We start from the raw sequence: 72089 nt of genomic DNA, 5'->3' as shown, positions 1-72089 counted from the left end.
AGACATGCGCTGCAATCAAACAAGCCAAGCGTTTGAAGCCTCTTTGGTATGGAGGACGATGGCTGAAATACAAATATGGGGAGGCCTGGCAGATTGATTATATCACGCTGCCACAAACCCGTCAAGGCAAGCGCTATGTGCTCACAATGGTGGAAGCAACCACCGGATGGCTGGAAACATACCCTGTGCCCCATGCCACTGCCCGGAACACTATCCTGGGCCTTGAAAAGCAAGTCCTGTGGCGACATGGTACCCCAGAGAGAATTGAGTCGGACAACGGGACTCATTTCCGAAACAGCCTCATAGACACCTGGGCCAAAGAGCATGGTATCGAGTGGGTGTATCACATCCCCTATCACGCACCAGCCTCTGGGAAGATAGAACGATACAATGGACTGTTAAAAACTACACTGAGAGCAATGGGTGGTGGGACTTTAAAACATCGGGATGCACATTTAGCAAAGGCTACCTGGCTAGTTAACACCAGGGGATCTACCAATCGGGCTGGCCCTGCCCAATCAAAACTTCCACGTACTGTAGAAGGGGATAAAGTCCCCGTAGTGCACATGAAGAATATGCTAGGGAAGACAGTCTGGGTTAGTCCTGCCTCAGGCAAAGGCAAACCCATCCGTGGGATTGCTTTTGCCCAAGGACCTGGGTGCACTTGGTGGGTGATGCGGAAGGATGGGGAAGTCCGATGTGTACCTCATGGAGATCTGATTTTGGGCGAGAATAGCCAATGAATCAGATTGTGTGCTGTTAATTGCTAAGTAACCCTGTCACTGTATGTCCTCATTGCTATAATTGCTATCAGTTGTACTACAAGTAAGGCACAGGGATGATGGGATAAGAACTGATCTCAGCAGCCGGCGCCCAGCAGTTTCCTCAAGATCTACATCTTCAGCCTACAGACTGCGTGCATGAGCCACACCAGGTGCACCAGTCACAAGCTCCGAAAAATACAGCATGCAACAGACCAGCACCACCCAGCATCTCACCTGCCCTGAGAGACTGTTCTAACAGATGGAGCCCAAAGCCGTGGATTAAAAGAACTCAACGGACACTTTGGAGGGATGACCCATAAACTAAGGGTATTATATGTGTGTGTATATATATATATAACAGGGGAAAGTGGTGGCAATTCATTGGAACCTGCTGGGCATGGCATAGATGGTATGGAATAAGGGGTGGATAATGTCCTGGTTCCGGTGGGGATAGGGTTAACTTTTCCTGGTATTCCATGCCATGTGAGCCACGCCCACCCTGAGCTGCCGGGGGAGGGGGCAGGAAGTTGCTGCTTAAAAGCGGGCTGGGGCGTCCCGGGTCCAGCCGGCGAGCGGCGAGCGGCGGGGGAGCGGCGGTTCCGTAATCGCGTTTGTATATTCCCCTATCCGTGTTGTTGTTGTTGTTGTTGTTGTTGTTGTTGTTGTTGTTGTTGTTGTTGTTTGCCTGTTCCCTTTGCTGTTCTATTAAACTGCCTTTGTCTCAACCCAAGAGTCTTGCCTTTTCTTATGATTCTTCCTGTGTTTGGAAGGCACGAGCGAGCGGCACGTGGTTCTTTGTTGCCGTCTGAGGCTAAACCACGACACACTTTCAACTTCATGATGGTGAGAATAAATGCGTTAAAACTCGGGAGCTACTAAGTTACTATCGCACTGAGAGTTATTTAGTTGTGTTTCTGTGATGGATGGATGAAGTTAAGCATATGTTTTAATTCTTTCCTTGACCGTAGACAGTGCTATTGGAAACTCTCCTCATAACTGATCTGTCAGCAGACGATCTGTTTCCCAGATTGTAATGTTCTATAATTTTGTTAGTGGGAAGATGCATATGAAGCAGCTTTTGCTTCATTTCCTTTTGAAGACATCATACTGATGGATGGTTTAATTCAAAAGCCAGTTTGTTCTTAAGGAAGAACTCCATATTCAGACTCCAAATCCTGTCACTTATGCCTGTTTAATATCTCCTAAATATGTCTTTGTTTTTCCCTCTACGTCTATTGCTAGAAATAAAACTAGCTTGGTCATCGCTTCCATTGATTACTATTCTGCCTCCCTTGTTGGTCTTTCAGTTCTTTCCCTCATACTACAAAAGCAATCATTCATCTTCCCCTGTGCTCAGACTTAACTCTGCATAACACCACATCTATTCTGTGTATAGTTTCATTTGAAATGTTGCTTTCAGTGGAAAATGTGTTTTTCATTGACAGACCTTTCTATAGGAATAAAATATTTCATTTAAATATTATTTTTATTGAAAAAACATTTTGCCCTCTGTTTTGCTCACAAAATTAATAAATAAGGCGGGGAGGAGAGGAGATACATCTTGGCTAAGCAACCCTCTCCAAAGTGTTTAGTAGCTAAATACCTAAGAAAGTTAAGCTTTGTAGCTTTGGGCTTTTCAACAACCAATTCATACAAATTTCTTGGCCCAGGTGGCCAAGAAAGCAAATGCCATCCTGGCTTGTATTAGAAATAGTGTGACCAGCAGAAGTAGGGAGGTGATTGTCCCCCTGTACTCAGCACTGATGAGGCCACACCTTGAGTATTGTGTCCAGTTCTGGGCACCTCAATACAAGAGAGATATCGAGGTGCTGGAGCGAGTGCAGAGGAGGGCAACGAAGCTGGTGAAGGGCCTGGAGAATAAATCTTATGAGGAGCGATTGAAGGAGCTGGGACTGTTTAGTTTGAGGAAGAGGAGGCTGAGGGGAGACCTCATCACTCTCTACAACTACTTGAAAGGCCATTGTAGAGAGGTTGGTGCTGGTCTCTTCTCGCAGGTAATTAGCGATAGAACAAGAGGGAATGGGTTCAAGCTGCAGCAGGATAGGTTTAGGCTGGACATTAGGAAAAAAATTCTTCACAGAAAGAGTGGTCAGACACTGGAATAGGCTGCCCAGGGAGGTGGTGGAGTCACCATCCCTGAATGTGTTTAAGACTCGTTTAGATGTGGTGTTAAGGGATATGGTGTAAGGGAGAACTTTGTAGAGTGGAGTTGATGGTTGGACTCGATGATCCCAAGGGTCTTTTACAACCTAAATGATTCTATGATTCTATGATTCTAAAAATGTCAGCAAAACCGAAACATTATTCATGCTTTTTTTTGGCACATTTTTTGACACATTTATGGTACAATTAATGATCAAGACTTTTCAGAACAAAGTACATGGGGGAGATTTTGGTTTTATCACCTTCAATCTTGGTCAAGTTATTTGTTTGAGCAGTAACATTGCTGGAAAGTATGGAGGAAAACAACCTCCGCAGACTGATTGTTGAGAACTGGGATTTACTGTTGCTGAGGATAGGGGAATGTATTTCATATGAATTAGAATTGTTTTGTAGTGTTTGGGTGGTTTTTTTCCTTGTAAATTTTATCTGTGGATTTCTCGGTTCCCTCAAAAGCTTGATTGAGATGGGGTATCATGGCAGAGAGAATTTCAGGAACCAGATGAAGTTCTCTGGAAAAGGAGGTAGGATTTGCTCTTAGACATCACTCTTAGACATCACATTTGCTCTGGCATCACTGAGAGTTCAACTTGCTCACTTTCAGCACTAAATGATGTACAGGTAAGATGGGAAAGTCATTAGCCCATTAACTACAGAATTGGGAAAGCAAGGTTATGATCACTTCCAGCATGTTTTGCAAGTCTTTAGTCCAGCTAGCAGGCTGTGGACTCTAAGACAGTCATGACACAATCTCAGTAATTTTATTCCAGACCCTAAGGGTCTACTTTAAGTTTTCTTGGGTTCCATGCAGAAAGTAATATGCTGTTTGTGACTAACTGAATTACACATGGTATTTCTTCATATGCAGTGAAGTGGTTGGCTTTCTGGGCTGCGAGCACACATTGCTGGCTCATGTTGAGCTTCTCATCCACCAGCACCCCCAAGTCCTTCTCCTCAGGGCTGCTCTCAATCCCTTCATGCCCCAGCCTGTATTTGTGCTTGGGGTTGCCCCAACCCACATGCGTGCAAGACCTTGCACTTGGCCTTGGTGAACTTCATGAGATTTGCACAGGCCCATGTGCGAAAGCAACGGAAGATCAGCAGAAGGATTGTAAATACGCTCAAGTGACTCGCACCTGGGGTACTGGAAAACACATATATCACACTAATTGTTATTCAGGTTGTTCCTGCGTCCTGCCTGCATCGGCTCACACATTTGGCGTAGTTGGCAGCTCCAGGAACAACCATGCCATGGCTGAGGAAAAAACAGTGGGTTGGGGGGGGAAACTGAGATGCCTTTCTATATTTTGGGATGGCCCAGTACTGAATACTGGACTCCCGTTGCTGCTTTTCTGGATCAATTGACTCTGCCGCAGGCATGGCCTGTATTAGATGACGGAGCAGTGATTACCCCCCAGGCAATTGAAATGGCTATGCGTCAGTCGCAGTGGAAAATGGCATTGTGTTCTTCGTGTGAATTAGCAGGGAAATTAGGATGGCTGTTAGCTACTGGACTTAGAGCTCTTAATCGTGAAGTTGTTGCATTACGTAGTAAAGTGAGAGAATTGGAAAAGGAATACAGGAGTTTACAGGATGCAAAGGTGATCGCGCAAGAAGTAATTATTGTTCAAGCAGAGCGGTGCCATGAGCTGCAAGATAATGTAGACCAGTTGGTAGCGTGTATTGTTAATAAGCAAAGGGAGAAATGTGGGAAAAGTAAGCTTTCAATTTCCCAAGTTCGTGCTCTCACCACAAAATGGTCATGGGATCCCGAGGAATGGGATGAAAATATTTGCAGTGAATCCTTGGACTCTGAGACTGAGTTTGAATTTGATGCGGACTTAAAAAGCAGTGAGGTGGTGGAAGCATGACCCCTCATTCAAATGAGGGGGGAGCAGGAATGAGCAGACAGGGGAGTGCAGATCACGCATACTGACACTCCAAAAGAGTTAAGGGAATTTTTAGAGATTTATTAGCAAAAGAGTGGGGAAGGTATACTGGCATGGATTCTGCCAGATTGGGATAGTGGAGCTGCATCTATCCATTTATCAGAGAGTGAAAAAGATTTATTAAGCCCTATCCCCATTCGTGATCAGATATGAGGATATGCTCAGCTGCAAAATGTCAGAGGTCCTGATGGGCAAGACATTATTGCACCTGTGTTGTATCAGTGGTTGTGTGCAGCAGTTTTAACAGCATATACAGAACTTGTTGAATTAGTGTCGTCCCTCGGAAACTGGTGTGCAACCAAGAAAGGTATTAATATGATGCAGCAGATGGGGATGGCTCATGTGTTGGTTATAGGATGCAATCCGGACACTGTAGCAATGACGAGAAGTATCAAAATGCAGTTTTTGAGAGGAGTGCCTGCCTCACTAAATCCTTTGATTATACCAGCAGTGACAAACGCTATGGGTACTGTAGGTGCCCTAGGAAATACCTTGAGGGAAACTGAGGCTGTGATTTTGGGACCATCTGTGTGGGTGGTCAATAAAGGAAAGCCGGCAAAACAGAAAGGAGTTACAGCATGGGTGACAAGGAAACAAAAGCGGAATGATTTTGTACAAGCTGTTATCCCACAATCAGAAAGAGATGGGATCACAACATCAGAAATGTTTCCCCGGTGGCAAAGGTTAGCATTTATGCAAAAAAGCCGACCACCCCCAGCCCCATCACCAACTCCATGCCCCCCCTCTGCCCTGCCTGACACCTCAATGCAAGATGTGACCTGGGAACAAAAGCAATATACTTTACAGGTATTGCCTCAGGGATACAAACACAGTCCCTCCATTTGCCACCTAATGATAGCAGCTGATTTAGCAGTATGGTCGGGTACCATTACTGTTTACTATTATATTGATGATCTATTGATTGTGGCAGAGTCACAACAAGAAAGTGAAGCAGCTGCCAAATTGCTGAAAGCGCATTTGCAGGACTGAGGCCGGGAAATTAGTCCAAAGAAAATACAGGGCCCTAGTACTACTGTACAATTTTGAGGAATAGTTTGGTATGGACAGATTGGAGAAATATCAAATCAGGTACAGCAAACAGTACAGCAATCTCTTTTACCAATCACAGTAAAACAGTTACAGATCTTTTTGGGACTTTTAGAGTATTGGAGAACTTTTATCCCACATTTAGTGATATTAATGTGCCTTCTGCAGAAATTAACTAGGAAGAAAGTTGTCTGGCAGGGGACCAAGCAGCAACAAGAAGCCTTTGAGGACTGCAAAAATGTTTTGATTGAGCATGCACAATTATACACTCCTAAGCAAGGATATCCTTTTGAATTAGAAGTAACAATTCCAGATGATACAGTCTCGGGATTGTGGCAGATGACTGGGATGAAAAATCAGAAAGAACCTGTAGAATTTTGGTCCAAGGCATGACAAGGTTCCCCTATACATCATAATCCAACTTCTCCTCTCACTTTACATCCTTTGTTAATATCAGATTCTCGAGTTCTTGTATTTCAGGTGTCCTCGACAAGTACCTGTGCCTTATCTAGAGGAGATAGCATTGGAACGGTGTTATTGGTATCGCGAGCCCAGTATCAAATTGAAGTCCAAGCCGAAAAAGCACAAGCCACAGCTCCCCAATCTGTGTGGGCAGTTACCCTGCATCAGGTCATCAAACCTGGGGTAATATTGGCTGAAGGAGCTGGAGCAACAGAGTATGTATTACTGGAAAGTGATGACACTCCTGTATTCCTCCCCTATCACAGGTTGGCTCACCGTGCTTTATAGCTTGGTACTAAAAGTACACACCCTGGATATATCTCTGCAAAAGCAACACGTAAATACTTGGATTTGTTTAGCATCTACTGTAACTAGCTCATTTGCCTTTTATATATTAAGGGAAGGTCAACAGCTGCAGATATTTAGATAACTTGTTTTCAGTGGTGCATCAACCCCAGCAGCTGTATTACAGAATGATACTATGCTAAGTGATTTTTGATATCAATGTCTTTCATTGCTATCTTTTCTGAGTAGGTAACGGCTGTATGCCAATGAATACTACAATATCAACTGAAGGTGGACTATTTCCCCCCTGACAGCAGAAATGCCGCTTCGACTGTGAAGGCATGTGTTGCCTCAACATAACTGATGAAACAGCCAGCATGGAGCACAACATTCAGCATTCTCTGGGACTTAACACACCAAATGAACCAAACTACTGGTAGTGCCTGCCTGTCTGAGTGGTTTAATCCCCTGGCAAGAGGAATGGGACACCTGATTCAAAGCAGTATTGTAGACATATATTTGGTTTTCTTTTTTTTTTTCCCCTTTTTCCATATATAGGTTTATTGCATCCCTTTGTAAATTACTCTGTGTTATACCCCACGAGACTAAATGAACCCCAGCAGAAGCGGTCTCTTGAGCGAGGGGGTGGAATGTGGGAAAGCAACGGGAAGATCGGCAGAAGGATTGTAAATACGCTCAAGTGACTCGCACCTGGGGTAATGGAAAACACATATATCACACTAATTCTTATTCAGTCTTGGGTGCTTACTTAGATAACAGTAAGTCTGTGATGGACTCAGGGACACCTTATCTAGCCCCTTGAGAATCCTGGCCTGTTGTGGAAGAAGATCAAAGCACAGTGGGAAAACTATGCCTGTTTGAACCCTTTAAATACCAGAGAGAACAGGGATTCTGCACGCGTTCTTCCTAACAAGGATTCTCTCGCTGCCAAGGACTCTTGCTAACAAGAACTCTCTCTCACTCCACAGTGCCCACATCCCCTGCTTGCGTGCCTCTGCCCAGGTGATGCTTCAGAGGTTCCTGGTCTGTGAGGTATCGAGATTAAATTTGTTCTTTGCTTTCCATCCGTGGTGTGTGGTTGTTCCTGTGTCCTGCCTGCATCAGCTCACGCAGCCCACCTCTCAACAAGGCCAAGTGCAAGGTCCTGCACTTGGGTCGGGACAATCTTCATTATCAGTACAGGCTGGGGGATGATGTGATAGAGAGAAAACCTGAGGAAAAGGACTTGCAGGTACTGGTGGATGAAAAGCTGGACATGAGCCAACAATGTGTGCTTGCAGCCCAGAAGGCCAACTGCATCCCGAGCTGCATCAAAAGAAGGGTGGCCAGCAGATCCAGAGAGGTGATTCTCCCCCTCTACTCCACTCTCGTGAGACCCCACCTGGAGTACTGTGTCCAGCTTTGGAACCCTCAGCACAAGAAGAACATGGACCTGTTGTAACGCATCCAGAGGAGGGCCACAAAGATGATCAGAGGGCTGGAGCACCTATGCTACGAGGACAGGCTGAGAGAGTTGGGGCTATTCAGCCTGGAGAAAAGGTGGCTCTGGGGAGACCTTATAGCAGCCTTCCAGTACCTGAAGGGGGCCTATAGGAAAGCTGAGGAGGGGCTGTTTACAAGGGCATGTAGCAATAGGACGAGGGGCAATGGTTTTAAACTAGAGCAGGGTAGGTTTAGATGAGACATTAGGAAGAAGTTCTTTACAATGAGGGTGGTGAGACACTGGAACAGGTTGCCCAGAGAGGTGGTGGAGGCCCCATCCCTGGAGACATTCAAGGCCAGGCTTGATGAAGCTCTGAGCAATCTGATCTAGTTAAAGATGTCCCTGCTTAGTGCAGGGGGGTTGTACTAGATGACCTTTAAAGGTCCCTTCCAACCCAACACATTCTATGATTCTCAAGCCTGTCTGCCCTGGTTTGGGGTGAAGCAGAGCCAACTTTCTGCTCAGTGAGAGAGGCTCTTGCTCTTACTTGTTGCTGTGGCAACCAGGGTCAGATGACTTGGTTGTTTACCCTGTGAAGGGGTTGCACCTGTGAAGAGGCATGGACAGGTCAGGTGACCCAAACTGACCAATAGGGTATTCCATCCCATCTGCCATGCTCAGTATAAAAGCTGAGGGATGAGAGTTGATCTCTTCTTCAGTAGCTTGGCTTCTTCAATGGCTCTTCTTTTTTCAATGACTGATGTCTGAGGAGGACCCTGTCAGTTCATCTACCTTTGGTCCCCATCAGTGTGTTCCAGAATCCAGTTCCCATTTGTCACTGAGTCCAGTCTGGAGCTTTCCCAATGCCTGCCAGTGACATCTCCCTGGGAGCTTGATATGGTTTTGTGTATACTGTATCTATTTCATTATTTCCTTTTCATTTTATTATTAATATTTCATTTAATTAGTTTAGTTTTTTCTAAATTCATAACTCTCTTTATCTCTCTTCTTCCTCTCCTTATAGTGAGAGGTGGGGGAGAGCATCTGTTGTCTTGTCATCGGCCAACCCGACCTAAACCACGACACTGTCCAAGTCCCTCTGGATGGCATCCCTTCCCTCCAGAATATCAACCGCACCAACTCAGCTTGGTGTCATTGGCAAACTTGCTGAGGGTACACTCGATCGCACTGTCCATGTCACCAACAAAGATCTTAAATCCTTTCCACTATTCAAAAAATAAGACAGAAAAAGAGACTCTAAAGAACATGTACTGCAGCCTTCCTCACTAAACTGTGAGTTCAGGATGTTCTTGTCTCTCTTGTTTCTTGTTCTTCGTGCTGCACGTAGTTAGCACTTTGTTCAACGTGAGACTTGTAAGCTATATCCCAACTCCTTTCCCTGTATACTCTTCCACTCTTTTTCTACTTGACTTGCTGTTACTGCTTCACTTTTTAATGGAGAATATTGGTACTCTTACAGGCACTTGTTGAACAATGCAAGTAATGGTGCACATCTTCATTCCTGCAGAACGATAAGGCCTGTTTTTTGGAAGGAGCATGGTCTTGACTATAGCAACTCAAGAGTAAGCAATTTGACCTGAGCCTGGCTACAAAACACGAGAACCAATTTTGAAGATATCCCTGCTCATGGCAGGAGGGTTGGACTAGATGACCTTTACAGGTCCCTTCCAACCCAAACCATTCTATGATTCTGTGATTCTATGAATAAAGCAGCAAGTATCATCCTTCAGAGGTATTCTGCATTGTCAGTGAGCACATACATGCAAAGAAAGTGTGATATGTTGGTGAAGGGCTAAATAAAACCATTTTACACCAAAGATAACATCTAAGATCTGATCCTCTTTGCTTTCTTAGGTAAGCACAGGAAGATGCATTTGAAAGTTTGAAAGTGCTAACTACGTGCAGCACGAAGAACAAGAAACAGAGCTATGTAGCTTTGCCATGAAAAATGGAAAAACAATGAGGCATGTGCAATGGGCATTTCCTAGTTTGAGCTGTAACATAACAGGTAGGACATGGAATCAACTAAGAGGAAAAATTTCCAAACATCCAAATATTACCTAAAGAAATGTGGAGGTGTCTAATGTGGGAGATTTTAAGCTAGTCAGATTCATAGACTGTATTTATTTTGTGAAATGACGTGAGAGATTGGATGTTTGGTTTTATTTCACATTTTTCTCTCTTACACAGCTTCCATCTCTCAGTTATATAAAGAGAGAAGCAGTTTTCTCCTATGTGACTGCTCTGCTGACTCCTCTCAGTTACCCCAAACAGTTACACATTGAGTGTGGCTCTCCTGCCATTCACTTGTTTGTGAACTTGGTGACTTCATCTTGGATAGATGCAGGTGCAATGCTCTGTCCGAAGCATTACTTATTGGGGCACCCTTTCTGTTGCCATGGGACATGAAGTACCTGCCTTCTCAGCTGGATCCACAGATTCAGCCCCACACCCTAACAGTAAATTTTCACTCTACAGAAACCTAAATGGTTCCTAGTAACATATACGGGGAAGAACTGGTGCTGCTTACTCTATTCCCACCTGTACATTTGCACACATATCCTTACTGCCTTGCCCTCCAAATAAATGCAAGGTTTCTGTGACATGTCAAGGCTGACCAGCAGAGTGCAGCAACTATTTGAGAAGAAGCACTTGCATATTACTCCTTCTACCCCTTGCCTGAACAAAGAGGAAGCCCTTGGAGGTAGATTTCAAGCTCATATACACACATATGCCAGTTACCAGGACTAGAAATTCCTTAGTGAAGCACTTCCAAAATGCTGCAATAGCAAAGAAACACTCTTCATACCTAATTGTGTGTTAAGCAGCCTAAAACAGAAAAAAGCTGATCAGCTGATTATGCAGAACCTTAAAAAACAATGATTGCACTTTTTTATATACAAATAACAATGAAAAGGGCTAAGTATCCTACTGTGTAGCTCTGTGTCATGGTTTTGGCCAAATTGGCCAATGGCCGACGACAGATGCTCTCCCCCACCTCTTGCTCCAAGGAGAGGAGCAGGAGAGATAAAGAGATTTACGAGTTTAGAAGGAACTAAACTACTTGAATGGAATATTAATAATAAAATAAAAAGGAAATAATGAAATAGATACAGTATATACAAAACCGTATCAAGCTCCCAGGATGACGTCACCAGCAGGCACTGGGGAAGTCCCAGACTGGACTCAGCAACAGATGGGAACTGGATTCTGGATCTGGAGTCAGGAACCCACGGATCGGGATCAAAGGCAGATGAACAGACAGGGTCCTCCTTGGATGTCGGCCATTGAAGAAAAAGGGTTGACCCTTTGATCCCTCAGCTTTTATACTGAGCATGGGGCAGATGGGATGGAATACCCCACGTTGGTCAGTTTTGGGTCACCTGTCCCATCCGCTCCTCCCTGCGGGTGGGACCCCTCTACACTTTTCCCTTTCCGACCCTCCAATGGGGCAAATAACAAAATTAGCTGACCTTGGTTGTTATAGCAATAAGTATAAGCAAGAGCCTCTCTGTGTACCATTCCTTGGCATTAACTGTAAACATTGGTCTTATCACTCTGAGAATGAACAGTTTTCTGCACAATATGCTGTTAATTTCAGAGAGTTAGGAGAGTCCTAGCTAAGAAGTAAAATTACTGAACAGAAAGTTGGTTCTGTTCTATCTCAAACCAGGACACTCGGCATTTTTCATCCATTTGTTTATGATGATGATGATGGTAAGTAACTTTTTACAGTTCCAACATGTAGAGACTCCTACAAGATCAAGGAGGCTCTGCTGCTGGGCTGATGGCACAGGATAGCTCTTGGGTTATGGCTGTTGCATTCCAAGTGAGTTGGACACACCAAGGGTAGAAGGAAAGAAGCATGTTAAAAGCATAAGGGATACCAAGTCATTGATTCCAGCCAATGCATGGTAAACAGCAAGGATAAAGTAACTTAAAATTAAGTAGGATACTGACTCCTTTTTATCTGCCTGAAAATGACTCTGTAAATAATTCATGCAAGCTCACAAAGGCTATATGAAGACTGATAGCGGGTCCCATATTTTTCCTTCCTCACAACAAAAGACAATTCTCCCACCTTTTAAGAAGTCATCTTGTGCAGTTTTTAAGGTGAAGCACAAAGTTAAGCTATGTCAAGGTGGCTGGTTTGAAGGGTGATTCAGATGAATGCACTCAATATGATTTCCCAGATCAGTTGCATGTACTGGGAGAAAAATGGGATTCACTCAGCCCAGTTCCACAGACTTACCTAGAGCATCCTCCAAACTGGAGAGGACATACAGTACTGTAGGCAGCCCATAAAATTAAAAGTACCATCTTCCCTCATATTTGTTTAACAATTGAGCTTGATGCATGTTTAACAACCATAAGGACTATAGATGAGCTTTTCAGTGTATTATGACAAAGCTGAAGCCATTTAGCAATTCCCAGTGCATCTTATAAATCAGTTTGTGTGGGGCTCTTGTGGCGGTGTGCTCTCCCCTTTCACCCCCCCCGGCTCCTGCTCAAGCCATGGCCATCAGCGGGAGTTGTTATGAGTTGCACTTGAACTGTGGGAGATGGCTGGCAACATAACCAAAACACTGTTTGGAGTGGGGACCTAGGTATCTTGTTCCCATGAGAATATGACCATAGGTCAATTATCTTACTCCATAAATAGTGGACAGCCCAAGAGCCCTTTGAGCTCTCCTGCACGGCAGCAGGCTGCACGACAGGATCTCCCCTTGAGTGGGGACGCTCGCTTAAGGTTCTACTCCTCGAGGTTGAGAGATTCCTTGCCGCAACGGATTCTCGGTAAGTGACTGAGAGCATGCTAAACTTTGAAATCTTAGCTGAGTGATATAAGGATTGATTGCACATATATAATCCTTTAGACATAAACCGTTGACCAAGTCTGGGACTAGGATTGGATCCAGCCGCACCTAGACTCCTCTCTGAGAAGGAGTTTAGAAAGCAAGGGGGTCCTTTCTGAACCTCGTGACTCAATGGGAGGGTCTCCCTGAGAGCTTGTCTGACCGTAGTCTCTATGCAGTAAATAATCAAGTGTACCCTGGCATCGAATCTCGTAAAACACTGTCGCATTCACTACTAACTTTGTTAAATCACTGTTTTATGTTAATAAACATTTCACTACTCTCTTACAAGTGAAGTTATTCACTCTGCCCGTGACAGCTCTGGATGAAAGGGTGGAGAATATTTAGAGTTTCCAGCTTTTAAAATGCAGCCTTTGAAATATGAAAGAAAAACAACTGTTTGGTATAAAAGATCTAGTACACATTGTGGTACCCAAGATTTATCTTCTCAGATGTGAGTACTTATTATGGACAAAGTTAATGGGTAGAGAAAGAAGCTCTCAGATCATAAAGCAGCATGTGTGAGAAGAAGAGTTCAAGTCTCTAGACTCTTTATCCAGTCCTTCTCATTAAACTAGATTGTTTCCATTTACTTAATGGTTTAAGTATCAGTTTATCAACTAAATTTGTAGATTAATTTGTCAGAGCCCTTCTGGAGATGTTGATGTTCCAAATCCAAATACTTGGACTGAGGCTTATTCTTGTCTTCCCTATCTAACAGCAGCCTTGTAATTTTTCTTCTTTCTTCTACTGTGAGAAAGCAAGAAGATCGGTGAGGAGGATTGTAAATACGCTCAAGTGACTCGCACCTGGGGTGCTGGGAAACACATATATCACACCAATTGATTCGCCGAGGAGACCAGCTCCAGTGCAGGTAAGGCCTCACTGGGGAAGGGGATCGCGGCGGATAAGGCCGGCAAAAGGGCTCTTTTGAGGGCTTTCGTAGCCGGGAAAAGCGGCTAGCTCGTGCCGGAACCGGCAGCTCGGGGGTGGGCTGCTGACGCGGCAGGGGCGGAGACAACGTCACACGCGGCAGTTCTAAACGGGCGGTCCCGGAGCCAGCGCGCAGGTAGTCGGTGGGCGTCACCCAGGGTCTCACTGCGGCACCACAGCGGGAGCGAGCGAACAGGGCGCAGCATTTCGCACGGTAGGTCACTGAAAGCCTTGCGTCTAAGCTGAGCACAGGCTGGGCAAGCGCAAGCAGAGGAACATCGGCGTGCAGGAAGCTGACAGCAGAGATTCATCACCTCCCGGCACAAGAGAAGAACACGGCCGCAAAACGGTCAAAAGCCGCTGCAAGAAAGAATGTGGGAACTCAGACTGAGCCCCCGTGCAAGCATGTGGCTGTGCAGGTCTTGGGCTGCAGTGAGTGCCTGAGCCTGGCACTGCTCTCTCAGGGAGCCGGAGACACTGCCTGTATACGGTGTGATCAAGTAAATGATTTGCTCAGGCAGGTGGTTGAACTGAGGGAAGAGGTAGAAAGGTTAAGAAGTATTAGAGACTGTGAAAATGTAATAGATAGATGGATGATCCCCTTCCCTCCTGTCACCAGGCAGAAGGAGAGGACTTAAGGGATAAGGGGGAGTGGAGTCAGATCCCTCCTCAGAGAGGCAAGTGCAACCCCTCACGGCCCCCCTCACCACCCCAAGTGCCCTTGCATGATAGGTATGGGGCTTTGGAAATCGAGGACCAGGCGATTGAGGATGGAGAGGATGATCCATCCAGTGAGTTGCCCAGTGCTAGTCACTCACCCCCATGCCTCAGGACTTCCTCAACCAAGAAAGAAAGGTGATTGTAGTAGGTGACTCCCTTCTGAGGGGAACAGAGGGCCCTATTTGTAGACCAGACCCATCCCACAGGGAAGTCAGCTGCCTCCCTGGGGCCAGAATTAAGGACATATGGAGAAAACTCCCTTCCCTGGTTCAGACATCAGATTACTACCCACTACTGATATTTCAGGTAGGTGGTGATGAGGTAGGTACCAGAAGTCTGAGGGCAATGAAGAATGACTTTAGGGCCCTGGGGCGGCTGGTTAAGGGATTGGGAGCACAAATAGTGTTCTCCTCTATCCCACCAGTTGCAGGGGTTGATGAGGTGATAAATAGGAGGAGCCAGCAAATTAACTCCTGGCTCTGAGACTAGTGCATCCCGCAGGACTTTGGCTTTTTTGATCATGGGCTGATCTACAGGAAACCAGGCATGCTGGCAACAGGTGGGGGAAGCCTAACCCGAAGGGGAAGAAAGAGACTGGGACAAGAATTAGCAGGGCTCATTCATAGGGCTTTAAACTAGGTTTGAAGGGGGATGGGGATGAAACCAGGACTACAAAAGTGGTGCCTGGGAGCAGCATACCAGTGCTTCTGGGTACAAGTGTTAGCAAGGTCTTGCAATCTGTCTCAGTGATGGTGGGGGATGGTGATTTGTGTGGTAGCAAAGACATGAGGGGTAGTGATAATTTGGGAACTACAGAAGTGTCCGAGCATGATCAGGTGCGAATTAGGTCTTGTCCCCCCAAGGAAGTAGCAGGACAGTTAGCCCAGCTGAAGTGCATCTACACTAATGCACGCAGCATGGGCAACAAACAGGAGGAGCTGGAGGCCATTGTTCAGCAAGGAAACTATGATATAGGTGCCATCACAGAAACGTGGTGGGAAGACACGCACAAGTGGAGTGCGGTAATCGATGGCTACCAACTTTTCAGAAGGGATAGGCAAGGAAGGAGAGGTGGCGGGGTGGCCCTCTATGTTAGGGAGAGTTTTGAATGTCTGGAACTTAACAGTGTGAATGACAGTGTTGAGTGTGTATGGATAAGAATTAAGGGGAAGGCCAACAAGGCAGACATCGTGATGGGAGTTTGTTATAGACCCCCCAACCAGGATGCAGAATCTGATGAAGTATTCTATAAGCAGCTGGCAGAGGTCTCACAATCATTTGCCCTTGTTCTTGTGGGGGATTTCAACTTCCCAGATGTCTGCTGGAAATATAACACAGCAGAGAGGGAACAGTCCCAGAGGTTCCTGGAGTGTGTGGAAGACAACTTCCTAACGCAGCTGGTGAAGGAACCAACTAGGGGAAGTGCCCTACTGGACCTACTGTTTGTTAACAGAGAAGGTCTTGTGGGGGATGTAAAGGTTGGAGGTCGTCTTGGGCACAGTGACCATGAAATGGTAGAATTTTCAATTCTTGGAGAGGCAAGGCAGGGAGCCAGCAGAACTGCCACCTCGGATTTCCGAAGGGCAGACTTTAGCCTGTTTAGGAGCATGGTTGAGAGTGTCCCTTGGGAGGCAGTGTTGAAGAGCAAAGGTGCCCAGGAAGGCTGGTCATACTTCAAGCAGGTGCACGGGAGAAGGCCATCCCCGTGTCCCGAAAAACGAGCCGACGGGGAAGTAGACCAGCCTGGCTAAATAGAGAGCTTTGGCTGGACCTCAGGAAAAAAAGGAAAGCTTACATTCTCTGGAAAAGGGGGTTGGCAACTTATGAGGATTATCAAGATATAACGAAGCTGTGTAGGGGGAAGATTAGAAGGGCCAAAGCTCAATCAGAACTCAGCTTGGCCACTGCAGTTAAAGACAATAAGAAGAGATTCTTTCAGTATATCAATAGAAAAAGGAAGACTAGGGAAAATGTAGGTCCACTGATGAATGAGACGGGTGCCCTAGTGGTGGAAGACACAGAGAAGGCAGAGCTACTGAATGCCTTCTTTTCTTCGGTCTTCACTGCCAAAGCTGCCTCTCACGAATCCCATACCCTGGAGGCAAGGTCTGGAGAGAGGAAGATTTTCCTTCAGTTGAGGAGGACCGGGTCAGAGACCACTTGGCCAATCTGGACATTCACAAGTCCATGGGCCCTGATGGGATGCACCCGCGAGTGCTGAGAGAGCTGGCAGATGTTATTGCTAGACCACTCTCCATCGTCTTTGAAAGGTCATGGGGAACAGGAGAGGTGCCTGAGGACTGGAGGAAGGCTGACATCACTCCAATCTTCAAAAAAGGCAAGGAGGAGGACCCAGGGAACTACAGGCCGGTTAGCCTCACCTCTGTCCCTGGGAAGGTAATGGAGCGACTCATTCTGGATGTCATCTCCAAACATGTTGAGGAACAGGAAGTCATTGGAAGTGGTCAACATGGATTTACCAAGGGTAAATCATGCTTGACCAATCTGATAGCTTTCTATGATGTTATAACGGGTTGGCTGGATGAGGGGAGAGCCGTAGATGTCATCTACCTTGACTTTAGCAAGGCTTTTGACACTGTCTCCCATAACATCCTCATTAGGAAGCTGAGGAAGCATGGGCTAGATGAGGTGACGGTGAGGTGGATTGAGAGCTGGCTGAGTGACAGAACCCAGAGGGTTGTGATCAGCGGCATAGAGTCTAGTTGGAGGCCTGTAACCAGTGGTGTCCCTCAGGGCTCAATACTCGGTCCAATTTTGTTCCGTATATTCATTAATGACCTGGATGATGGGACAGAGTGTATCCTCAGCAAGTTTGCTGATGATACCAAATTGGGAGGGGTGGCTGACACTCCAGAGGGCCGTGCTGCCATCCAGCGTGACCTGGACAGGCTGGAGAGCTGGGCAGAGAAGAACCTAATGAGGTTCAACAAAAGCAAGTGCAAGGTCCTGCACCTGGGGAGGAAGAATGCTAAGCACCAGTATAGGTTAGGGGTGGACCTGCTGGGAAGTAGTTCTGAGGAGAAGGACCTGGGGGTCCTGGTAGACAGTAAATTATCCATGAGTCAGCAATGTGCCCTTGTTCCCAAAAAGGCCAATGGCATCCTGGGCTGCATAGGGAAGAGTGTGGCCAGTAGGTCGAAGGAGGTCATTTTCCCCCTCTACTCTGCACTGGTGAGGCCACAACTGGAATACTGTGTCCAGCTCTGGGCTCCCCAGTTCAAGAGGGACAGGGAACTACTGGAGCGGGTCCAGCATAGGGCAACTAAGATGACTGAGGGACTGGAGCATCTCCCTTATGAGGAAAGGCTGAGAGAGCTGGGACTCTTTAGCCTGGAGAAGAGAAGGCTGAGGGGAGACCTTATTATGGCATACAAGTATCTAAAGGGTGGGTTTAAGGAGGATGGGGCCAGATTCTTTTCATTGGTTCCCAGTGACAGGACGAGGGGCAATGGGCACAAGTTAGAACATAGGAAGTTCCATTCAAATACACGGAAAAACTTCTTTACGGTGAGGGTGACAGAGCACTGGAACAGGCCGCCCAGGGAGGTTGTGGAGTCCCCTTCTCTGGAGACTTTCAAGACCTGCCTGGATGCAGTCCCGCGTAGTGTGCTCTAGGCAATCCTGCTTTAGCAGGGGAGTTGGACTAGATGATCTCTAGAGGTCCCTTCCAACTCTGAAGTTTCTGTGATTCTGTGATTGTTGTTCAGTCTTGGATGCTTGCAAGAAAAACACTTGCAGTTAGATAACAGTAAGTCTGTGATGGACTCAGGGACACCTTATCTAGCCCCTTGAGAATCCTGGCCTGTTGTGGAAGAAGATCAAAGCACAGTGGGAAAACTATGCCTGTTTGAACCCTTTAAATACCAGAGAGAACAGGGATTCCGCACGCGCTCTTCCTAACAAGGACTCACTTGCTGCCAAGGACTCTTGCTAACAAGAACTCTCTCTCGTGCCGTGGTGCCCGCGGTCCCTGCTTGCGTGCTTCTGCCCAGGTGTTGCTTCGGAGATTCCCCGGTCTGTGAGGTATCGAGATTAAATTTGTTCTTTGCCTTTCATCTGTGGTGGGTGGTTGTTCCTGTGTCCTGCCTGCATCAGCTCACACACCCTAGTTCTGCATGGGGCCAGCTTGTGCCCACCATGCTAATTAACTTGCACTCTGAGCACCATGGCTATCTGGTCTTGAAACAACCTTGGAAGCAGTATGCTTTCATGTAGTTCTGTGCCAGAGTCAAAGCTCTGCTGGACCCAGCTGGCTGTCACCGTTTCTGTCAGACTCGAGCTGGCTGTGAGAGTGGGATTCATCTTACTTAACATTAACTTAACTCTGCATTAGACATCTGCATCTCGATTAGTCATCCTTGTCTCCCTTTATAGTCAATGGAAAGAAACAAGCATGATTCACCCCATTCTAAAACAGACATCTCAAATGTGCATGAATCATACCTCTACAGTGTCTGTTTTGCTCAGGCAGTGAGAGGAAATGACGGAAACACAGGACTGGCTTCAGGAAAGAGATTAGAGCTTGAAAGTTACAGAGTGGCAGCACCTTATGGGAAGGGTCCATGTGGGACAAAGGGCTAAACAGAGACAAAAAACATATAAACTATGTATTTATAGTCATATGGCAACTGATTTGGAAACCCAGGACCTAGAGAATTATCTCCCAGTCAGGAATAAAGATGGAAACTTTGGTCTTGATTTCAACACTAATGGTAAAATCACTGTGTTTAATCAGTAAATTGTATGCATTTGCCTCCTCCCGAGGCAGGTCACTAAGTGTGTTGCATCTCTCCAGTATCACAACATTAACTGAGATAAATGAGATGCAGAGAACTTTGTAGGCTTTAGTGATCAACCTTAGCCCCATTTCTTGTTCATTTTTTTTCTTTTCTTTCTGGTGATTTATCGAAAACAGTAAAGCCTAGCGGTAGCAGTTACCTATGGCTCCTATGACCTAGGCAAGTTACTTCATCTCTCTGTTCACTGATTTTACAGTCTCAAAAACTGAGATAACTCTCCTTTTTGCACCACAAATTTCCCATTAAAACAACGTTTAGAAGAGAAAGGTATTGTAGAATATTATACTGCAGCTGAACTTTCCCCCCAAATAGTGACAAAGTGCAGCTTTGTCCCATCCAAATGAGAAAACTTATGCAATTAAATTTGGATGTTCACAAGCTTCATGTTTTTGGGCAGCATTTGCTTCTGAACTATGTGGCATCCACAAGAAGCTCAGGGAGTCCTGCGGTCTAAAATAACGAAAATCAATGTGTAATGAAAAAGCATCTAAATGTGGCTTTCTTCTAAAGCTTGAAACATGAGCAGTTAGTCAGGGATACACAATGTGGTGCCCTCATTTTCTCAAACTGTGGCTCTTTAAAGCTTGCATCCCCTGCCTTTGCTGTTGACATTCAAATTGACTTTTTGCATTTCATAATGGTAGTTCCTGTCTTGCTTTCCACTTTATCTGCCAAACCCACTGCTGGGTCTTTCTCAGACGCACAAGAGTTAGGAATAAAGCTGACTGAAAATGGATCACTTATTTCAGTCATTTTGCTAAAGTATATGCCAGCACCAGCAAAACGAGACAGGAAATTATTAAAATTGGACTGCTGTCATCAATTACTTTCTCATCAATTGCTCAGTCTTCTGACAAGCCCCAGTTCTTCTTACCTTTCAGCCATTAAAATAGTAGTAATAATAATAATGATGCTGTGGTACACTCAGAGACAAACAAGGCAACCCCCCAGCCCTTTAGACAGGAAAGTACCATGTTATTGTCAATGAAGGCTATCGTCTCCATGTAACCTACAGAAATGTCCCCAACACACCGCTCCCAAGCTACAGCATTGCCAGCGGCTCTTGTCTGCATGCTCTCCAGTGTCCTTGTTTCTGCAGGATTGGCATGATTTATCTCAGGATCTGTTCTCTAAATTCACTCCTGTCTGTCAGAGAAAGAATCAGACACTGAACAAGAACTTACTTGAGATGGAAGTGATGGGGAGGAAAGGCTGCACTCTCACTCCCCAAACACCAATCCCAAAGAAGCGGATTACTACTTTGCAGCTTGTAGCAAATTTTGTTGCTCTGAAGAAACACCCGCTGGTATTCTAGTTCTTGGCTCTGTGCATCTACCAATCTGCCCTATGGCATGAGTTCTTTGGGCATGAAACATTCCCCCTTGTGTAGCTGGAAAATGTCTAGCCTGCATGGCTCTACAACAAATGTTAAGTAGGTAGATTTGGGAGCAGAAACCACACATATTCTATTTTTGCAGATGAATTGGGTCAAATTGACCTGTCAACACCACCAGCCTGTATCCAAATAATCCCATTGACCTCAGCAGAGTGTAACTAAGAGGAGAATTCTCCCTCAGCGCATATCCCCTATGGCTGTACCACACTACATAATTATTGCTGTTTGTTATTTCTATTGCAGTAGAACCCACAGGATCAAATAAGGATCAGGATGCCCACTGTGCTAGGTGCAATGCAAGCATATAAGCAGTCACGTTGCCTGCACTAAAGAGCTTACAGCCATGTCTCTTAGGAGAACATGTCTTCGTCTAATAGACTTCTCTATTAAGAACTGTTAATTACTTAATTCAGCCTATTTTTTTCTCTGCTTAGTTTCTTCTGTTTCTCCTGCCTAGCCCCTTCTAGACCATCCTTAATAATTTTCCTTCCTTCACAGTATCAACAGCTTTCCACACTGTGCAAGCAATTATTATTCCCCTTTTTGCTTCTTCATTGTCTCATCAAACACTTCTCCCCCAGTCACTTTCTGTTTTTTCAATCAATTTTTTTTGAAAACAATTTATCTTCATTCTTTTCATAGTAACAACATCTTTGGATCTTTATCATTCCAGTTTAGCTGAGTGACACTACAGTTGTGCCTCCTCCCTGGGCCATGATGTCACATTTTCTTACAGGACTCCCCAAAAGCACATGCACACTCTCTGTTGCTCCCTTTGCCTCTCTCTTACTGCCAGAGAAATGGCTCATTGTCATCCCACAGGTTTCCTTCACTGTTATTGCAACCTAAATATCACGTCTTCCATTTACTGAATGCTTGTTTCAGATTACCTCTTTGCACACCTCTCTCCAGAGGCATTAGATGATGGTTTTTTTCCAATGTTCCAGACTGAATCGCATTTCACTGTTTCCTGCTCATATTTCTAAAGTCTCTAGGTCCCTTTGTATAACTTCTCCATCTCTGCTGTAATATTGTCGTGGTTTAGCCTCAGACGGCAACAAAGAACCACGTGCCGCTCGCTCGGGCCTTCCTAATACAGGAAGAATCGTAAAAAAAGGCAAGACTCTTGGGTTGAGACAAAGGCAGTTTAACAGAACAGCAAAGGGAACAGGCAAACAACAACAACAACACGGATAGGGGAATATACAAACGCGATTACGGAACCGCCGCTCCCCCGCCACTCGCCGCTCGCCGACCAGACCCGGGCCGCCCCAGCCCGCTTTTAAGCAGCAACTTCCTGCCCCCTCCCCCGGCAGCTCAGGGTGGGCGTGGCTCACATGGCATGGAATACCAGGAAAAGTTAACCCTATCCCCACCGGAACCAGGACATTATCCACCCCTTATTCCATACCATCTATGCCACGCCCAGCAGGTTCCGATGAATTGCCACCACTTTCCCCTGTTTTATATATATATACACACACATATAATGCCCTTAGTTTATGGGTCATCCCTCCAAAGTGTCCGTTGAGTTCTTTTAATCCACGGCTTTGGGCTCCATCTGTTAGAACAGTCTCTCAGGGCAGGTGAGATGCTGGGTGGTGCTGGTCTGTTGTATGCTGTATTTTTTTGGAGCTTGTGACTGGTGCACCTGGTGTGGCTCATGCACGCAGTCCGTGGGCTGAAGATGTAGATCTTGAGGAAACTCCTGGGCGCCGGCTGCTGAGATCAGTTCTTATCCCATCATCCCTGTGCCTTACTTGTAGTACAACTGATAGCAATTATAGCAATGAGGACATACAGTGACAGTGTTACTTAGCAATTAACAGCACACAATCTGATTCATTGGCTATTCTCGCCCAAAATCAGATCTCCATGAGGTACACATCGGACTTCCCCATCCTTCCGCATCACCCACCAAGTGCACCCAGGTCCTTGGGCAAAAGCAATCCCACGGATGGGTTTGCCTTTGCCTGAGGCAGGACTAACCCAGACTGTCTTCCCTAGCATATTCTTCATGTGCACTACGGGGACTTTATCCCCTTCTACAGTACATGGAAGTTTTGATTGGGCAGGGCCAGCCCGATTGTTAGATCCCCTGGTGTTAACTAGCCAGGTAGCTTTTGCTAAATGCGTATCCCAGTGTTTGAAAGTCCCACCACCCATTGCTCTCAGTGTAGTTTTTAACAGTCCATTGTATCGTTCTATCTTCCCAGAGGCTGGTGCGTGATAGGGGATGTGATACACCCACTCGATACCATGCTCTTTGGCCCAGGTGTCTATGAGGCTGTTTCGGAAATGAGTCCCATTGTCCGACTCAATTCTCTCTGGGGTACCATGTCGCCACAGGACTTGCTTTTCAAGGCCCAGGATAGTGTTCCGGGCAGTGGCATGGGGCACAGGGTATGCTTCCAGCCATCCAGTGGTTGCTTCCACCATTGTGAGCACAGGGCGCTTGCCTTGACGGGTTTGTGGCAGTGTGATATAATCAATCTGCCAGGCCTCCCCATATTTGTATTTCAGCCATCGCCCTCCATACCAAAGAGGCTGCAAATGCTTGGCTTGTTTGATCGCAGCGCATGTCTCACATTCATGGATGACCTGTGCAATAGTGTCCATGGTCAAGTCCACCCCTCGGTCACGAGCCCATCTATATGTCGCATCTCTCCCTTGATGGCCTGAGGAGTCATGGGCCCACCGAGCTATGAATAGTTCACCCTTATGTTGCCAGTCCAGATCCACCTGAGCCACTTCAATCCTAGCGGCCCGATCCACCTGCTGGTTGTTCTGATGTTCCTCCGTGGCCCGATTCTTCGGTACGTGGGCATCTACATGGCGTACTTTCACAACCAGATTCTCTATCCGGGCAGCAATATCTTGCCATAGGTCAGCAGCCCAGATGGGTTTGCCTCTGCGCTGCCAGTTGCCCTGCTTCCACTGCTGTAACCACCCCCACAGAGCATTTGCCACCCTCCATGAGTCAGTGTAGAGATAAAGTACTGGCCATTTTTCTCGCTCAGCAATGTCCAAAGCCAGCTGAATAGCCTTCACCTCTGCAAACTGGCTCGATTCACCCTGTCCCTCACTGGCTTCTGCAACTTGTCGTGTAGGACTCCACACAGCAGCCTTCCACTTTCGATGCTTTCCCACAATACGGCAGGACCCATCAGTGAACAAGGCATATTTCTTCTCATTTTCTGGCAGTTTATTATATGGTGGGGCCTCTTCTGCACGCGTCACCTCCTCCTCTGGTGACATTCCGAAATCCTTGCCTTCTGGCCAGTCCATGATCACTTCCAGAATTCCTGGGCGACTGGGGTTTCCCATTCGAGTTCGCTGCGTGATCAGTGCAATCCACTTACTCCATGTAGCATCGGTTGCATGATGTGTGGTGGGGACCCTTTCTTTGAACATCCAACCCAGCACCGGCAGTCGAGGTGCTAAGAGGAGCTGTGCTTCTGTACCAACTACTTCCGAAGCAGCTCGAACCCCTTCATATGCTGCCAATATCTCTTTTTCTGTTGGAGTGTAGCGGGCTTCGGATCCTCTGTATCCACGACTCCAAAACCCTAGGGGTCGACCTCGAGTCTCCCCTGGTGCTTTCTGCCAGAGGCTCCAGGTAGGGCCGTTCTCCCCGGCTGCGGTGTAGAGCACATTTTTAACATCTTGTCCTGCCCGGACTGGCCCCAGGGCCACTGCATGGACTATTTCCTGTTTGATTTGTTCAAAAGCTTGTCGTTGCTCAGGACCCCATTTAAAATCATTCTTCTTCCGGGTTACTTGATACAGAGGGCTTACAATTTGACTGTAATCTGGGATATGCATTCTCCAAAAACCCACAATGCCTAAGAAAGCCTGTGTTTCCTTTTTACTAGTTGGTGGAGACATAGCTGCTATTTTGTTGATCACATCCATTGGAATCTGACGGCGTCCATCTTGCCATTTTATTCCTAAAAACTGGATCTCCTGCACAGGTCCCATGACCTTACTTCGCTTTATAGCAAAACCAGCGTTCAGAAGGATTTGGACTATTTTACTCCCTTTCTCAAAAACTTCTTCTGCTGTGTTTCCCCATATAATGATGTCATCAATGTATTGCAGATGTTCTGGAGCTTCACCCTGTTCCAGTGCAGTCTGGATCAGTCCATGGCAAATGGTGGGGCTGTGTTTCCACCCCTGGGGCAGTCGATTCCAGGTGTATTGGACGCCCCTCCAAGTGAAAGCAAACTGTGGCCTGCACTCTGCTGCCAAAGGGATTGAGAAGAATGCATTCGCTATATCAATCGTGGCATACCACTTGGCTGCCTTGGACTCCAGTTCGTACTGGAGTTCTAGCATGTCCGGCACAGCATCACTCAGCGGTGGCGTGACTTCATTCAGACCACGATAGTCTACAGTTAGCCTCCACTCTCCATTAGATTTTCGCACCGGCCATATGGGACTGTTAAAGGGTGAGCGAGTCTTGCTGATCACTCCTTGAACCTCTAGTTGACGAATCAGCTCATGGATGGGAATCAGAGAGTCTCGGTTAGTGCGATACTGCCGCCGATGCACCGTTGTGGTAGCAATCGGCACCTGTTGTTCTTTGACCCTCAACAACCCCACAACAGAAGAATCCTCCGAGAGACCAGGCAAGGCAGACAACTGTTTAACTTCCTCTGTCTCCAAAGCAGCTATGCCAAAGGCCCAGCGGTACCCTTTTGGGTCCTTAAAATACCCTCTCCTGAGGTAATCTATACCAAGGATGCATGGAGCCTCTGGGCCAGTCACAATGGGATGCTTTTGCCACTCATTCCCAGTTAGGCTCACTTCCGCCTCCAGTACAGTCAACTCTTGGGATCCCCCTGTCACCCCAGAAATACAAATGGGTTCTGCCCCTCTATAGCTTGATGGTATTAAAGTACACTGCGCGCCCGTGTCCACTAGAGCCTTATACTCCTGTGGGTCTGATGTGCCAGGCCATCGAATCCACACCGTCCAATAAACCCGGTTGTCCCTTTCCTCCACCTGGCCGGAGGCAGGGCCCCCCTAATACTGGTCATAGTATCCATTACTCACTTCTTGCATAAATGACTTGGAAGTTCCTTCAAGAGGATCAGAAGCAAGATCAGGCCTTCTGCTTTGTCTGGGGAACGGCCCACTGGAAACTGGGGCGGCACTTTTCCTGGAGGGATCCCCTTTTGTGGTTGTCCTTCCTTGCAACTCCTGTACCCGTGTCCGCAGGATCCAAGTAGGTTGTCCATCCCACTTCCTCATGTCCTCTCCGTGGTCCCGCAGGTAGAACCACAGGGTGCCTCGTGGTGTGTACCCTCTGTACTCTCTCTCTTGAGTGGGGAAATGCCTGCTTCTAATAGCTGAGATGCTGGCCCGTGCAGGTGGGGAGTAGGACATATTCTCTTCAAGTTGCTGGACCTTCCGCGACAGTTTCTCCACAGCTGAGACAAGGGGGGAAGAGAGACTTTCTTCATATCGCCGTAGCCGGCCAGCTACCTCATCCACCGTTGGTCCCTCTTCACCTTTCCATTCCATTACTGCCAGGGAGTTGGCATATGACGCCCTCACGCCTAACAGGAGTCGTTTCCAGAGGCTGAGGGCTTGGGTCTTTTTCCCGATCGCCTTGTCAATGCCGCCTTCCCTAGACAGGGATCCCAGCTGCCTGGCTTCCCTACCCTCTAATTCCAGGCTACTGGACCCATTATCCCAGCACCGGAGCAGCCAGGTGACAATGTGCTCGCCTGAAAGTCGGCTAAAATCTTTTCGCATATCCCGCAACTCACTCAAGGATAGGGATCGAGTAATTATCTCTGGTTCTGCCTCTTCCTCCTGCTCTCGTGATGCCCCTGGTTCATCATCATCTCTTACTAAGCGAACTGATTTCTTTGTGTACTTCTTCTTCTGTATGGGGGCAACTGATACTGGCATGGGTTGGTTCCCTGGTTCAGTGGCAGTGGCTACCACGGGGGTTGCAGTAGCCGCAGTGGCTACCACGGGGGTTGCAGTAGCCGCAGTGTCCGTCGCAAGGATTGCAGCAGCCGCAGGGGCCGCCGCAGCCGCAGGGGCCGCCGCAGGGGCCGCCGCAGGGGCTGCAGGTCTGGTTTCCATCTCTTCCCCTTGAGGGTGCTGCATAATTCTGAGCAGTGCCTGGTAGATACTGGCCAGGGCCCAGCACAGCGCGGTGAGTTGTGCCTCTCTAGAATAACCACAGCATTTTCCCTTCAAATATTCTACCACTTTATCAGGGTCCTGTAATTGTTCAGGGGTGAAGTCCCAGACCATTGGAGGTGAGTAGTTCTCTAGGTACCTGCCCATGCTCTCCCACATGCCATGCCACCCCTGACTATCCAGCCTCAGGGCAGATCTCCGGGTGGTAGTCTTAAATAGTCGCTTAACCCTAAACAAGACCTGGAACGTATTCAGGAGACATAGCACTAGGAACACGCTAGTTTGAGTATCCCAAGGATATTCAAAATTCTCAAAAGCTGTCATACCTGACCCGAAGGAGAAAAGGGAGGCAAAAGGGCTGGGGAAATTATTAACAAATTCTGAGAGACGGTGTCCAATGTACGGACAGGACAGCAAAACCACATAAACACCCCAAAATAGCCGTCTGAACAGTGATGTTATCATATCATAAACAGATATCGCACAGGACAGCAGAATGATAATCCTCATCCCTTTTCCAGACATGGTAAACAGCACTGCAGGGAGTACATAAGCCATATAGGAATTTATGTAACACAGCCATGAGAACAAACCAAGCAACATGATGACCAGTGACTACTTACCTATAAAATAAATGCATACAAAAAAAACCAAAACCATTTTTTCCACGTTCTAGTTGGATTCTGTCGTTATCTCAACCCTTCGAGCCCCACGTTGGGCGCCAAAAAGGACTGTCGTGGTTTAGCCTCAGACGGCAACAAAGAACCACGTGCCGCTCGCTCGTGCCTTCCTAATACAGGAAGAATCGTAAAAAAAGGCAAGACTCTTGGGTTGAGACAAAGGCAGTTTAACAGAACAGCAAAGGGAACAGGCAAACAACAACAACAACAACAACAACAACAACAACAACAACAACAACAACAACAACAACAACAACAACAACAACAACAACAACAACAACAACAAGGATAGGGGAATATACAAACGCGATTACGGAACCGCCGCTCCCCCGCCGCTCGCCGACCGGACCCGGGCCGCCCCAGCCCGCTTTTAAGCAGCAACTTCCTGCCCCCTCCCCCGGCAGCTCAGGGTGGGCGTGGCTCACATGGCATGGAATACCAGGAAAAGTTAACCCTATCCCCACCGGAACCAGGACAAATTCACACACAGAAATCTCAGCAGACCTTGACTGGAAGCCTCTCTCTGTGGCCTCCAGAGGCAAAGTGTACCCTCTGCAGTGCAGCTACACCTTCAGAAGATCACAGGCTTGCAGTAGGTTTGACTCCCATAAGTTACATGTAACTACAATGTTCTGCTCAATGGCTAGCACAGGTCTCCACTCCACTGGTTTACTGCCAGAGCAAGACCCTGCTGCGAGGGGATTTTTTAGAAATGTGATGCTCAGATTGCTTATTTCTTATAAGTTACATACAGTGCTGAAATAGTGGTCACGTTAGTCCATGAACAAGTTAACATTCTGTTAAACTAAAGTTCCCCATAAAAATTTCTTAGAGAAATAATATTATCCAAATGCAACTGCTTTCTGGTCCCACACTTTGTTAGACTATAGAGCATGGCAGGATAGGAATGGTGCTTTTTTCCATTCTTTCTATACATTTTTAAGAGGTTGAAAATTCGTCAGATAACCTTCATCTTGTAGGTCATTAATCATATGTTATTAGACATCTCCTGACCAACCGACTTTTCAAGAGGAAAACATGAACCAACTTATCTGGAGACAGGTGGTTAGACGTCCTAATGGAAACCTCTTGAACTACCTTCAGATGGAAAAAGAAGTTTTCTTACATCTTCACTGCAAGTGGAGTCTCTCCTCAAAAGTCCTTTTCATAACATCAGATAAGGTGCAGTCCCTTTCTCATACCTATTTGAAAATAGGTCATGAAAGGATCAGGTATCAGACACCCTCTTTAGACAAAAAAAGCTATACCAGATTTCAGAGATAATATTGGTTTGACTTCCCTCCACAATTTGCCATATTAAGAAAAGAGTAGATGATAGTATTCCTTTTGATAATGTCTGAACTGAAGACAAGGACATATCACAGCAATGATCTTAGTAAGTGGGAGGTACTGTAACTAACCAGTAACTTTTAATACCAAAATTCATTTGCTAATTGGACTGCTGGTGTGTTTTAGCTGTTTCCTGTGAACCATCAAAAACACCGGGGAAGAATAACTTCAGGAAATATAATCTTTTGTCTCAGACTTTTGAAAAAGTTGCTTCAGTTTAAGGGATCCTCACTCTGTAATTTAAACTTTTCAGCTAAGCAACAGTATCTTCCTATACTCAGACTTTAACATCAGCAATTTTAAAATTCTTCAGCTGGAATTAACCCCTTCCCTTATGTGGTAAATCAAATTGCCTCCTATCTACTGCAGTATAAGAATATGAACATGGATTGTGGCTCAGCTGATGTGTGGTAATAGCTAAGATATAGTAACTTAACCATGAGTCTCATCTCTCAGAGTTTCTTAGATTCCAAAATGCCTGGGACAAATAGCAGAGAAAACCAAATAACTGGTATTAGGCAGGCAAATTTGCTACAGTGCATGGAATTGGCAAAGGATATTTTCTCCTTCTCTGCAACACCACGAGAAAAACACAAAAGCAGTGGCTGAAAGTAAGTCTCACCTTGCCTATCTATCTTCAAACATTTGAAGGACGGCTATTTAAGTCCACTACGTTCTTACTGTCACTGGGGGCAATTGAGCATGTTATTGTGTGGTTGTGCCATTTTAAAAAATGAGATGGATTTGAAAGAAATTCCTTAGTGGATGGATTTGATTTTTATTTCAAGTTAGTAGAGTTAAACTAGTTTATACCTTTGAAAGAACTGTTTGGCATTGTGTAGCTGCCTTGGTCTTTGGGCAAGATAATGTAACTTCTTTTCTCTGAGGTAGATTAATCAGTTCTATATATCATAAGGGTAGTTTGTAATGATCAAAAATAAACATTATTAATAGTGCTTAGTGATAGGATTTCTTCTGTTATCTCCAGACTCTTAAGACATCACTGTAATATTGTGCTGGAAGCAGTTTTGAACATATCACTTCAAGAAAGGTATGGTCTGGGTATAGCAAACTCAGAAAATATAAATAAGAAGGGAGGTCAGCAGAGGTCTAGCAAAAAGACCTAAGCAGACAGATTGAATGAATTCAGGTTGTTTAGTCTAGAGAAGATAGCCTAGGGCTGCTGCTGATAGTAGTCTATACGTCTGTAGCAGACTGCTGCTGAAGAAGAGGGAACAATCTGTTCTTGATGTTCCTGGCAGGTAGGGCAACAGATAATTTCAGCAAGAAGTTGTTAAAATGTGAGTTAAGGAAACTTGCATCAATGAAGATAACAAAGCAGTGGAAGTGACTGTCTTAGAAATTTTGGAGTTTCCCATACTAAAAATCTTTAAGAGTGGGTTACTCAGACCACAGGAATGATATATGAATATTCTTACTTTGGCGGGGATGAAAGGGACCACCTGAAGTACCCAATAGCAATATGATGTTACTGGTAAGTATTTAAATCCATAAATAATCTCATAATCTCATAAAAAGCAAGATCATTCACACAATAATGCATCGTATATTGTGAATAGCACTTCAGAATCTGTCCCAAAGTTAATTGACTGAATCTATATCTGGCTCTGTGCATTTTTCCCTAATCATAAATATATTTATATTAGTTGCTTATTCGTTTGAATCCACTCATCCACTCACATTAGGCCTGACCACATTTTGCCACAACATTTCTTTTGAGATTTTTTAACCTCCTTTTCAAACCTTGCATATCTTTTGATTCAGTAGGTGTCACTAGATTTTGCATAAAAGGAAATGCAAAAAATTCTTGTAAATACACTCCTCTCCTATCCAACAATGCAGTCACAGAATCACAGAATGGTAGGAGTTGGAAGGGACCTCTGGAGATCATCTAGTCCAACCCCCCTGCCAGAGCAGGGTCACCTAGAGCAGGTTGCACAGGAACGTGTCCAGGCGGGTTTTGAATGTCTCCAGAGATGGAGACTCCACCACCTCTCTGGGCAGCCTGTTCCAGTGCTCTGCCACCCTCAAAGTAAAGAAGTGCCTCCTCATGTTGAGATGGAACTTTCTATGCTCAAGTTTGTGTCCCTTGTCCTGTCCCCGGGCACCACTGAAAAGAGCCTGGCCCCATCCTCCTGACACCCACCCTTTAAGTATTTATAAGCATTGATAAGATCCCCCCTCAGCCATCTTTTTTCCAGACTGAAGAGGCCCAAATCCCTTAGCCTTTCTTCATGAGAGAGGTGTTCCAGTCCCCTAATCATCTTGGTAGCCCTTTGCTGTACCCTCTCCAGCAGTTCCCTGTCCTTCTTGAACTGGGGAGCCCAGAACTGGACACAGTACTCCAGGTGTGGCCTCACCAAGGCAGAGTAGAGGGGGAGTGTGGAATAATTAGTAAATTGGCCAAGAATACAAAAGTACAGCATTGTTCACACATTAAGGAAAGTCATAAAATCAAGAGGCTTCTGAGGTAGAATACAGACGCAGGTGGCACGCAAAGAATGCAACATCTGCGATTCCCTGTACAAGGTCGTTTGCGGAACTACATGAGGGATGGAATGGAACGCAATTGTTCCGTGGCCTTCCCTTGTGACGAATAGCAGATATGGGGATGAGATGGTACTACGGAACAGATAAGCTGCCCTACTCGCTACCCAAGCCAACATTTTGTCAAATTTTGACAGAATGCTGTCCTTTGTGCAAACTTTGCTCATTACAATGTACCAAAACACACCTCCATCCTGGAGGCTATCCGCCCCCAAGGTGTGACCACTCCTCCTTGAGTACACCAATCATAATAAAAGTATTTATGACTAAAGTCACTCAAACTCCACTTTGAAGATAAAAAAATAAAAATAGCCCGAGAGAGGGGGGATATCAGGGAAGACACCATCACGAGCAAGTCAGGAGAACTCCATCACTGACTTCCAGGACCAGTCGACGGGCTGAGCCTTTCTTCCCCCTCATAGGGACGCCTTTGGGTAAGACTTAGATTATACCGAGTGCTTTCTCGTGAAACTTAGAAATTTCTCTAGAGAACCTCTATCCTACATTTATAGCCAGGCTGTATCGTTTATAACTTTGTCGTGCGTTTTGTATACTTAACAATATCTGCACGTGCTTTGCAGACAGTGTATTTATCACCGGCAATCCTAAGAACCTATATATCTGTTGTTTAAATAAACTGCACTTTTTAAGTAGCTAGTCGTTTTGCTTTCTCACTGAACGCGACCAAAGACTCGAGAGTGGCCGTGCTAGTTCAGGAGCACGACTAGACCGAAGGTGCAGTCCACTATTAGTGTATCCAAATCGTAATAGTTTAATACATATTAAATGCGATTGGACTGATAGTGCTGAATTGGGCATCACTCAGAATTTAAACCTAGCCGCACCTAGCCTCCCACCTCGGTGAGGAGTGTTAGAACGCAAGGGGGTTTATTTTCTGCCAAAATCGCTTTGCCCCTTTTCACACAACAGGGAGGATGACCTCCCCCAACCTGCTTGCTGCACTCTTCTTGATGCACCCTGGTATGCCATTGGCCTTCTTGGCCACAAGGGCACAGTCCTCCTTGCCCTGGCCCAGTGCGATCATACTCCCATCATCCTGGTTTTTTGAAGATGAAATGTGAAAGGGAGAAACAGTGTGCTGCTAGCTGAAGAGTTGACAGAGAGCAATTGAACCAACAGATCCCCCAACAAGTTGCTTCAGGTTCAAGGTCAATCAGATATTTTCCAGTCAAATAAGATTCTGAATTCCTGTGTACAGACAACCAAATTGCCCAGCTCTTTTTTCTTCCTTCTGCCTCTGCTTTAAACAGCATGTTTCTGGATACCACAGTGGCCCTTTCTACAAGAAAACTCTGGGGAAGAGTGTCCTTCGTCTCAATGTCTCAGGCTCATTTGTTTTGTCAACAAACCAGAGTGGTTTTGAAGCTGCTGTGGAAACCACAGGAAAGATGCTACAAACACAATAATGTATTATCTGGGGAAGCATTTAAAGATAGCGAGGGAGTCAGATGTCACTGGAACATGATGCTTCTTGTTTCTATGATGAGGGTGAGCAAAAGGAAATAATCCATGAAAAACACCCAGGTACACTCACTCTTTCCCTTTCATTATTTGATGCATCAGTTATACCAAGAAGGGATTTAAAATAATCATTTAAACCTTACGAGTTTTAAAATGGCTTACTGCTGACAAATAGTGTCATATTTTTACTGTCTGTCTGTCTGCCTGCATTTCTAAAGCTTGTATTTGCACAATATCTATTTTGGCACCTTCATATTGACAGTAATGGAGAATGATAGTTAACTGCAGAGAATGCAGAGGCACTATGATATTCCTCATTGTCTCAAAAGCCCAGGTAGATCAGACTTGAAATAGGCTTGTCATCTCTGGGTGAAGGGTGAGAGGGTATCTCAGTTTTCGCAGCCTTTCTATATTTGGCCTCTTCCCTGCTTTTCCTGATTTTTCACAAGTTATATCTCATTAATGGGCACAGTCAGGGAAAGAATGTAGCACAAAATGCATGTGCCTTCTAGCATCTACCTTCTGGTGTAAAATGTAGATTTTCAAGCAATGATGATACTTTCTTATTTCTGCTGTGCCTTGCAATACCACTGCCATTTTCCAGTTGTGAAAATTCAGAATAATACTTGTTTACAATAACATCTGAACTTCAACCCCAGAAACACTTCTTAATGGACAATGTTATAGACAAAGAAAATCTTTTCAGAGGAATGAACAGCATCATATGAGGCAAAGTTTTATAGTCATAAAAGACTTTTTTACTGGGGCAGATATTCAGCTGAAGTCACCAACACTTTTATAATTCAACAAGTTGAGCATCTGGTCTGTAAAAAATAGTGTTGCTGGGTTTGATGTCTGCTGCATCAAAACACTTTTCCTCCTAATTCTGTGTAGTCATTCTGTGATCTGAACATCACACTTTTTTTTTTAATCACTAACATAGATTTTTCTTGCCCTTGAATCATATCCCAGATCATATTCTGTAAGCCCAGTACTTTTATTTACTTTGCACTGTATAATGAAGGACAAACTATTCAAATTACCAACCACACAATTTTTGATGGTGACAGAGCTAGTAAAAGTCCCAGTGTTGACTCTCACTTATGAGTGTTGGTGTGGCAGAAATGAAAGGAATAAAGAGAGGATCATTCTTCGGTTTTTGCCCAAGAGAAAAAGGTATTTCTGTATATACCTTGAACAAAAACCCCACAGCAATGGATAATATTCAACTCAGTCACTTAAAAATACACATATGCAAAGAAAATCACCCTGGCTTGGAAGCCGGATATGCCAATCATGTCCGCTTGTTTTCATTTGCTATTTTTACAGAGTATGTGCTGTTACTTCTGTTGTTTGTAATGGTAATTACATCTCAGCTGAAGTAAATTATTGCAATATGCCCAGTTCTCTCCAGTTTTTTAGGTAATTCCAGTTAGATCAGAATTTAAGAAACTGTGAGTTCACCACTCCCTGTGTGGGCTTGCCACACAATATGCAAGGCAGTTCAGTGTTTTGATCTTTACCTTTGATGTCTCATGGTCTGACCCTCATGGTTATCTAAGAGTTCAAGTCAGTACTTCACAACATCTTCCTTTGGGTACCAGTTTAACTAATGACGTCTGGAAGACCAATACCCACCTCACCCTCTTTTACTCCACATGCAAAGACTGCTTCTTGGTAGATTTCCTCTCCTCTGAAAAGTTACATGGAAAGGGGTATATTTTAATAAAACGTAAATTAACAACAAATTACTGAAAGTTGTTTTGTGTGATATGGTGAGAAAACAACTTGGATAAATATGTAGATTTCTGACTCAGGCACTACATGATGAATCAGAATAGGATAAGATAAGACAGGGCAGAACAAAACAGAAATCAGATGAACGCCAAGAAGTTTTTTGACTTCCCATCGGCACAGCCATTTCTATCTCACATCCATTAATTCTTCATGAGCCTCAAAAAATTGAGTTTATTAACCAGGCTGAAGTCAAACCACTCATGGTTTTTCAGCATGCCTGTGATTCAGTTCAGCCTTTTCACATAGCTATGAAAAATGTAAATACCTTGCAATGTCTGTGTAGAAAATTTGTGAAGAAATAGCATTTGCCACTCCCTGGAAAAAATAGAATTAATTTCATGCAAATCAAAGGTTGGTGTTTCATTCTGCTCAAGGTGATAGAAATGATGGACTTGTATAATTTAAAAATAATTTAAAATAAGTTGTCTAATTGGCTTACAAGGACTGAGGTGAAATTTGTCATCGTTTCAATACTAAATATTCATTTAAAATTCTCATTGGATTTGTACTTGGTTATTGATGCAATCCTTATCAATGCTAGAACACTGCAGGAGTTAGCCTTTCTTGACTTATTTATGTACTCTAAATATAGCAGTCATGCATTAAATTAGAAGTACATTTATAAATAATTTATGGAGTGTGAATAATGGATTCTTAGATGTCTTAATAAATCATAGAATCATAGAATCGTCTGGGTTGGAAGGGACCTTTCAGATCATCGAGTCCAACCATCAACCTAACACTGCCAAAACCACCACTAAACCATGTCCCTCAGCACCACGTCTGCCTGGCTTTTAAATACCTCCAGGGATGGTGATTCCACCACTTCCCTGGGCAGTCTATTCCAATGCTTAATAACCCTTTCAGTGTATAAATTTTTCCTAATATCCAATCTAAACCTCCCCTAGTGTGACTTGAGGCTGTTTCCTCTTGTCCCATCACCTGTTACTTGGGAGAAGAGACTGACCCCCGCTTCTCTACAACCTCCAAATCTCTTCTAATGAAGCTGGGACCACTAATCAATCATTACAGAATCCACAGGTCAGAGGTTACTTCTAAACGTGGCAAATAAACCACATGAATAATAAGCTGTCCATAAACCATCATCCTGGAAGGCGCTTGTAACTACACAGATAACCATTCATATCCATAATATGCATATAACTAGACTTGGTGAGTACTACAATAAGAAACAAAATGCAAAACAGAGACAGTTGTTGTGTATGTTCCTGCAAACAATTAATCTGATTCTTCAAGGGGTTCTAAATCTGGAAAATCAATGGGAGCTTGAAAATTGTCAATGAACATAAGGATACAGGTCTCCTCAAAAGCATAGTCCTATTTTTCAACTGATTTATGGAAGACATTGATAATTTACAAATCTTTTATAAGCAGTTTCTTAGTATGTGATTAGTGTGATAGGTGATACAGGTTATTTTTGCACTGTTACTACTCAGGATTCCTTCAGCAATCTATATATATCTGTAAATAAGGAAACTCAGTTTCCTCATCAGCAATTTCTTATGTTATATGAAACTTATTCTTTAGCATGTATAATTGGTTGATGCACAGACCTGGCACTAATGGACAACATGAAAGACAGCAGAGAACCAAGAACATCCAATAAAGAGTGTTGCAGGATTACAGCCTGACCCCAGAATTGCAAGGCACCTGAGCTGTTGAGTATCTAAGCGATATCTTACATGACCATTCTGTAGAACAATATGATCTTCAGAGTATTCCTGCCCAGCAGAGGAAAGGACCAATATTACGCTCTCTGATGACCTTCAAAGCCTTTTCCCTGAATGGCAGGTGATATATATTGCATAGCATTGATTAGCTACACTTGAAGGTCTCATAAGAACCCAATAATGAAAAGCCAGACATCGTCAGCAAGCTATACAGTTTTTAGGAAAATGGAAATGTTAAGATTATGGTTGGTTGTTCATTTTTCATCCTAAAAGAGTAAAGTATATATAAGATTAAATTACTTTCATCATGTTTTTTAATAAGATGTCAGAATGAATTCATCGTTCAGTCATCGTCTTGTTTTTCTTAAACCCTGCGCTGTTTCTGAGAGCCTTTAAAAGTCAAGAAGTCTTTAAGACTGTTTCAGCACATTAAATAATCCAAAGGAAAAACCTGAAATACAACTGAATGTATCAGCTAAACAGTTTAAGCTCTCCAGCTTCAGTCTCTATAGGCAGCAATTACATTTCGAAGGAAAATGTTTTACAATTGTAATTACACATAATAGGAGGAACGCATTTTTTCCCTTTATCCTACTCCCATGGTGAGTCAATTTAATTTTTAAATACAAGAGACATAATTTATTTTAGCCCTAGATTAGTACTGAAAATGATCTCATATGTGCTCTCACTAATGGAACAAGAGAATTGGCATTCCTTGGGGACCTTAACCCAACCCCGTTCATGGCAACAATTCTTAGACCCTGACACGTTAGCTACTAGGAAGAGGGGGGCATAGAATACTCTGCTGATTAACAATCTAGTGAAATAATTAATGTTATGCTCTTCTCATTTAATTATGGATTATTCACAAATATATTATTATTAGAGACCACAAAGGGAAGTGGCTGTGCAGTTTTGACTTCATCTGTGCTGCTCAGAAGGCCTTTTGTAAAGGGTTTAGGGAAACCTCTCACTTTAACTTGCTTCTGAGCATATTTTAAACAAATGGGGAGCTTTTACAATTTCATTAGGGCCTGATTCAACACCCTCAGAAATAGAAAGTTTTACACTGATTTCAGTAGGATTATATCAGGCTGAAATGCATAAGATTGTTTTGCAATATCAAGAATACATGTTCACTCGATATATTAGAGTAATGGGTGAACAATCAGCAACAATGCACCTTGTTCAGTCTCTAATATGTTTTTCTCCCTGTGTGTCATAATAGCTTTTATCAATCAAAACATGTCCTTTTACAGGGTGTTATGAGAAACAAGAATAACGAAAGGACTTTACACTCCAAGTGTATTTTTTACAACTGCAATAACCCCAGTCATTTTAGATGTCAAATAGCTTATTTTAAATAAAATGAAAGTGAAGTGAATGGGAAAACGATCGTGGCATCCGGGAAATGCCAGCCCCTGTGGCTCACTGACCAGCCAGATTATTTACAGGTAATTTGACCCACCTTTAATTTCAAATGACATACACGCACGGGCATATAGACTAAACTACCTTGCTTTAATAACAAAAATATGCTTAGCTCTGCTGAATATTTGTCTGTTTGCTGGAAAATAGGATCTCCCAAATCTCACCTGAGTTGCAGTTCTGTTAGTTTCCAGTTGGATGTTTCCCGGGTTTCAGATTTATTTTATATTCTTCGCCCAATTTGCGCTAAGATTTAGATATGACAGGGCTAGTGAGAAAAACCAGACCAGACTTTCAAGCATGGGAGTTCAGAGACAGACTCATTGCTAATAAGACTCGGTATTTGTAGTGACATACGATTATGCTGTAGATCATAGAAATGCAGAATGGTTAAAGTTGGAAGGGACCTTAAAGATCAACTAGTTACAACCACCCCCCCGCCCACTGCCATAGGCAGGGACACCTTCCTCTAGACTAGGTTGCTGAAAGCCCCATCCAACCTGGCCTTGAACACTTCCAGGGATGGGGCATCCACAGTTTCTCTGGGTGATCTGTTCCAGTGCCTCACCACCCTCATAGTGAAAGATTTCTTCCTAATATCTAATCTAAATCTACTCTTTCTTTTTTTTAAAAAAAACATTACCCCTCGTCCTATCGCACCACACCCTGATAAAGAGTCCCTCCCCATTTCTCCTATAGACCCCCTTTAGGTACTGGAAGGCTGCTATAAGGGCTCCTCAGAGCCTTCTCTTCTCCAGGCTGAACAACCCCAACTCTCTCAGCCTGTCCTCATAGGAGAGGTGCTCCAGCCCTCTGATCATCTTCGTGGCCCTCCTCTGGACCCACTCCGACAGGTCCATGTCCTTCTTATGTTAGGGGCTTCAGAGCTAGACACAGTACTGCAGGTGTGGTCTCACCAGAGTGGAGTAGAGGGGCAGAATCACCTCCCTCAACCTGCTGGCCACCCTTCTTTTGATGCAGCCCAGGATGTGATTGGCTTTCTGGGCTGCGAGCACACATTGCCGGCTCATGTTGAGCTTCTCATCCACCAGCACCCCCAAGTCCTTCTCCTCAGGGCTGCTCTCAATCCCTTCATGCCCCAGCCTGTATTTGTGCTTGGGGTTGCCCCAACCCACATGCGTGCAAGACCTTGCACTTGGCCTTGGTGAACTTCATGAGATTTGCACAGGCCCACGTGCGAAAGCAACGGAAAATCAGCAGAAGGATTGTAAATACGCTCAAGTGACTCGCACCTGGGGTACTGGAAAACACATATATCACACTAATTGTTATTCAGTCTCAGGTGCTTGCAAGAAAAACACTTGCACTTAGATAACATAAGTCTGTGATGGGCTCAGGGACACCTTATCTAGCCCCTTGAGAATCCTGGCCTGTTGTGGAAGAAGATCAAAGCACAGTGGGAAAACTATGCCTGTTTGAACCCTTTAAATACCAGAGAGAACAGGGATTCCGCACGCGCTCTTCCTAACAAGGACTCACTTGCTGCCAAGGACTCTTGCTAACAAGAACTCTCTCTCGTGCCGCGGTGCCCGCGGTCCCTGCTTGCGTGCTTCTGCCCAGGTGTTGCTTCGGAGATTCCCCGGTCTGTGAGGTATGGAGATTATATTTGTTCTTTGCCTTTCATCTGTGGTTTTGTGGTCGTTCCTGTGTCCTGCCTGCATCAGCTCATACATCTACCTTACTTGATCCTAGCTCCACTGAGGAGTTTCATAGCAGCCATTTCACATTGCCTCTTCTGGAATTAAGCTCCTGTTTCTATAATGTGCACAGCTGGGTACAGCTAATAAGTGAATGCTGAACTGACCTCAAGGTCATGCCTCCAGAAGCACATGCACTACCAGGAACTGCCAAAGGAGGTCCTCTTCCTCTTTTTCCTGTTCTATACACTTGCCTGTCACATTATCACCCTCTTGCAGTTTGAGTGAATCCTGGAAGGGTATATTGCCACCTTCAGGCCAAAAATCTCAAAAATTGGTCCACTGTTAATCAGGAATTAGGACACAAAAGCCTTTATCTAAGATTTAGTTAAGTCCTACGGAATTGTGACTCATCAAGTGACTTTCAATTATTCTCTACCTGGTACTATTGGAAATATTTTGTGGTCACATCACTTAACCTAGTGATTATCCATTTAGTTTATTGCTAAGTAGAACTGCATTCTGTTTGCCCATTGATGATTTTTAATTATAATCAAAACTCTGTCACAAGCTCGAATCAATAAAGTGCTGGGAAACCTCAGAGGGTGAAAGAAGGAGAAATAATCATTAGATGTTATTAAAGTGATGGCAAATAGAAGCACAGTTCTTTGTACAATGGCCAATGTTTCAAGTGCTTATTGATTTGCTTTTATAACAACTATACTGCATTCAGGATAGCTGGGAAGGAGGAGGAGGGAGGAGGAAGGAGGAAAGTCAAGAAAAAAAAAAGAGAAACAGCAAATCTGCAGCTGCTATTCATGTCGCAGAAGGCACAAGTACAGAATATGCTCACTTAGATGGTAATCTGTTCTCCTAGACCTTTAGAAAGGAGCCATGCATTCTGAATGTTTTCTTTAATCATTCATGTTAAATATTTTATTTTAATACTGCCATCACCTACCGTGGGTTTAGGGAACATAATGCTAGCCATACCATGATATTCCCATTCCATGCAATGTGATAATGCTTCAGACAGCTTTGCTATGGAAAAAAATGTTGTCCATGCATGATTTATAATAGTTTTATAAGGTGAAATAGTTACATTATCTGGTATCCCTGATGTGTTTGAGCAATAAGGCACCTTCATAATAACATACAACACCTTATAATTACCACAAGGCAATTGCACTCCTGGGGAAAGGAGGAGGCCAAGATACGTCTTGCCTATACAGTGGCCCAAGGATGTTATTATCAGGATATAAATAAATAAATACAATGAAAAGAAGAAGGAGGAGGAAAGAGCTGATACTGAATAATGTTGAGATGTGTTATAACATAATTGAAGATTTATAAGTGTGTGAGACGATGCAGGCAGGACGCAGGAACAACCACACACCACAGATGAAAGGCACATTCATGATTCTTACTTCAAGGTTTCTCCCTCCTCCCAAATGTTCTTATAGGCCTGTTAATGGAATCCTGAGCATCTGATAAACCTGCTACAGTTGTGGGGTTTTTTCCTCCCAGAAAGCAATGGGGGAAGAAACTTTTCCTTCATCAGCATCTAGCATGTTATTTGTCTCTGACTGATTGACTTATTTTTCTGCAAATTCTATTTAGAAAGATCTCTGACATCTGTTATACGCAGAGGTCCGTTCAATTATCCTCCATTTCTCTATTTTTATTACTTTTTTTATTTCATGCAAGGCTTCAAAATATTAAGCCAGTGACTAATCTGATGGACAACTATTATATACAGTTTTGGGTTCCTCAGCTAAAGAAGGATGTTGAAAAACTAGAGAAGATCAACTGGGGAGTTAACAAGATGATTAAGGTCCTGGGTTACATGACCTATAACAAGCTGATGGCTGAGAGGGATCCAATAGCAGCCTATTTGACTGGGGTTACAAAGATGATGTTGCTATATACTCTTTCCAGAGGCAACAGATGGTAAGATCACAGGTGGTAAGCCACAGGGTGTGGTGTAGGAAGGCAGTGCAGCACTGGAACAAGTTACCGAGACCTATTTGAATTCTCCAAGGATTCACTTTATTGTCCTCTTCCTCTACCATCCCACAAGTGTCTGGATGAAGTCAAAACCACAAGACATGGAAAGCAATTTTTGTGCTTGTGTTAGGGACAATAGAGGATAGTCTGAGTGAGACACGACGGAAAATTACTAGTTGAACCAAACCCAGTATACGTGCCGAGAAAAAGGACCTCAGTACTGTTGCTGCAAAAACTATGTGTGTATCTGTGAGAACCTGACCTTCGAAGAAGAAGATAACAAGAAGGGAGGACAACAATGTAGTCAGGTATCAGACAGCCGCTGTTAGGAAAGCTGGATCATGAGTCTGGTGAGGCTCGTTGCATGCACTGGCCACGCGTGCAGCGACTCTAGCCTGTACTTTTCCACTCAATCTGGTGCAGGATATAAGGGGGGCTGTCTCGGGCTGGAGAGAGAGAGAGACATGAGCGCACTTTGAAGATACAGGGGACACCCTGAAAAAGCACTGTGCCTGCCTTCCCTCTGCTGTACCGATGTAGCTCCTCATTATCCTGCTGCTCAGCGGTGCTACTACGGTCTATGGGTTGGTAAGACTCTCTTAAGTAACTTTTGGAACATTTGGGAACTGCTTAGCAGGGCTTCGCAATAAAGCTGAATTCACTGCTTTTTTTTCTCTGTAGCAAGGCTTCACAATAAAGCAGAGTTAACCTTTTTTTTTCTTTGTGTGGGCTCCAGTTTGTACATTGGAATCTTTAAAAAAAGAACCAGTTACAGCACTCTTTCCCACACAAAAGTCACTTGGTGTTTTCTCTCAGCTCAAAAGGATTACGTGTCTTATGTATTTGCTTCCATTTTACAATTAAACTCAAGTGCTTAATCAAAATTAATCATGTCTCAGCAGGAAGACAGTAGTGGGCAAATAGGCTGGAGGGGGCAGGGAGAGTCCATAGTGTTACCTAACAGTGTATGTGGTTCAAATATCACCCAAATAATCAGTAATTCAGAGGCTTGTCTGCTGCTGTGAATCATGCAGAGCAGGCCATTAACTTACTCACAATGACAGATGGATTTCGGTTTCAGGTTTCATTCCTGAGGTGCATTTCAAGGCTCTCTCTAGAGCTTCAGAATGTGCTTTGTTTCCTGTCAGAACTTCCCTGAAAAATGCTACTAAATCTATTTGCAGTTGTGGAAACTTAACGTGGAGGGAGTTTTGCCTAGTTCCTGCATGGCATCAGAGCCGTAGGATAATTCATGACCAGTTATGGGTGCCACAGCAAACTCTTAGGGATTTGTGTGAGAACACATGAAACCTGTGTTTGTGTGTCCAGGAGGGCAATTGAGTAGTATCTACTCATGCAGTTCTCATTCCTTTTAGATCCTTCTTTTGTCTTTCCCTCTCCTGTCCCCTATTTTCCTTTCCTCCTTTTTCCATTCCTCCTCTTTTCTCCCTCAGTTCTTCAACTTCTTCCTTTTGGTCCTTGTCAGAAAGTATCCCTACACTTTTTCCTAAAAAAAAAATCTTCCCCAAAACAAGATTCTTTTTAGAAATGTCAGCAAAATCCACTTGACCACTGAGTGCAAACTAGCACTGAAATGCTGTCACAGTTTGGGCTGGGCTGGCCAATGACAAGATGACAGATGCTCTCCCCCACCTCTCACTATAAGGAGAGGAAGAAGAGAGATAAAGAGATTTATGAGTTTAGAAAAAAACTAAACTAATGAAATAATAACAATAAAATAAAAAGGAAATAATGAAATAGATACAGTATATACAAAACCATATCAAGCTCCCAGGGAGATGTCACCAGCAGGCAGTGGGAAAGTTCCAGACTGGACTCAGTGAAAAATGGGAACTGGAATCCAGATCTTGATTCAGGAACCCAGAGGTTGGGATCAAATGTAGATGAACAGACAGGGTCGTCCTCCTCCAACAACAATGCTGGATTCAATATCTGGTCAAGGAGTTATTTATCAAATCAAAACTAACATCTTAACGGGTAGAATGTTCTCATTAAACTCTAATAAAAGCCTCAACCATGATATAAAATCCATGAGACCTTTTTTTATCTTACTAAATCCTGTCAGGAACTTTTGTTATCAGTATCACATGCCACCCACATAACTATTCCAAAAGGAGCCTGAAGTTTCTATGCTTTACATAATTTTTTTCTGTTAAAATTTATTCTTACTATTTGTCCTGGTTTGAGGGAAAACAGAACCAACTTTCTGTTTTGTAATTTTACTTTTTAGCTAAGCCTCTTGTAACTCTCTGAAATTAACAGCATATTATGCAGAAAACAGTTTGTTCTCAGAGTGATAAGACCTATGTTTATAGCTAATGCCAAGGAATGGTATGCAGAGAGGCTCCTACTTATACTTATTGCTATAACAACCAAGGCCAGCTAACTTTGTTATTTTCCCCGTTGGACGGTTGGAAGCGGAAAGTCGTAGAGGGGTTGCACCCGTGGGAAGGAGCGGACAGGACAGGTGACCCCAAACTGACCAACAGGGTATTCCATCCCATCTGCATCATGCTCATTATAAAAGCTGAGGGATAAAAGGGTCAACCCTTTTTCTTCAATGGCCGATGTCCGAGGAGGACCCTGTCTGTTCATCTGCCTTTGATCCCGTTCTGAGCATTCCTGGCATTCCTGACTCCAGATCCGGAATCCAGCTCCTGTCTGTCACTGACTCCAGTCTGGGACTTTCCCTGTGCTTGCTGATGACACGATCGTCATCCTGGGAGCTTGATACGGTTTTGTATATACTGTATATATTTCCTTTTTATTATTATTGTTATTAATAATAATAATTCATTAATTTATTAATATTATCATTAAAGTAGTTTAGTTTTTTTCTAAACTCATAAATCTCTTTCTCTCTCTCTCCTCTCTTTGGAGAAAGGGGGGGGAGCATCTGTCATTCTCATTGGCCAATCTGGCCCAAACCACAACACTATTATATGAAAATAGCATTATACAAATAAAATATCTAATAAAAATCCCTTTAAAGAATGTTATGTTACTATTAAACATTGCATAATATTAATATCAATTAGATTCTATTAAATTTAATAGGCTTTGAGTCACTGAGTTTAATTCAATTTCAATAATTAATTCAATTTTCAATAATTCAATTAAGCCAAATTTTTTTCCATTTTTTATTAATTCCAGTCACTATCAATTATCTTCAATTAATTTAATCTACTCGTGCTACATTTTCAGGTAATTCTCCATTACTTTCAATTAGTTTCTATTAATTTCAAGTGGTTTTTCATGACTGTTAACTGATTTCATAAGAAACAAATGTCCTTCTTTAATGTGGGTCTGTACTATCACTACCTGCCCTCCTGCCATAAATGGCTAATTCAAGGCTAGGTCCTCCTATGATGCATACTGGCATAGTCCCAATAGTGTCAGTGTAGAGCTGTTGAGCGAGAACAGTCAGAAAAACGCTGTTTCTTGAGAACTAAAGAATTCCTGAGAACTAAAGTCAGTACCAATTTCACCTTAAGCTACCATGAGGTGAAGATTTCACCCTAATTTTTCCAAAGAAGTATATTAGTTAGCCTGCCTTTTCATTAAAGAATTAAGGTTCTTATTTGTAATAATATTGTGAAACAGAAGGATACTAATTCACTTCAATCCTTTTCAACATGTTAGCTAATGACTCGATTCAATTACCTAAACATGGACATCTAGTGCCATTTGAGATGCCCAGTTGGCTCTCCTGTACGGTGTGGGTCTCCCATAGGGGTGGACTAATAGAACCACCTGCAAGGGGTGGACTAATAGAACTCTCTTTTCAGCAGCTAAAAATGTGAACAATAAAAGCACTTTTCTGGATTAGTATATCCAACAAAGATAATAACATTTTTGATTATGCAGATCAATGCTCAAAATAAGCTACCCTATTTTGACCAACTGAGGTAGATCTGGCTCAGTGCCTCTTTTCTGAAAACTCTTCCTTTGGGCAGTTCAATGCCATGCTTATTTCTGAATGCACAGATCCCAAAGATGGAAAGGACTGCAAAATAATTACAGGAAAGTACTGGAAATTTGCCTTTCCTTCCAGATTAAGTTATGACATTGGACTGCTACTGAGAAATAGAAGAGTGAACTTGGAATCACAGGGAAGAATTCTGCTTTTGAAGATGTTGCTGCCAGAAACAAAATAAATCAAACCAAACAAGTTTAGAAAGATGTTCATTAAACATGAAAATGAAAGGAGGAAAGATAGCATGTTATCCACTGCTGTATCAGCTGACAGTCAGGAAGCTGGTGGGTTTTACTGAATATACACTGGTTTGGAAAAAACATATATCCATTTGCATTATAAAAGCCCATATACAAATGTACTTCGGGTTTAAAACCCCATATGTTGGCTGCCGTACTAATATTGATTCAAGCAAATTATGCCTTGGCTTCACTAAATGCACATATCTATTTCAGTTAGACTGTTCTAATTTGGCAACAGATACTGTATTATTTATTCTGTCACATAGATCAGGTTATATAAAATTAATGGTTGAACTTCATTCATATGGACTGAATTAAAATGCAATGGTCTGAATGGAAAAGAAGGAGAGAGAAAGAAAGAGACCTGGGTTTGATTATATTTATGTCTGCTCCAGTATCAGCACAGCACAGTGATGAACAAGTGATGGCTGCAGTTAATAATCATTAATTAAAAAAAAAAAAAAAGCACTGGCATATTTTTTTCTCATGTAGGTTTTAATTTACAACATATTGATTTTTGCAGATACCAGTTTAATTTCAATTTGTTTTAAAATGTCCAAAAATATTTATGGATTTTTAATATCACTGGTTTGCTTTGTTGTTAAGTATGCAAGTTTCAAGCAAATATTCTGGATGTCCTGCTGCTCCTGCCCATAAAAAATGTCCATGTGTAATCTTGTACATAGTTCAGAAATCTCCTATAGTGCTGTACTAACCAGCTCTGCTCAGTAGTGAAGTTCTTTCCTCACAGACATCCCATGCCATCCTCACCACCATGGCAGAAAATTTACCAGTCAGTCAGGACTCTGGCGGGTTTGGAAGACAGACAGGAATGTCTACAGAAATTAATTGTACCATTGATAAATATTTGCCCCTTCCTATGGCAAGTCATGGATGAGAATCAGTTATTGCACAGCTATGTGAAGCCTGGGACTTATTGCAAGTCGTTGGAGTGACACTGTAGCTGTTGGTGATTGGTATTAGCAATTGTGCTGCAAAGCGTGAGGCTTAACATCTGTTCTTCCAAGGACCTGATATGTATACTTACATCGTCTGCACCCCTACATGGCATAGGTGAGCTGAGATTCTGCTGTCTTCCCTTAGATGATGGAAGACCACAACTTGGCCATGCCTCACGCCTTCTCATAACTACTGTTTGTCCCTTTCTTTCCAGACTACATCTGTGCACACTTCCATTTGGGCCCTGCTTTCATCTCCATCCTGTCCAACCTCCCTGTGAAGTGAAGACTATGAGATATCATGAACAAGAATGACAGAAACACATGAGCAGGTTTTCCCTCTGGATCACCTCATTCAAATATTACCTTTCCTGGAATATACTAAAGATTTTCAGTCTCTTGGCTTCACAGTTAAATTAAGAACAATTTGTTCTGGCCAGAGCTGAGAAAAGTGGAGGCGATGCTTCCTTTCCAGTGGTATTTCACTCCATTTAAGATTACTGCTATTATTTACATTATGTCTAAAGAGAAGGTGCTTTCTCATACTCCCCGTGGGCACCCAAAGTGGGCTGCGTGTCTCAGGCTCAACTGGGGTACTATTGCAATTCATCTTGTGAGTTCTGGCTGCAGCTTGAAAGAGTGACACATCTGCTTGCCCACCCCCACACCTCCTGGCTTTGGTGACTATATCAAACTGTAGATAGGCAAGCAACTGCCAAGCTTAAAAAAACCAAAACAAAACAAAACACACCCTCCAGCTGATGGAGAGCACAACAGTCCATCTGCTGAACAAGCAACTGCTGAAAGCAAACCAGCATTTGCGATGACACTGATGACTTCTTACATGAAGTCAAGAATTTGCTCCTCAGTTTCCAAGAATCCTGGTTTGATTTATCTGTGTTATCAGAGAGATCGCACAGGAGAGCTCCACTCCTCACGAACAACTGCTAGAAGGAAACTCGCGAAAGCAGGAGACAGGTTTCTTGGCTACTAGTCCACATTTTGATAGTTGCTTCTGGAACACATCAGAGTAACTGTAAACCTCAGCACTTTCAGAACAAAATGTAAAACATTCTTCCATTGACCTCGCTTTCCCACAATAACACCACATAAAATAACAGAGCAAGGAAAAAAATACAGAGAGCTTTATGAGTGCACTTTAATAAATCAATAGGGGGTTTAGATACCACAGTGGTAGCTGCTGTATAAATACCCATATAGGAAGATCCTGTCCTGGAAAATTAGAATAGGCAATTCCTGAACCTGTTATTGTCCAGTTTCACTTGAAGTAGGAGAAAGTCAGTGTTATTTTTTCCCCACTGGCAGAGAAAAGCCTGGTGTCTAACTCTCAACTGGTATATATATCTGCGTCACTGGTGCTAGCTTGATCTATACTGCCTGAGACACTTGCCTGTGTGATCCAGCCAAGAGAAGAACCACAAGTTGCTTGTATTACTGATTATAAACAGATATAGAAAGAGCACAGTAGAGCTGAAATTATCTTTCATGTCTGCATATAAGTAAACAGAGGAAAATAGGCAAATGGTGCAAAAAATAGCCAAGCATTATTTCTGAGTTTCACAGAAACACTCAGAGATATTTTACACTCTTGATGATTTCCCTTCTTTTACTGGTGCTTTTAACATGTTACAGTGATATTCTTCATTATCCTCTTCTGAGAGGATACTGTGTATATAGCTAAATTAACTGGTTATGGGCTAAGACCTAAGGACTGATTATCACATAAGGCCTACAAAAGCCATCTCTTAGAGCACAGCAAACACACTACATTTCTAATGCATCTCCTCATTACTGTATGATGGCCTTGTTTAACTTTGCAAAGGAGAGGTGAAATGAATGCCATCTACATATGCAGACTCAGGAAAAGCAGCCTTTCCTTCAAAAGAGGGGTTAATAAAATTGCATTTGATTAAGCTGAGGAGCAGGGATTCCAGAAAGGCAATATGTTAAGGAAGACAACATGTGAAGAGAGGGAAATGCAGAATGTGAAACCTGGAGTGTAGAATGGTGTGGAGAAGATCAAGGTTACAAACAGGCAGGGCAGAGCGGTATGGGAAGGTCAAAAGCCAATTAAGAGCATGATGGAATAAAGACCAGGTTTCTTGCAAAAAAGTGGGTGATAATATCAGGAAGGCACTAGAAGGATCACATTGGAAAATAGAAGAGCAATAATAGTACATGGCCGTAAAGGAAGCTGTGAAGAATTGAATGTAATTGTAAGTAGAAATAGAGCTGCAATGAATGAAAGGGGGAAAGAGAAATGAAAATTAGACAGAAGATCTCTAGGAAGGGAATAGCCAAAGTCCACCTTTCCAGATTGAAAGATGAAAGGACAGAAAAAGCTAATCTGGGATTTAATTGCCACTGTCATAGCTAATGAATTATTAACAAGTAAATTAAGAAACTGAGTAAATCCTTTCTCTGTCTCAGCCAGCTCCCACTTCTAACAGTCACTAGTGAAATGTAAAGCTCTTTTTTACAGTTCCTTTCCCTTCCCTTATGCAATGGCTGGCAGCGCACTGTGGTTTGATTGTTTCCTTTAGATTTGTTAGAACCTCCTCCATGGCTCTTTTTGGGTGAAATTCTCCCACCACAAACTTCCACAATATGAAGAACTCTTGATAAAGCTGTGCCGATGACATATCCACAACAGTTACTCCAGTCCTTCCATGGGCCAGCCCAGGCTTAAAAGTTATCTTCCTTACCATGAATTTATTTGAAGATAGTACCCTAAAGCCAAGCTTAATGATGTCATGAAGTGGGTTCTACCCACAGACTACAATGCTGAATTTTGCTTTCTTGCTCAAAAAAATTCCCATCCCCTATATCTCCAGCCACAACTTAGCCATTAGTCCTGCAGGAGACGCATCCTAGCTCAGCAAGAGAGGCTCTTGCTCTTACTTGTTGCTGTGGCAACCAGGGTCAGCTGACTTGATTGTTTACCCTGTGGAGGAGTCGCACCTGTGGGGAGGAGGGGACAGGTCAGGTGACCCAAAACTGACCAGTAGGGTATTCCATCCTATCTGCCATGCTCAGTATAAAAGCTGAGGGATTAAAAGGGTTAGGTTAGCTTTTTGTTTCTGGTTCTTTGTGGTCTGTTTGTCTCTGATGTCTGAGGAGGATCATAGACTTGCTGAGGTTAGAAGGGACCTTTAAGATCATCAAGTCCAACCATTAACCTACCCTGACAAAAACCATGTCTAAATCATGTCCCTAAGTGCCCCATCTACCCTTTTTTTAAACACCTCCAGGGATGGTGAATCCACCACCTCCCTGGGCAGCCTATTCGAATGTTTAATAACCCTTTCAGTGAAAAAATGTTTCCTAACATCCAATCTAAACCTCCCCTGATGTAACTTGAACCCGTTTCCTCTTGTCCTATCACTTGTCATCAGGGAGAAGAGGTCAGCCCCCATCTCTCTACAACCTCCTTTCAGGTAGTTGTAGAGGGTGATATTGTAGAGACTGATCCTGTCAGCTCATCTGCCTTTTGATCCTGGTCAGTGTGTTCCAGTTCCCATTTGTCACTGACTCCAGTCTGGAAATTCCCCAATGCCTGCCAGTGACATCATCCTAGGAACTTGATCTGGTTTTGTATATTTTTACATATATTATATCCATTTCATTATTTCTTTTTTATTTTATTATTAACATTTAATTAGTTTAGTTTTTTCTAAACCCATAACTTTCTTTATCTCTCTTCTTCCTCTCCTTGGAGTGAGAGGAAGGGGAGAGCATCTGTTGTCTTGTCATTGGTCAAACTGGCCCAAACCATGACAGAATAATTGGTGCCCAGTGTGGGGCACAAGCTTCCAGGTAGCTCAGGGAATGTTGTTTCTAAGTGAAATGTTGTCTTGTGCCTTTAGGGAGCATTGATTGAAGTTAATAGATACAATGCTGCTGAAGTTGCTGGATATGTGCCGTGGTTTAGCCTCAGACGGCAACAAAGAACCACGTGTCGCTCGCTCGTGCCTTCCAAACACAGGAAGAATCGTAAGAAAAGGCAAGACTCTTGGGTTGAGACAAAGGCAGTTTAATAGAACAGCAAAGGGAACAGGCAAACAACAACACGGATAGGGGAATATACAAACGCGATTACGGAACCGCCGCTCCCCCCGCTGCTCGCCGCTCGCCGGCCGGACCCGGGCCGCCCCAGCCCACTTTTAAGCAGCAACTTCCTGCCCCCTCCCCCGGCAGCTCAGGGTGGGCGTGGCTCACATGGCATGGAATACCAGGAAAAGTTAACCCTATCCCCACCGGAACCAGGACATTATCCACCCCTTATTCCATACCATCTATACCATGCCCAGCAGGTTCCAATGAATTGCCACCACTTTCCCCTGTTATATATATATACACACACACATATAATACCCTTAGTTTATGGGTCATCCCTCCAAAGTGTCCGTTGAGTTCTTTTAATCCACGGCTTTGGACTCCATCTGTTAGAACAGTCTCTCAGGGCAGGTGAGATGCTGGGTGGTGCTGGTCTGTTGCATGCTGTATTCTTCGGAGCTTGTGACTGGTGCACCTGGTGTGGCTCATGCACGCAGTCTGTAGGCTGAAGATGTAGATCTTGAGGAAACTGCTAGGCGCCGGCTGCTGAGATCAGTTCTTATCCCATCACCCCTGTGCCTTACTTGTAGTACAACTGATAGCAATGAGGACATACAGTGACAGTGTTACTTAGCAATTAACAGCACACAATCTGATTCATTAGCTATTCTCGCCCAAAATCAGATCTCCATGAGGTACACATCGGACTTCCCCATCCTTCCGCATCACCCACCAAGTGCACCCAGGTCCTTGGGCAAAAGCAATCCCACGGATGGGTTTGCCTTTGCCTGAGGCAGGACTAACCCAGACTGTCTTCCCTAGCATATTCTTCATGTGCACTACGGGGACTTTATCCCCTTCTACAGTACGTGGAAGTTTTGATTGGGCAGGGCCAGCCCGATTGTTAGATCCCCTGGTGTTAACTAGCCAGGTAGCTTTTGCTAAATGCGTATCCCAGTGTTTGAAAGTCCCACCACCCATTGCTCTCAGTGTAGTTTTTAACAGTCCATTGTATCGTTCTATCTTCCCAGAGGCTGGGGCGTGATAGGGGATGTGATACACCCACTCGATACCATGCTCTTTGGCCCAGGTGTCTATGAGGCTGTTTCGGAAATGAGTCCCATTGTCCGACTCAATTCTCTCTGGGGTACCATGTCGCCACAGGACTTGCTTTTCAAGGCCCAGGATAGTGTTCCGGGCAGTGGCATGGGGCACAGGGTATGTTTCCAGCCATCCAGTGGTTGCTTCCACCATTGTGAGCACATAGCGCTTGCCTTGACGGGTTTGTGGCAGCGTAATATAATCAATCTGCCAGGCCTCCCCATATTTGTATTTCAGCCATCGCCCTCCATACCAAAGAGGCTTCAAACGCTTGGCTTGTTTGATCGCAGCGCATGTCTCACATTCATGGATGACCTGTGCAATAGTGTCCATGGTCAAGTCCACCCCTCGGTCACGAGCCCATCTATATGTCGCATCTCTCCCTTGATGGCCTGAGGAGTCATGGGCCCACCGAGCTATGAATAGTTCACCCTTATGTTGCCAGTCCAGATCCACCTGAGCCACTTCAATCCTAGCGGCCCGATCCACCTGCTGGTTGTTCTGATGTTCCTCCGTGGCCCGATTCTTTGGTACGTGGGCATCTACATGGCGTACTTTCACAACCAGATTCTCTGTCCGGGCAGCAATATCTTGCCATAGGTCAGCAGCCCAGATGGGTTTGCCTCTGCGCTGCCAGTTGCCCTGCTTCCACTGCTGTAACCATCCCCACAGAGCATTTGCCACCATCCATGAGTCAGTGTAGAGATAAAGTACTGGCCATTTTTCTCGCTCAGCAATGTCCAAAGCCAGCTGAATAGCCTTCACCTCTGCAAACTGGCTCGATTCACCCTGTCCCTCACTGGCTTCTGCAACCCGTCGTGTAGGACTCCACACAGCAGCCTTCCACTTTCGATGCTTTCCCACAATACGGCAGGACCCATCAGTGAACAGGGCATATTTCTTCTCATTTTCTGGCAGTTTATTATATGGTGGGGCCTCTTCTGCACGCGTCACCTCCTCCTCTGGTGACATTCCGAAATCCTTGCCTTCTGGCCAGTCCATGATCACTTCCAGAATTCCCGGGCGACTGGGGTTTCCCATTCGAGTTCGCTGCGTGATCAGTGCAATCCACTTACTCCATGTAGCATCGGTTGCGTGATGTGTGGTGGGGACCCTTTCTTTGAACATCCAACCCAGCACCGGCAGTCGAGGTGCTAAGAGGAGCTGTGCTTCTGTACCAACCACTTCCGAAGCAGCTCGAACCCCTTCATATGCTGCCAATATCTCTTTTTCTGTTGGAGTGTAGCGGGCTTCGGATCCTCTGTATCCACGACTCCAAAACCCTAGGGGTCGACCTCGAGTCTCCCCTGGTGCTTTCTGCCAGAGGCTCCAGGTAGGGCCGTTCTCCCCGGCTGCGGTGTAGAGCACATTTTTAACATCTTGTCCTGCCCGGACTGGCCCCAGGGCCACTGCATGGACTATTTCCTGTTTGATTTTGTTCAAAAGCTTGTCGTTGCTCAGGACCCCATTTAAAATCATTCTTCTTCCGGGTTACTTGATACAGAGGGCTTACAATTTGACTGTAATCTGGGATATGCATTCTCCAAAAACCCACAATACCTAAGAAAGCCTGTGTTTCCTTTTTACTAGTTGGTGGAGACATAGCTGCTATTTTGTTGATCACATCCATTGGAATCTGACGGCGTCCATCTTGCCATTTTATTCCTAAAAACTGGATCTCCTGCGCAGGTCCCTTGACCTTACTTCGCTTTATAGCAAAACCAGCGTTCAGAAGGATTTGGACTATTTTACTCCCTTTCTCAAAAACTTCTTCTGCTGTGTTTCCCCACACAATGATGTCATCAATGTACTGCAGATGTTCTGGAGCTTCACCCTGTTCCAGTGCAGTCTGGATCAGTCCATGGCAAATGGTGGGGCTGTGTTTCCACCCCTGGGGCAGTCGATTCCAGGTGTATTGGATGCCCCTCCAAGTGAAAGCAAACTGTGGCCTGCACTCTGCTGCCAAAGGGATTGAGAAGAATGCATTCGCTATATCAATCGTGGCATACCACTTGGCTGCCTTGGACTCCAGTTCGTACTGGAGTTCTAGCATGTCCGGCACAGCAGCACTCAGCGGTGGCGTGACTTCATTCAGACCACGATAGTCTACAGTTAGCCTCCACTCTCCATTAGATTTTCGCACCGGCCATATGGGACTGTTAAAGGGTGAGCGAGTCTTGCTGATCACTCCTTGAACCTCTAGTTGACGAATCAGCTCATGGATGGGAATCAGAGAGTCTCGGTTAGTGCGATACTGCCGCCGATGCACCGTTGTGGTAGCAATCGGCACCTGTTGTTCTTTGACCCTCAACAACCCCACAACAGAAGAATCCTCTGAGAGACCAGGCAAGGCAGACAACTGTTTAACTTCCTCCGTCTCCAAGGCAGCTATGCCAAAGGCCCAGCGGTACCCTTTTGGGTCCTTAAAATACCCTCTCCTGAGGTAATCTATACCAAGGATGCATGGAGCCTCTGGGCCAGTCACAATGGGATGCTTTTGCCACTCATTCCCAGTTAGGCTCACTTCTGCCTCCAGTACAGTCAACTCTTGGGATCCCCCTGTCACCCCAGAAATACAAATGGGTTCTGCCCCTCTATAGCTTGATGGTATTAAAGTACACTGCGCACCCGTGTCCACTAGAGCCTTATACTCCTGTGGGTCTGATGTGCCAGGCCATCGAATCCACACCGTCCAATAAACCCGGTTATCCCTTTCCTCCACCTGGCCGGAGGCAGGGCCCCCCTAATACTGGTCATAGTATCCATTACTCACTTCTTGCATAAATGACTTGGAAGTTCCTTCAAGAGGATCAGAAGCAAGATCAAGCCTTCTGCTTTGTCTGGGGAACGGCCCACTGGAAACTGGGGCGGCACTTTTCCTGGAGGGATCCCCTTTTGTGGTTGTCCTTCCTTGCAACTCCTGTACCCGTGTCCGCAGGATCGAAGTAGGTTGTCCGTCCCACTTCCTCATGTCCTCTCCGTGGTCCCGCAGGTAGAACCACAGGGTGCCTCGTGGTGTGTACCCTCTGTACTCTCTCTCTTGAGTGGGGAAATGCCTGCTTCTAATAGCTGAGATGCTGGCCCGTGCAGGTGGGGAGTAGGACATATTCTCTTCAAGTTGCTGGACCTTCCGCGACAGTTTCTCCACAGCTGAGACAAGGGGGGAAGAGAGACTTTCTTCATATCGCCGGAGCCGGCCAGCTACCTCATCCACCGTTGGTCCCTCTTCACCTTTCCATTCCATTACTGCCAGGGAGTTGGCATATGACGATGGTGCGCTCCGTACAAACTTCCGCCACATGGGCCTTGTGCATCGCACCTCATCAGGGTCTGTGGGTAAGTCTGCATTGTCCAAGTCATAATAAATCATCTCCCGCACGGCTAATTCTCTCAGGTACTGGATACCTCTTTCCATGGTAGTCCACTTGCTTGGCTGACATACAACATCCTCGCTGAAGGGGTACCTCTCCCTCACGCCTAACAGGAGTCGTTTCCAGAGGCTGAGGGCTTGGGTCTTTTTCCCGATCGCCTTGTCAATGCCGCCTTCCCTAGACAGGGATCCCAGCTGCCTGGCCTCCCTACCCTCTAATTCCAGGCTACTGGCCCCATTATCCCAGCACCGGAGCAGCCAGGTGACAATGTGCTCGCCTGAAAGTCGGCTAAAATCTTTTCGCATATCCCGCAGCTCACTCAAGGATAGGGATCGAGTAATTATCTCTGGTTCTGCCTCTTCCTCCTGCTCTCGTGATGGCCCTGGTTCATCATCATCTCTTACTAAGCGAACTGATTTCTTTGTGTACTTCTTCTTCTGTATGGGGGCAACTGATACTGGCATGGGTTGGTTCCCTGGTTCAGTGGCAGTGGCTACCACAGGGGTTGCAGTAGCCGCAGTGTCTGTCGCAAGGATTGCAGTAGCCACAGTGTCTGTCGCAAGGATTGCAGTAGCCGCAGGGGCCGCCGCAGGGGCTGCAGCAGCCGCAGGGGCCGCCGCAGGGGCTGCAGCAGGGGCTGCAGCAGCCACAGGGGCCGCCGCAGGGGCCGCCGCAGGGGCTGCAGCAGCCACAGGGGCCGCCGCAGGGGCCGCCGCAGGGGCTGCAGCAGCCACAGGGGCCGCCGCAGGTCTGGTTTCCATCTCTTCCCCTTGAGGGTGCTGCATAATTCTGAGCAGTGCCTGGTAGATACTGGCCAGGGCCCAGCACAGCGCGGTGAGTTGTGCCTCTCTAGAATAGCCACAGCATTTTCCCTTCAAATATTCTACCACTTTATCAGGGTCCTGTAATTGTTCAGGGGTGAAGTCCCAGACCATTGGAGGTGAGTAGTTCTCTAGGTACCTGCCCATGCTCTCCCACATGCCATGCCACCCCTGACTATCCAGCCTCGGAGCAGATCTCCGGGTGGTAGTCTTAAATAGTCGCTTAACCCAAAACAAGACCTGGAACGTATTCAGGAGACATAGCACTACGAACACGCTAGTTTGAGTATCCCAAGGATATTCAAAATTCTCAAAAGCTGTCATACCTGACCCGAAGGAGAAAAGGGAGGCAAAAGGGCTGGGGAAATTATTAACAAATTCTGAGAGACGGTGTCCAATGTACGGACAGGACAGCAAAACCGCATAAACACCCCAAAATAGCCGTCTGAACAGTGATGTTATCATATCATAAACAGATATCGCACAGGACAGCAGAATGATAATCCTCATCCCTGTTCCAGACATGGTAAACAGCATCGCAGGGAGTACATAAGCCATATAGGAATTTATGTAACACAGCCATGAGAACAAACCAAGCAACATGATGACCAGTGACTACTTACCTAATAAAATAAATGCATACAAAAAAAAAACCAAAACCGTTTTTTCCACGTTCTAGTTGGATTCTGTCGTTATCTCAACCCTTCGAGCCCCACGTTGGGCGCCAAAAGGACTGCCGTGGTTTAGCCTCAGACGGCAACAAAGAACCACGTGTCGCTCGCTCGTGCCTTCCAAACACAGGAAGAATCGTAAGAAAAGGCAAGACTCTTGGGTTGAGACAAAGGCAGTTTAATAGAACAGCAAAGGGAACAGGCAAACAACAACACGGATAGGGGAATATACAAACGCGATTACGGAACCACCGCTCCCCCCGCTGCTCGCCGCTCGCCAGCCAGACCCAGGCCGCCCCAGCCCGCTTTTAAGCAGCAACTTCCTGCCCCCTCCCCCGGCAGCTCAGGGTGGGCGTGGCTCACATGGCATGGAATACCAGGAAAAGTTAACCCTATCCCCACCGGAACCAGGACAATATGTTGCATGGTTTACTTGCTCTTTGTATTTGTATGCAGTGGTTTAAATGTGCTATTTTTGTATGGTTTGGCATTCAGATGTATAATATGGTTACTTGGATAATGACTATGCCTGCATATTTTGGGCATCACATGATAGATTCTATTGCTCTTTACACTTTTAGTTTCATGTGGGAAAGGTTTATCTTGCCCTTTAATGCTTATGTCAAAGAGCTAGGGGATGGAAGTCTTTTGGGCTGCTTAGAAAATGAATGTTACCTTCAAAAGATCATGGTTTTGTTGCTGGTTCTCCTGAATGTGTTGCAGGGGTGGTTTGGTGTTAAAAATTGGTACAGGAGTGGGTATTGTGTGACATGTGCTGTTACTACTCATATCCCATGGGCCAATTCACAGCTGGCACAGCCACAAACCACTCCCCAAGCTACTCCCCTATGGGCATGGACCAAGCCTCTGCCCCAACCTGTAACAGGGGAAGATGCAGCATTGGCCCCAGTGTCATTGACCATGCCAGCCACCTCCCCCACCAGCCACTCAGCAGCATGAAGTAAAAGTTACTCTGCTGCCTGGATCAGCATCAGCCACTACTGTCACAACTCCAGCTGCTTCAACAATGAGTACTGCTGGTACTCAAACTCCAACAGAACTGGGACAAGTTGCCCCAGTGACCAGGAAAGAGGAAAAGGAAATCTGCTCATTTCCCTGCCCCTTGTGACAAAGACTAGCTTAAGTCAGACAGCATGGGAGAGAGTTCTTCTGACAAAGATGAAGTTTCTTGATCTGCTAAAGCAGATCCAGGAGAGGGTCTTTCTTGGGAAGTGTCAATGCAGGAGGAGGACTCAGATGCAGAAATAATCGTGAAATCCTTCTCTATGAAGGATTTGACAAACATGAGGTAGGACTTAGGCCATCATGAAGGGGAGATGCTTATCTCCTGGTTGCTCTGATGCTGGGACAATGGAGCTGATTCCATAGACTTAGAAGGTAGAGAAGCTAGTCAATTGGGGAAACCTGGCCAAAGATGGAGGTATTGATAAATCAATTGGGAAGAAGGCAAATACTCTCAGTCTCTGGAGGCAACTGCTATCACCTGTAAAAGGCAGGTATCCCTTTAAGGATGATATTAAATGCTGTCCAACTAAGTGGATCATCATGGAAAAAGGTATTGAGTACCTGAGGGAACTGGCTGTGTGAGAGGTGATTTATGGTGACTGGCAAGTAAACATAGACCCTGATGAAATGCTGTGCACGTGATCCTTGCTAAGAAAGTTTGTGCAGAGTGAAACATCAATGTACTCCCATACATTTTCAGCAATGGTTTGGGGAGGATCCGATGCTGATGCACCAACTGTAAATGAAGTGATTAAAAGGGTATGACAATATGAAGACAGTCTCTCTTGTCCCTTCACTGTGGCAGCTGTGGGAAAAAAAAGACTGAAAAAATAGAGGCGATAGCTAAGAAAAACGGCAAACTGTTTGAGAAACTGTCTGGGATGGAGAAAGAACCCTATGCTTCCCCTGAACAGACCCATGTTGCAGTCATTAAGAAAAAACACCCTCCTATGAAATTGACTCAAGGGAAACAGGACCTGCTCCAAGATTTCCTGTGGCTTTGCCTCTGCAACTATGGAGAGGATATGAGTAAGTGGGATAAAAAAAACTTACTCTGGCTCTGCAGGCACAAGTGCTTGAGTTGCAAGGTAAAGCAGATGGAAGAAAGACTTTTTGGAGGAGGGTGGCTGCTCCAGTCCATGGTAAGCAATGTTACTGAGAATGTTACACAGCTGTCTACCTTACCTGGCCTTTCAGATGACCCTTCTGTGGTGGGACTGCTGAAGGTTAAAGAATAGCAGGTGCCAATTGCTACTGCCACAATGCATCAATGACAGTATCTCACTAACCAAGACTCCCTGATTCACATCCAGAACCTGGTTCGTTGGCTGGAGACCCAAGGAGTGATCAGCAAGACTCACTCACCCTTTAACAGCCCTATATGGCCAGTGTGGAAGTCTGGTGGAGAGTGGAGGCTAACAGTAGACTAATTGTGGCCTGAATGAAGTCACACCACCACTGAGTGCTGCTGTGCCAGACATGCTAGAACTGCAGCATGAACTGGAGTCAAAGGCAGCCAAGTGGTATGCTACAATTGACATTGCTAATGCATTCTTCTCTATTCCTTTGGCAGCAGAATGCAGGCCACAGTTTGCTTTCACCTGGAGAGGCATCCAGTACACCTGGAATGGACTGCCCCAGGGGTGGAAGCACAGCCCTGCTATTTGCCATGGGGTGATCCAGACTGCACTGGAGAAGGGTGGAGCTCCAGAACACCTGCAATATATTGATGACATCATTGTGTGGGGTAATACAGCAGAAGAAGTTTTCAAGAAAGAAAAGAATCTTGATTATTTTCTTACGAAAGCAGATATTGCTGTAAAAAGAGGTAAGGTCAAGGGACCTGCAGGAGACATCCAGTTCTTGGGAATTAAGTGGCAAGATGGTGGTTGTCAGATCCCACTGGATGTGATTAACAAAATAACAGCTGTGTCCCCACCTACTAAGAAGAAGGAAACAGAGGCCTTCTTAGGAGTTGTGGGTTTCTGGAGAATGCATATTCCAGGTTGTAGTCAGATTGTGATCCCTCTCTATGAAGTCAATCAAAAGAAAAATGAGTTTATGTGGGGTACTGAGCACTGACAGGTGACAGGCCTTTGAGCAAATTAAACAAGAGGGGTAGATTTAACCATGGATGCTATTGTGCAGGCTATCCATGATTGTGAAATGTGCTGAAATCAAGCAAGCTAAAAGTTTAAAACATTTGTGGTATGGGGGGCAAAGGCAAACCCATTTGTGGGACTGGTTTTGCTCAAGGACCTGGATGTACTTGCTGGGCGATGCTGGAGAATGGAGAAACTCAATGTGTCCCCCAAGGAGATTTAGCCCTTTGTGAGAATACTCAATCCTGATTCTGCTATAGTAGATGAGACTCTGTAATTATGAACTAAGTGCACTGATCTGCATATATAGATGTACACCTGTATATGTATATATTTTATGGATAAGAAGTATTAGTGATCTGAGCATGGTGCAAATGGTATGGAATAAGGGGTGGAATGTCCTGGTTTGGGGTGCAGCAGAGCCAACTTTCTGTTCAGTGAGAGAGGCTCTTGCTCTTACTTGTTGCTGTAGCAACCAGGGTCAGCTGACTTGATTGTTTACCCCATGGAGGGGTTGCACCTGCAGGGAGGAGTGGACAGGTCAGGTGACCCAAAACTGACCAATAGGGTATTCCATCCCATCTGCCATGCTCAGTATAAAAGCTGAGGGATGAAAAGGGTTAGGTTGGCTGCTTCTCTAGTGGTTCTTTTTTCTTCAGTGACTGACATCTGAGGAGGACCATGTCTGTTTGTCTATGTTTGATCCTAACCTGTGGGTTCCTGAATCAAGATCTGGATTCTAGTTCCCATTTGTCACTGAGTCCAGTCTGGAACTTTCCTAGTGCCTGCCAGTGACATCTCCCTGGGAGCTTGATATGGTTTTGTGTATATTTGTGTGTTGTATCTATTTCATTATTTCCTTTTTATTTTATTGTTACTATTTCATTAAAATAGGTTAGCTTTTTCTAAACTCATAAATCTCTCTCTCTTCTTCCTCTCCTTATAGTGAGAGGTGGGGGAGAGCATCTGTTGTCTTGTCATTGGCCAACCTGGAAAAAAAAAACACTCAAACCCTCCTTGATTATTTTTTTTTAGAAGTTTCCAAACAGAACTTTTTTTATCTAAACACAGAAAATATTCAACCAAAATGATATCTTCTGTGTACAGTTCATTTTAGTCAAAACCACTTTTTATTGATAAGTGTTTTCAACAGACATTTACTGATTATTTTTGGCTTAGCTGTGGGGCTGTATATCCCTGCTGCCATAAGCCTGGTATATACATTATGTGTGTTTGGCAAACTTTTTGTGCTGAAAGAATGCACAGATGTTATTCAACTGGTCCTTGAGGCAATACAGTCAGAGAAGATAAATCTGCAGAGCCTACTGCACAAAGGCAACCAGAATAGATTACAAAAAAGAAGCACAGACAGATTTAGAGAACATGTTAACCATGAGGAGCTTCTGGTAGAGGCATACATATGGGCCTAATTAACCCAGAGTAAGATCAGCACTCATGGACCACCAAATGGAAGAATCAGAGGATCTGCTGCTGCTCTGTTTAGCCTGCTGGGATCTATTTCAGCTTGCAAATGCTATGTGTTTTCTTCAAAAGGGGATAACAGACCCCTGAAGAAGTTGCTATCTGATTATGTTGACCCAAAACTAAGCATTGCTGTTGTCAGCTGTGTTTTGTATTTTGCATTTCTCCTTGCCAGCTTTGTGAGCAGCTGTTTGCTCTCTTCCCTGGTGTAAATCAGAAGTAGCTTCAGTCAACACAATGCCATTTCTCTGTCCATTATGTGGTGAAGATCTAATATGTTCTTCCTCCTGGGAGAGCAATATGCAGCCAAGAGTATATGTTGGCCTTGTTTTCCTTGCTCTTACATCAGTGTGTGACTGTTAGCATAAGAAAATTATTCTTTTTATGAGTAGCAATGCTTGTCTAGATGAAAATAAGGAAGAATCAACCCCGTGTTGTGCTCTTTTATGTAAGCATGGTAATATGAAAGTAATGTGAGAAATAGTGGTCAGAAATAGATTTAGAAATTCAGAATCTAGGAATACACTTTGGTATCCATGAGACTTTTGATATTGATTGTGGCTATGGGGTTTAGCTTATGGTGGAACTGAGGAGGAGACTTGTGTGCTAAAAGCCAAGTTGGGTTGAGCTGACTGTGCTCTCAGGCCTTCCTGCCAAGGGGCTAATCAGTGGGATCTGCTCACAGTCAACTCAAGTGCCCACATCCTGCAGCCCAGTTAAAGTTCCTTCAGACAATTGACAGTAGTCTGCAGCTCTAGTATGAAATTAATACCATATTAAGCACCTCTACATACTGCCATAAATCATAAAAATGTGTCTTCTGACTTGGAAGGCTTGAAAAATCTGAAGCTTGAAATTCATCCTCACTTAACTGATTTCATGTCAAGGTATCAAGTCCAGCCTGATCCTTATCAGCTAGAAGACAGTACAGCTTCAGAAACTTTCCAGGGGTAACACTCATTTACAGGTATGTGAGGGAGGTCATCTCATCTCCCATGCATTAGCTAGTATATGTATTTATACAACTAATGGTAAGGCTATGGGATGAAAAGACGACTGTTGACCAACCCATATAGTCTTTCTGCCATCCATCCTACTTCAGGGGCAACTGAAGTCCTAGTGTGTACCAGCAGACCTAATTGTGGGTGATGCAAACTGTTTCCTGCTCTGTCACAAATATTATATACTTGCACCTGCCTCTTTGTTGACCCCTTCTTGGAGGATGGGTGCTGGTGCCCTGCTGTCTCCATCATGGGTGGGTTGGCAGCTTGCTGTGTGGAGCAGACATGAGAAGGTAGTGCTGTTCCAGGCACGGGCACTCCTGTACAATGGGCCACTGTGGGCAGCAGGCACTGGTGGAGACCTCAGCTCTCCCTGTATTGGGGACACTTAGTCTGACTGGTAAAGAAAAGTTCTCATCTTAGGAGTGGTTAATAGATAAAGAAACAAGTAGTGGGAGCACATAATGTGTTTTTGTAGTGGAGGGAAGTTAGCAGATGATTTCCCCATGAGCCATGCTGTGACTGCTGTTCTTCATGGGATCCACATGTAATCTGAAAAGGGAACTGCAGGTGCTAAAAATTATTCAGGGTAGTCAAATCTAATACTGACTGTAAAGAGTCACAGGATTATCTTGCAGTATTGTCTGACTGGGTAATAAAAAGGCTGAGAAAATTTAATTTCTGCTAATGCAAAGTAATGCAGACGTGGAAAAATAACCCTAACTATACATGTTCAGTGATGGCTCCAAATAAGCTTTGCATCACTGTACTTCATTTGTGTATTCTGAATAGTATGTTCAATTCTGATCACACTGTCTTGGAAAGGATATAGTAGAACTGGAAGAGGTAGAGAGAAGGTGACAAAGATGATCAAAGGCATAACACACCCTCTAGAAAAATGAAAATAAATGGTTATGGTGGATATAATAAAGATCTATGGAATCAGGAAAGGTGTGAAGAAAGTGAGGAGGAGAAATAATTCACTTTTTCACAGTACAATATCTGCAAGACACCCAAGGAAATGATCAGACAGGAAATTTAAGATTTTCTTTGTTTTGCTTGTTTTTTGTTTTGTTTTTTTCTATGCTGAGGGATGGACTTTTAATAAATTGTTTCTGTGTTCCCATTCATTCCCTCCCAATGATACCAGATGTGGGGCTGTTGGGATGATTTTTCATTGTTTCAGAGCATGCGCAAGTGTCTCCAGTGAGACATTCCTCCATGAATAAGCAGCTTGTGGAGTATGTACCCAGAGCAGTTTCCCCCTGCGCAGGTATTCAAGCATCAGTACTGAGACATGTGCTGGGGTCCCCTGTAAAAGATGCGCAAGAAAAAAGTCACAGAGTCACCAGAGTGAGACAGGATCCACTTCACAGGCAGCACAAGTGAGGCATGGAGTTAGTGGTCATGCAAGTCTATGCAAATGTAGGAAGCAAATCTGATTTGGCTAATAGCCAGCTGTATATTTTAACCATCAGGCAACCCCTTCTCTCCCATTAGAGGGTACAGTCATCACCTCTGCAAAGCTAGAGTATCACTAGAGACATTAAAAAGAGACCACCTGAGCTTCCCTTCTGTTTCCTTGAGATGTGTAATGCTGTGAAAATACTACAGGCAGTGTGAGCTGGTGCATGAACGGAGCTAACAGTGCCATGAATTAAAACATGGCATTCATTTTATCTCTTGTGCTAAAAGCCATCACATAAAGAGGAAACCCACAATGATAAATGGACTCCCTCTGTGCAAATTACTGTGTCAGGGGAATAGAATATTAAAATGTGGTAGCAGTTTGGGATAGCATGGTCAAAATGGGACAATGTCTGGTCAGGTACAGTACCAGTCATGTCTCATTTTCAGGTTATCTCCAATATGTGCTGCATATCTTCTACGGGGTGTTATTAGTTCATTATGATCACATGCTCTGCAGTTCCTTTACTGCTATTATAAAAATGCTTTTATGTTGGGTAGATGTGTTATTTATTACGTGCTAGGAGGAAATGAAGTTGGTAGTTCTGAATGTTGAACAGCAGCTGGAGCTGAGCTGCAGTTCCAGGCCCCAAGAACTCTGTCTCCTGTTTCATAATAATAATAGTGATTTATCCCCTGTGCTATTAAGCTGTTTGAATGACTCCATGCAGATCTTGGGGCCAGCGTTTTATTTCTGTCATCTAAACTGAAGCTGTAATAGTAAGGGCTGACTTTCTCTCTCCTTCCTCCCTCCCCCCCCCATGTTAAATGAGACAATATGTCCCATTGTTATATGAAACAATTCACACATTTGCACTTCAGCGAAACCTATCAAGGTGTTATGCTGCCCCTAACCACACTGCTTAGAATTCTTCTTATTTGTATTTATATAAAATATACATGGCAATGACTGTGCGCCCCACTCAATTATTAAGAAAACCAAATCAAATCTTCATTTAAGAGACTTAAATAATGAAAATGTCAAATTTTTGTTTTCCTTTAGTACCTTTCCATTGTCCCAGAGGACAATTTAAAAGCCCTGTTAAGTCCAATTTATGCTACAGCCCACCTATGAAAAATTAAGTAAGCATGGCTGAAGAATCAGTACAGTGTACCATTGCATTCTGGTCCATTTTCTAACCTCTGTAAAACCATGAAAGTGAGGAAGAGATGCAAGTCTCTATTTGTACCTTGTACAAATGGCTGAACCAGCAACATTTCTTGAAGAACTGATTCTGCAAATCTCCAGACTGGATGCACAGAGGCAGCTTAAGTAAGGTTAAAAAAACCCACAAAAATCCATCAGTGTAAATGGACTTGTTACGTGCAAACTTCTCAATCTTGCATTTCGGTTATCACAAGCTGCCTGCCTGTTGAACTAGTGGTGTGATTTCAAGCAGCCATAGATTCTCAGGGAAGGATTGAGGACAGATGGTCTCACTCTGATATCATATCTTTTTCATTATAACTTCCCTAAGTTTTCAGAAGTTTGTGGCTTTGTCTCCAGGCCTTTCCCCTCTTCAGCCTTTGACTCAATCATTGGGGAAAAAAATGTCAATATTCCTTAGCACAGCTGAGGTGCCATATCCCTGAGGAATTGGCAAAGCTCCTCATCCCTTGGAGATGAAGAAAGTGACAGCTGGAAGGAACTAGATGGTTTCTGACAAGGTAAAAAGGCACTTCTGTACCAAAAGCTGCTTATTGAAAAAAAGAAAATAACTCCCAAGGTAGGTTCTGTAAAACACATGATACCATGGCTGTGGTTAGATGGCTTCAGGCCAGGCAAAGAGAATAGATGAGAGATGGGTTAGCTCTGCCACTCCAGATGGTGAAGCAGTGGGATGTGTATTATCTAGCCCAGGAGTGGAGTGAACTCTCCCAGACACACATATTCTGGAGAACTACTAGTGATAGCCACTGGAAAGTTGACTGTAGCAAATATGTTCGTACTCAAGAGCACTTACCAACAGTTGGAGGATATTACAGTCAATTAATTTGTCTAGTGTAGACAACACTTGAAAATAGCCCTGTCTGTCTGGAGTGAGTTGTTCTGTATTTGTTAGTTTTGTCTTTAGTTACTGCATCTTTTATATGCCTTTTGTGTATTGTTCACCTGGAAGTTGAGTACTTTCTTCCTTACTCTGTCAGCTTTTTTTTCACTCCATTACAGGGTCACCTATGAAAAGCTTTGAAGGTTTGACTCACAGGCATGGAACAAAATTTGTTTCAGGTGATAATGTTTCCCAGTAGGAGAGTGTTTGGATTGTTGGAAAAGTAGTTTGTTATGGGAATATAAAACCAGTTTCCAGGAACAAGGGAATCATTTTGTTCCTTTGCAGTGCAGAGTTAGTGAACAATAGCCTGAGGGGGTCAACTCTATATCAGGCTGGATAATTCCCTGCTTTCATTTCGATATCCTTTGCCTCCATCCAGCCCAGCTCTACGAAATTATTTTCCTTATTGTATATCTATCTGGGGTCTGGAAAACTAAGATAAATATTGCAAGTGTGTGGCCTGCAGATTTAAAATTGGGTAACCATGTGATACAGGCAATGCATGAAACTCCAAGGGTGGGTCATACAGAGAGAGTACCTCCTCACTGCATGATCAGGACCAAGTGGCAAGGGCGTGACAAGCCTCCAAATGAGGGACAGGGAACGGTGACTTTCCATACTTCCCACAGATTAATGTGATAAATATGATCTCTAGGATGGTTCCTTTAACTGGGCACCATGACCCCTCCACAGATATGGGGCTTATGTGAAGTTTATGCCTGCCTATGCAAAAGACTAATGCTAATGTTCTTTTGTTCTAAAAAGAACAAACTGAAGCTGGGGTTATATTCAAATAACTAAAGTTTACCCTCTTCTACTTTGGACATTAGAAATTTAACCTGCTTTTTTAATTGCCTTGCCTGAAACATTAACTTGGCAATCTTACTCATATTTTAAACTTAGCAACATGTACCTCTGCTTGCCAGGGGGGATGGATTGATTTTTTCCCAACATGCACAGCTCAGATCAAAAGCACACTGTAGTGATAGTTGCTACTAGCCTGTGGACAGACAATGAACTGGGGCCCCTGTGCAAATTCACTTGTACCCCACTCACCTTCAAAGGTCAGGTTTTCAACTCCTCCAGCCCTTGGGATTAAACGCAGAGTCTGACTCTGCAACTAGGCTAAAACTTTATTTAAATCAATAGAATTTATTTGGGATCAATATGTGCAGTGAGCTAGCTAGTCTCTCTGGCATAGATGCCTGAAATTGAGTAATAGTTTAACAGATGTGGTAGTAACTTACTCCTGTGTCCCAGCTGTCTCACTATTATCACCTGGCAGTTCCTTCAGACAGAGTACTTGCAAAGAAAAAATCTGAAATATTGAATTAATTTTACATATTTTTCCAGAAGAGAGTTTGCCCCCTAGATATCGCTCAAAGGAAAATACCCTCGTGTTTAGGAAGGAAAGGTTGACATTGCAGAGACAGCAAGTGATATTGCCTTAAATCACTAGGAGAAATATTCAGTTCACCTAACTTTAGACTTGCATGGTATAACTGTTTATAGTTGAGCTAATCACCTCTTGTCAAAGCAGAAATAAATATACTTATGGTATAATTCATCTCACCCTAGTGTAGACCATCAAAAAGACAGTCAAATTAATTAGACCTTAATTTTTTCCCTTGATACTCTGCAAAACTTACCAAGTCTGAAAAGCTCATTCAACTCCCAGTCTAGCCTGCACACCTTTCCTTTGTAAACTTTTATGTTCCAGCAGAGATTCACTAACCAACCTCTCCCCCCTACATTTGAGTTTCCAAAGTAATTCATTTCTACGATTAATTAATAATTGTATGGTTGGTGTTTTCAACGTCTAACCATCCTGCCACTAACACTGAGGTCAACTTTGTAAACCATATTGCAACTGTGTACAAGACTGTCTTTGAGCAGATTATTAGACTTTTAGGCAATATTGGAAAAAAGATGTGTTATCAAAGTCCTGTAATGAACCTACCTATCAAATATGAGGGATGCACTGAGAAGCAGATACTCTTTACGGTCCTACTGGGACTCATTTAAGACATAGCTATCTTTCTCCAGTTCTTTGCATTTTCTGTGACTGGATTCTTTGAGCCTTCTTAGTTGCTCAAAGAAATATGAGTCTCAAGTGTCTTACCTGAGACAGACTTGATATTTGACCAGTAGATGAAAGGGAAAGGAAAGATCAAAAGGTTAAATGATATTGTTAACCATACAGTGAATTTCTTCTCCCGAATCTACAGAGGATCTTTTAAGAGAACTGCATAAACTGCAGTCTGAATCACTATATCTTGTCTCAGCAAGGTAGGGTAGATAACAGGTAAAAGACTTTTTGTGTAGGACATGGTTTACATTGACTCAGAATAACATTGTTAAAGTGTTTTTTTGTGTTTTTCAAGCACCAATAGAGAAATCAGTTTCTGTGCTTCCTGGCTTCCAAAAAGAACCTTTTATTAGTTATATTCCAACTTTTGACTTATATATGACAATTCTAAAAGGTCAAGAGATCTTCCTTTTATTTGACATATAATTACGTCACTGACTTGAATCTTTGAGGCAAATTCCATAAATGGTTGCAAAACCAGTGGAAATCTCTGATTCCAGTTCAACAAAAGTATAAGGTGTCTAAAATATACGTTGTTAAGAAGTGTCATAAACAGAATGGATCATGACGTGGATTACGTTGGCGTACAACACAATGCAGTATCGAGTGTTCCTCCAAGGGCCTGTCTCCGTAAAAAGCTGGTGGGCTGTATGCTTCGATACAGCTTTAAAGCAAATCTACTTCTGAAAGCATAGTGCTCGGATGGAAGTAATCATACTGAATTTAAAATGCATAAAATTTATGAGTATAACTTTAGTTTCTCACTCAGTTTCTCATTTTTCTCAATCATTTTCTCAGTTTTATCAGCCAATTTTTCCACAGCTGCTACAGTGAGGGGACGAGAAAGACTGTCTTCATACTGTCGCATTCTGCTAGCCACTTCATTTACAGTTAGTGAATCATCATCACCTCCTCCCCAGATCAGTACTGACAAGGTATGGGAATACATTGGTGGTGCACTCTGCACAAACTTTCGCAACATAGGTCGTCTACATGGCATTTCATCAGGATCTACATTCACTTCCCAGTCACCATAAATCACCTCTTTCACAGCCATTTCTCTCAGATACTTAATACCCTTCTCTATGCTGGTCCATTTAATCGGGCGGCATTCAATATCATCCTTAAAAGGATATCTGCCTTTTACGGCTGATATGAGTCGCCTCCAGAGACTGAGAGTCTGTGACTTTTTCCCAAGAGTTCTATCCATACCGCCCTCTCTGGCCAGATTTCCTAACTGCCTGGCTTTGCTACCATCTAACTCCATGCTATCAATCAGCCCCATTATCCCAGCATTGGAGCAACCAGGAGACAAGTGTCTCACCATCATTCCGGGTAAAATCCTTTCTCATATTTCACAGATCCTTCATAGAGAAGGATTTGATGATTACCTCTGTATCTGATTCCTCCTCCTGTGCTGACGCAGGAGCCTCTCCCCTATCGTCTTTAGAAGAACACTTTCCTCGATCTTCATCAGAAGAGTCCTCCCCCCTGCTATCTGGCCTTACTTGGTCTTTGTCACAAGGGACAGAGGAACTTACTGACCTCTTCTTTTTCCTTCTGGTCACCGGGGCAGCTTGTACTGGTTCCAAAGGAGTTCGAGTAGTGCATATCGTACAACACCTACTCTTGCACCAAAATTTAAAGAGAAACCACTCCTGCAACCCATTCATGAAAATCGACACCAAAAACATGATTTTAGGAATGTAACTGTCAGTCACGGTACCCAAAGGCGATCCCTCTCCTGGCTCTGATGGTGACAATTTGACATAGGAAGTAAACATATCCATGGTAAAATTCAAAGTATAATTAGCGTAAGTAGTAACAGAATCCATTACATAATGCCCAAGGTATGAAGGTAAAGAACCTATACATTCAACCACAGCCTGGATCACAATTAGAAACAGCAGCAAAATAGCACGTTTGAAGCATACAGACAGAAAGAGCAAGCAAGCAATACAGCACATAAGGCAAGCTAAGCATTGTATCAATTAACTTTAAAGTAATCGCTACAAAGAGACGATACAATAATCCATTTAGCAACGACATGATGTGAGCTGTCTGTATCAATCTCTGAGTAAACTGGAATTCAAACTATTCAGACCATCTATCAGAACTCTGGTAGTGCCACAGTTGGGCCACAATCGTGCCCCACGTTGCGCGCCAATAAATCTGTCGTGGTTTTGGCCGGATTGGCCAATCAGAATGACAGATGGCCCTTCCCCCCCATCTCTCCTCAGAGAGGAGAGGAAGAGATAAGGAGATTTACTAATTTAGAAAAAGAACTAAACTACTTCAATGAAAATAATAATAAATAAGGAAATCAGAAATAATAATAGAATAACAGAAATTAAAGAAAAAAAAGTATACAGTATATACAAAAACGTATCCAGCTCCCAGGATGACGATCGCGTCACCAGCAGACACAGGAAAAGTCCCAGACTGGAGTCAGTGACGGACAGGAGCTGAATTCTGGAACTAGAGTCAGGAGTGCTCAGATCAGGATCAAAGGCAGACGAACAGACAGGGTCCTCCTCAGACGTCAGCCATTGAAGAAAGAGCGAGCCAGAGCCCCCTTTGCCCCTTTGATCCCTCAGCTTTTATACTGAGAGTGTGATGCATATGGGATGGAATACCCTGTTGGTCAGTTTTGGGTCACCTGTCCCATCTGTTCCTCCCTGCAGGTGGGACCCCTCTACACTTCTCCGCTTCCGACCCCCTAACGGGGCAAAACAGCGAAGTTGGTTGTTATAGCAATAAGTATAAGCAAGAGCCTCTGTGCATACCGTTCCTTGGTATAATCAGGTCTTATCACTCTGAGAGTGAACAGTGTCTGAACAATATGCTGTTAATTTCAGAGTTTAGTCAGTTAGAAGAGGCCCAGCTAAAAAGTAAAATTACAAATCTGAAAATTGGTTCTGTTTTACCTCAAACCAGGACGCTAGTCTACTTGGTTCCTTCTGTCACTAGTAGGTGTGCTGAGTTATCCTTCAGAGACACCTAAACTTCACTCCTATCTTGAGAAAGGCAATACCTATACAGTACCTTGTCGAAAGAGAGTAAACCTTAAGGCTGGGTACAGATTTGCTGTTCACGAACTACACTGCACTAATAGCTGTATTAAGGGTCAATAAGGATGATTCAAGAAAGGAAGTTCATATCATTCCAAAAGGACATGAACCAAATGTTCATTCTTTTGTCAGGCCCCATTCTTTAGTTAAGGAAGACTGATTTGTGTTGTGAATGTGCAGTCTAGAAGCAAAGCAAAGCACCTTACCTCTAACAAGAACACATCATATTTCCTGTTGTGTGATCTCTCCCTGGTATCCTATGGGAAGATATTTGGCCTCATTCCTGTTTAGATCCATTAGGTATACCAACAGAACATTTGCAAAGACTGTTTTATATTATATACTTTGCACTTCCCACATGCAACTGATAGTGAAAATGGAAATTATGGTAAGGGATGGAAAATCCAGACCAAGGCTTACTACTAGGTAACCTGAAGTGTGTGTCTATGAAAATGCATATATATATATACACACACTGTAAACAAAACCATATATACACACAAAGTATAGACTCACATAATCTATTGACATCAATTCTGCTCCTGAACCATTCTATTGAGGATACTAGTACATCTATGTTTCTTTACTGACTGAACTCATATTTTAGTATAGTTCTGTGTGATACTATATAGACTACCAATTCAGGTGGATGCTAACACAGATTTCAGTAGTATCCATTGTGCCATTTAGATGTGACCTTTTTAACTGTGTGCACTGATAGACTCATTACAGGCCAAGCCCATATTTGTTAATCCTCTGGGGAGATGCAGCTAGAATATCTTCTGTGGAAAGGCATTGGATTGCTAATGTAATATCTGTAGAACATGATCTATCTAAAACTTCTTGAGCCTTGTTCA

The 72089-nt window shown here is 44.1% G+C and overlaps 1 protein-coding gene across 1 annotated transcript; it reads right to left on the bottom strand.

Moving 5' to 3' along the window:
• Nucleotides 1–22621: 22621 nt before the first annotated feature.
• Nucleotides 22622–52582, bottom strand: LOC128902093 (uncharacterized). Its single transcript, XM_054184448.1, has 2 exons — nt 52039–52582; nt 22622–23203 (listed from the first exon to the last, which is right to left on the bottom strand). The coding sequence occupies exons 1-2, from the start codon at nt 52408–52410 to the stop codon at nt 22721–22723; spliced, it is 855 nt and encodes a 284-aa protein (XP_054040423.1). The 5' UTR covers nt 52411–52582; the 3' UTR covers nt 22622–22720.
• Between the last annotated feature and the right edge of the window lie 19507 nt (nt 52583–72089).

The sequence above is a fragment of the Rissa tridactyla genome, chromosome W (assembly GCF_028500815.1).
Source record: "Rissa tridactyla isolate bRisTri1 chromosome W, bRisTri1.patW.cur.20221130, whole genome shotgun sequence".
NCBI lineage: Eukaryota > Metazoa > Chordata > Aves > Charadriiformes > Laridae > Rissa > Rissa tridactyla.
The sequence above is the reverse complement of the archived record's forward strand: the minus strand, read 5'-3'. Positions and strand labels throughout refer to the sequence as shown.

Coding starts and splice junctions, on each gene's coding strand:
- LOC128902093 (XM_054184448.1), bottom strand. CDS start 52,410: ATGGACACTATTGCACAGGTCATCCATGAATGTGAGACATGCGCTGCG. Junction 23,204..52,038: donor AAGAGCATGGTATCGAGTGG/GTGTATCACATC, acceptor GGTACCCCAGAG/AGAATTGAGTCGGACAATGG.